Genomic DNA, 72,089 nt, shown 5'->3' with positions numbered 1-72,089 from the left:
TGAAAAAGAAACAAAGAAGAGAATGGCAAAGATCAATAAAACTAAAAGCTGGTTCTTTGAGAAGATAAACAAAATTGATAAAACATTAGCCAAACTCATCAAGAAAAAGGGGGAGAGGACTCAAATCAATAAAATTAGAAATGAAAAGGAGAAGGTACAACAGACACAGCAGAAATACAAAGGATCATAAGACACTACTACAAGCAACTATATGCCAATAAAGTGGACAACCTGGGAGAAATGGACAAATTCTTAGAAAGGTATAACCTTCCAAGAATGAACAGGAAGAAATAGAAAATATGAACAGACCAATCACAAGTAATAAAGTTGAAACTGTGATTAAAAATCTTCCAAAAAACAGAAGTCAAGACCTGATGGTTTCACAGGTGAATTCTATCAAACACTTAGAAAAGAGCTAACACCCATCCTTGTCAAACTCTTCCAAAAAATTGCAAAGGAAGGAACACTCCCAAAGTCATTCTACTATGCCACCATCACCCTGATACCAGAATCAGACAAAGACACTACAAAAAAAAGAAAATTACAGACCAATATCACTGATGAATATAGATGCAAAAATCCTCAACAAAATACTAGCAAACAGAATCCACCAACACGTCAAAAGGATCATACACCAGGATCAAGTGGGATTTATACCAGGAATGCAAGGATTCTTCAATATATGTACATCAATTAATGTGATACACCATATTAACATACTGAAGGATAAAAACTGTATGGTCATCTCAATAGAGGCAGAAAGAGCTTTCAACAAAATTTAACACCCATTTATGATAAAAATTCTCCAGAAAGTGGGCATAGAGGGAACCTACCTCAACATAATAAAGGCCATATATGACAAACCCACAGCAAACATCATTCTCAGTGGTGAAAAACAGAAAGCATTTCCTCTAAGATCAGGAAAAGACAAGGATGTCCACTCTCACCACTATTATTCAACATAGTTTTGGAAGTCCTAGCCATGGCAATCAGAGAAGAAAAATAAATAAAAGGAACCTAAATTGGAAAAGAAGAAGTAAAACTGTCACTGTTTGCAGATGACATGATACTCTACATAGATAATCGTAAAGATGCCACCAGAAATCTACCAGAGCTAATCAATGAATTTGGTAAAGTAGCAGGATACAAAATTAATGCACAGAAATCTCTTGCATTCCTATACACTAACAACGAAAGATCAGAAAGAGAAATTAAGGAAACACTCCCATTTACCACTGCAACAGAAGAATAAAATACCTAGGAATAACCTACCTAAGGAGGTAAAAGACCTGTACTCAGAAAACTATAAGACACCGATGAAAGAAATCAAAGATGACAAAAACAGATGGAGAGATATACCATGTTCTTGGATTGCAAGAATCAACATTGTGGAAATGACTATACTACCCAAAGCAATCTACAGATTCAATGCAATCCCTATCAAATTACCAATGGCATTTTTTACAGAACTAGAACAAAAAGTCTTAAAAGTTATATGGAGACACAAAAGATCCTGAATAGCCAGTGCAATGTTGAGGGAAAAAAACGGAGTTGGAGGAATCAGACTCCCTGACTTCAGACTATACTACAAATCTACAGTAGTCAAGACAATATGATAGTGGCACAAAAACAGAAATATAGATCGATGGAACAGGGTAGAAAGCCCAGAGATAAACCCATGCACCTATGGACAACTAATCTATGCCAAAGGAGGCAAGGATATACAATGGAGAAAAGACAGTCTCTTCAATACGTGGTGCTGGGAAAACTGGACAGCTACATGTAAAAGAATGAGATTAGAACACTCCCTAACACCATACACAAAAATAAACTCAAAATAGATTAAAGACCTAAATGTAAGAACGGACACCTTAAAACTCTTTAAAGGAAAACATCAGAAGAACACTCTTTGACATAAATCACAGCAAGATCTTTTTTATCCACCTCCTAGAGTAATGGAAATAAAAACAAAAATAAACAAATGGGACCTAATGAAACTTAAAAGCTTTTGCACAGCAAAGGAAACTATAAACAAGACAAAAAGACAACCCTCAGAATGGGAGAGAGTACTTGCAAGCAAATCAATGGACAAAGTATCAATCTCCAAAATATATAAACAACACATGCAGCTCAATGTTAAAAAAATGAACAACCCAATTAAAAAATGGGCAGAAGACCTAAATAGACATTTCTCCAAAGAAGACATACAGATGGCCAAGAGGCACATGAACAGCTGCTGAACATCACTAATTATTAGAGAAATGCAAATCAAAACTACAATGAGGTATCACCTCACACCCGTTAGAATGGGCATCATCAGAAAATCTACAAGCAACAAATGCTGGAGAGGGTGTGGAGTAAAGGGAACCCTCTTGCACTGTTGGTAGGAATGTAAATTGATATAGCCACTAGGGAGAGCAGTATGGAGGATCATTAAAAAACTAAAACTAGAATTACCATATGACCCAGCAAACCCACTACTGGGCATATAACCAGAGAAAACCATAATTCAAAAAGACACATGCACCCCAATGTTCATTGCAGCACTATTTACAATAGCTAGGTCATGGAAGCAACGTAAATGCCCACCGACAGATGAATGGATAAAGAAGATGTGGTACATATATACAATGGAATATTACTCAGCCATAAAAAAGGAACAAATTTGGGTCATTTGTAGAGACGTGCATGGACCTAAAGACTGTCATACAGAGTGAAGTAAGTCAGAAAGAGAAAAACAAATATCGTAGATTAACACATATATGTGGAATCTAGAAAAATAGTGCAGATGAACCGGTTTGCAAGGCAGAAATAGAGACACAGATGTAGAGAACAAATGTATGGACACTAAGGGGAGAAAGTGGAGGGGGGTTGGGGGTGGTGGTGGGATGAATTGGGAGATTGGGATTGACATGTATACACTAATATGTATAAAATAGATAAGTAATAAGAACCTGCTGAAAATAAATAAATAAAATTCAATAAAAAATTGCCAATCTCCTTTTGAATATGGATAATGAAATCTTGGAAGAGTTGATGTGCCTGGCCAAGGTCATGTAGCTTGTGGTACCACTAAGTGGTAAAGCCATAAAACCAGGGATCCAGTCTTAAGATATTTGATGCCATTACCTCATCTACTGAAAGATGACATTGTGACATTGTACTGCAAAAATTAAAATGGGGGCTTCCCTGGTGGTGCAGTGGTTGAGAATCTGCCTGCCAATGCAGGGGACATGGGTTCGAGGCCTGGTCTGGGAAGATCCCACATGATGCGGAGCAACTGGGCCCGTGAGCCACAACTACTCAGCCTACGTGTCTGGAGCCTGTGCTCCGCAACAAGAGAGGCCGCGATAGTGAGAGGCCCGTGCACCGCGATGAAGAGTGGCCCACGCTCGCCGCATAGAGAAAGCCCTCGCACAGAAACGAGGACACAACACAGCCAAAAATAAATAAATAGATAAATTAATTTAAAAAAAAGAATACGAGGAGTGTCTTTAAAAAAAAAAAATTAAAATGGCCGTGGCTGGTCTACTTCTTTGTCTGCAATTAGAGTATAAGAAAAATTGTTGGGCTTCCCTGGTGGCGCAGGGGTTAACAATCTGCCTGCCAATGCAGGGGACACGGGTTTGAGCCCTGGTCCAGGAAGATCCCACAGCAAGGGGCAACTAAACCTGTGCACCACAACTAGTGAGCCTGTGCTCTAGACCGTGTGAGCCACAATTACTGAGCCCGTGTGTCACAGCTACTGAAGCCCGCACACCTAGAGCCCGTGCTCCACAAAAAGAGAAGCCACTGCAATGAGAAACCTGCGCACCGCAACGAAGAGCAGCCGACGCTCGCCGCAACGAGAGAGAGCCCATGCGCAGCAACAAAGACCCAATGCAGCCAAAAATAAATAAAAATTAAAAAGAAAAAAAAGAAAAAGTGTTGAAGAAAGAAAACAGAAAAAAACAAAAGTAAACTAAAGCAAAATAAAAACAAAAAGGAAAACAAACGAAAAAACAAAGAAAAACAACCCAGAAAAGCTATGATCAAATGCTAAGTGTCATGAAGAAAAGTAAGGCTTGTCTGATAAGGTGACAGAGATGTGAGTTTAGTGAGGAAGGTGGTTATAGGGCTATCTGGGGCAGGCTGTTACAGGAAAACACATAATTGTAGGGGAACATGTTTGGTGAGTTAGGGTTAGAGGCACAAAAAAGAGGCTAGTGTGGCTGGAGAAAAATTCATTCAACAAATATTCAAGTATCCGGTGAACCAGGCATTGCTATAGGCACTTAGGATATGTTAATGAACAAACCAACAAAGATTCCTGCCCTCCTGGAATTTATATTTTTCCACCACGGGAGATGGCCAATTTACAAATTAGCATATGAATAAAGTGTATTGTATTCCAAAAGGTGGTAAACAATTGGGACCAGAAAAGGAAGCAGACAGGGAAGAAGTGGAATCAGGAGTCCAGGGAGAGGGTTGGAAACAAATACTATTAGCTATCCTTGCAATTGATAGGAGAGTTATCAGTGGGCAGCAGTTTTCTCCATTCCGTTGCTTTTGTCAAATAATGTAAATGCTATGCTGGCTTTACTGCACAGAGGCAAGAATACATTTTTCCTATCTTTTGGTGGGAACTCGACCGCTTGTTTAATATAGCGGAAACTAACACACCATTGCAAAGCAATTATCCTCCAATAAAGATGTTAAAATATATATATATATATATATATATATATATATATATAGCGGAGCCCCAGGGACACTAAAGTCTGACGGCTTTTTGTCATCAGTGGCCACTCGTTTTGAAGTTCACACCCTCTGTTGTGTAGCCTATCAATTTGGACGTCAGTTCTCTAGGTTTGAGACCAGGCCTGGCAGAAACCCTGGCCAGGCGTTGCCCAGGCCATGAGGAGAGACACTGTGCCGAGGAGATGTAGGAGGGTGGGGCTGGCGCCTGAGAAGAACCCTCTCACGCATAAGGCTCTCTCCCCTCGGTCCCTCTGGGTGGGGTCGGGAATCTGGCCCCGCCTCCCAGTAGATTGAGTGATAGGGGTCACCTGACCTGAGCTGCACCAATCCAAGTCCTTTTCCGGCGAGTTTAACTTTGAGAGAGAAGCGTTAAGACGCCCAGTGCCGGTAACACTGAGGCTTGTCGACTGCGAGCTTCCGAGCAGGAGGAACGTGCTCCTACTGCTGGGGTCTTGGACAGCTCAAGTTTTTTCCAACTCTTGTTCCAATCAGGTAAGTTACAACAGCATTCTTTCTATAAATTACGCCTCTGTTGACCTAAATTAAATTACCCAGGGTCAAGGTTTGGGGGTTAATAAGAAAGGCAATCGAACGGATTGCTCGGTCCACTGTCCTGTCCACGCTCTGTGCGTTCCTCTTTCCTCAGCTGTGATTCGCTTCAGTCGTGTGGCTAATCATTTCGCGCTCTCTCTTTAAAATCCCTCGATCAGCCTTCCGCTTCTTAAAAAAAAAAATTGTATTTCTCCTTTGCACCTCAGTTTTGTTTGCGGTTTGTTTCCATATCTCAGACTTTAAATTGTAATTATTGAAATGTATGTCTCTCTCCCCCCTCCCCCACCTCTCTCTGTCTCTCTCTGGTCTCTCTCTCTCTCTCTATATATATATGGTATTCCATTGCTTTTATACTTAAAATGGTTATCTTCTGAAGAGCAGATAAATACTCATCTACATCTTGGAGATGACTGCACTTTCATTTATTTTAATGGGCTCTCTAAAGCAGTTTGAAATAGTTTTGTAATGGATGATGCGGCACGAGCATGTATCCATCCTCCTAACGGTATTTCAATTAGTTAAACTATTATTAAACAGTGTCGTTTATACAATAACCGTTCCTTTAACCACTGAATTTTTTTTAATGCTTTATTTTGAAATAATTTTAGGCTCACAGAAACTTTGTGAATAGTATAGAAAGCCTTCACCTAGATTTCCCTAATGTTAACATCTTACACAGCCATAGAAAAATTATCAAAATTAGGAAATTAACATTGATGCAGTACTATTAACTAATCTACATACTTTATTTGAATTTCACCATTTGTCCCAGTAATCTCATTTTTCTATTCCAGCATCCCATTCTGGATACCACATTGCATTTGGCCATCATTTCTCCTTAGTCTCCTCCAGGCTGACAGTTCCTTAAGCTTTCTGGGTCTTTCCCAATCTTGACGCTTTTGAAGATACTGGTCAGGTATTTTATAGAATGTCTGTCGACTTGGGTTTGTCTGATGTGTTCTTGTGATTTGATTGAACTTATACATTTTTGGCAACAATACCTGTTTTATTCTCCTCCCCTTCATCCCATTGGTGATGGAGGAATTTCCACCCTAGTGCTCTGGGGGTGGCTGAACACACGACACCTGACACTGGACAGAATTTCCACCCTAGTGCTCTGGGGGTGGCTGAACACACGACACCTGACACTGGACAGATACTACCCACAGCAGCTTATTAGTAACGTTTACTCACAGCCTGGGGAGGAGGACACTACGGGCCAGGTAGAGCCTCACAGGAGTCATTCTCTGGAAGAGAGTGAACAAGCAGGGGCTGTGGGGGGCAGTCTGTAGTAGCAAGAGGACGAGGTGACCCTTGGTTCACATGGGAGGATGTGATTGGCTTGTTTGAATACTTCTGTGAGCTGGTAGGGAACTGAAACCCGATAGTCAGGGGCAAGCAGGCACTGTGGCTAGTTCCCATGATAAGGCTGGTTCTTTGGCTAGGGGACCTTCTTCCTGGGAGCACAAAAGGGGACTGGGAACTTGTGGTTAGTCCATTTGAGACCCTCTGGGTTTTCCCCCGAATGTCAAGGCATACATGTCACTGTGCCTTAATTTTAGGTCTTATACCACGGCGCTGCAAAAGCGATTCTGTTCCCTTCTGCAAGCATCATGTGAGGGGGTACATGATGTCCATATGTTGTATTAATGATGATATTCATTTGCAACACTTGATTAAGGTAGGGACAACTGTGTTGCTCCATTGTAATGGTACTGTTTTCCTATTTGTAAGTAATAAATATCGTGTAGGAAATACTTTCAGACTATGAAAATGTCCTATTTCTTCTCAGACTGTTATTCACGACTTTTGAAATCCATCTGTTGATCTTGCCTACAACAATTATGACTTAATGGTGACTTTCTATTTCCTTATTCCTACTACATTGGTTCATTGGAATTCTGAAGAGCTGTCTTTTCTCCCCCATTTATTTATTTATAAATTTTCAAGTTGTTTATAAAAATTGTTTTATAAAAGTTATTTCAAATTATTGAATCAAATAACTAATCAAATTATTTATGTCAGTATTGAATCATGAATAACTATGTTATATTGTGACTTATAATCAAATTATATCATTATTTAGTTTCTTGAATTGTTCCAGCTTTGGTGACTGCAAGCTCCTTTTGGTGGGGTCTGTGCTCTTTCAGCATGACCTGATCCTTTTTTGTGTACTTCCTTGCTGGCATTGTAAGGTATTCCTGTTCGTCTTGTGTTTTTGTCCCCACCACGGCCCTGAAATCAAAACACTTCTGCAAAGAGCCATGCTTCCTTTTCTTGGAAAATGACATTTAGAAACCAATATCTCAGTGTGTGTTCATTGCTATTGCGGTTTCATTGCTGCTACGTCCTCCCTCTCCATCCACAAATGAAGGAAATATATTGTATGTATATACTCGTGCTTACAGATACTTCTCAATTTCTCTACCTATGTGTATAGATATTGAAAGCCAGGAGCTCATACTGATACTTCTTATTTTAATCCGTTGTAGCCTTGTTTGTAACTTCTTTGTCCGACCTGGCTCTCCTTATCTTCACTATTTACTTACTTGTTCATTCCTGATATATTCATGAAGTAGCTGCAGAAATGCTACCCAATACACCTGTTAGAAACAGATTTGATAACTTGTGTTTGTGTACAGTTCTTTACGCCTTAGGCCTCAGAGGATGCAATCAAAGAAGTACTATTTTCCCAAGTTGCTTAGCTTAGCTATTTTCTTTCTCACCTCTTCAGTTGTGGTTAAGACATTCATTTGTAGTATAGTTAGGTTAATTTGTTGGTGTTTGTGTTTGAGTTTGCCTCCTCCCCACGTCTTAGTTGATTTTAATTTTTTATTTAATTCTGGGGTATGTGAAATATTACTGTGATTCAAAGAGTCAGGGCTGCACAGAAACATCTGTTAGACAACTGTCACTCTTTCCTCATGCCTTCTAACCCCCTCCCGTTCCCCACTTATTTCCCACACTCCCCCTGTAGATAACCAATCTCTTTAGTTTCTGGTTTAATCTTCCCTGTATTTACTCTGCACAAATGAACTGATACATATATGTGTTCTTATATTCCCTTGTTTATTAAATGAAGGAGGGCATTTTATAATGCTCCTTTGCACTTTTCCTTTTTCAGTTAACAGCATTCCATAAAAAATCTCTTTATGCCATAGAGGGCTTCATTGTTTTTTGTTTTTGTTTTTGTTTTTGTTTTTGTTTTTCTACAGCTGCATTGGACTCCGCTGACATATGTAGGGGCATTTAACTTGTTTTCAACATTCTGCAACTACAAACAGTGCTGCAGTGAATAACCTTAGGCATAAGTATTTTTGTGTTGGTGGAAATGGATCTTCAAGTTTTGTTCCCAGCAGTAGTATTGTTGGGCCAAAAGTTAAGTGCATGTGTAGTTCTGTTAGGTATTTCCAAATTTCTCTCCAGAAGGGTTGTACTGGTTTTCACTCCCACTAGCTACTGTGACTGTTTCCCCACAGACTCACTAACAGAACATGTTGCCCTACTTTTGTGACCTTTGTTGATGTGGTAGGTGAGAAATGATATCTTGGCATTGTCTTAGTATGCATTTGTCTAATTATGAGAAAGTTTGACTCTACATTTTGAGGACTGTTTTATATATTTTTTGTGAATTTTCTGTTCATATCTTTTCCCATTTTTCTGTAGAAATATTAGCCTTTTGTCCTTCAATACTTCAGAGTTCTGTATATACTTGGACTATTATTCATTTGTCCGTGAGGCATGCTGCAAATACTTTATCTCAGTTTGTCAATTGCCTTTTGACTTAGTTATGATGTGTTTGCTGTACGTTAAAAAAATCCTTTGTAGTCACATAGATCACTGTTTTCTTTCATTGCCTCTGGAATTTGAGTCACAGTTAGAAAGCCTTTCCCTACGCTGAGGTTAAAGCAGAGTCCTGCCATATTTTCTTAAAGATTTTGTTATGGTTTCATTTGTTTAGATTCCTAACCCGTTTACAGTTTATTTTTGTGTATGGTGTGTGATATGGATCTACATTGATTCTTTTCCCAAATGTCTCAGTTGTTCCAGCGTCATTTATTGAACGTCCATCTTTGCCTCAGTGATTTTAAATGCCCTTTCATCATATACTGAAATTTCCATATATTATTGTTGTTTTTCTGGGTTTTCTATTCTATTTCACTGGACTATTTGTCTATTCATGTACCAGTACCACAGTGTTATAATTACCGAGGCTTTATAGCGTGCTTTAATGTCTGGTATCATTACTCCCCACTTATAGGTTTTCTTTTTCACTTATATCCTGGCTATTCTTGCATGATTTTTAAAAAAATATTAATTTTATTATCCATGGATCTAACTCCATAAAAACGTTTGCTGGTATTTTTGAGATTATATTAAATTTATACATCAGTTTAGGGAGAACCGACATCTTTTTAATGTTGAGTTATTCTATCCAAGAACATTGACCAATGTCTTTGTGCTTATTCAAGTTTCCTTCTATGTCATTCAGGAGTGTCTAAAAATTTTCCTTGCATAGATGGTCTCATTAAGTTCATTTCTATGCACTTAAGCTTTGTTTTTGCTACTGTATATGGAATTTTCTCTACTAAAGTGTCCTCCAGCTGTGTGTGTGTGTGTACACAAAGACCACTGACTTTTGTATGTAACTTTATATCCTACTACCTTGCTGATTTCTCTGATTGTTTTACTTAATCTGTCATTGTTTCTGTAGGGCTTTTCAGGTGTACGGTAATATCATCTGCACACAGAGGTGGCTTTACTTCTTGTTATTCATTCTCATAAATCTAACTGATTTCTCTAGTCAACTGACTAATGCTTGTAGTTGAAGATTGAACAGGAATGATATAATGGGCATACTTTTCTTGTTCCTGACCTTATTGGAAAACCTCTGGTAGTCCCCCACTAAATAAAATACTTGCATGAGGAATTAATTATATATCTTTTATCATGTTAGGAATGCATCCCTCTTTCCCATTCCTTGAGGTTTTTCTTTTCTTAACATGAATGGGTGTTGAAGTTTCCCAAAGATTTGTTTGGCATCTGTGGTTTTAATCATATGATATTTGTCCTTAATTATATTACTATGGTGAATGATATCAATGGAATTCCTAATATAGAACCAGCCCTGTATTAATGGAATAAATTGCACTTGATGACAGTATATTAGTTTCTAAATGTATTGTTGGATGTTTGCTAATATTCTATTTAGTATTTTGGTATCTACGTTTTACCTGTTAGCATGCTACTGGCTTCATAAAAGAAGTTAGGGAAGTTTCCTTCCTTTCTAATGTTCTTACATAACTCATAGAGCTTTGGTACTATTTGTTCTTTGATGGTTTACTAGAATTCACCTGTAAAACCATCTGAGCCAGGTGCTTCTTGGGGGTATTGCTGTAATAACTTTATTTCTTCTATGAAAATTGCCTAATTTAAGCTTTCTAACACTAGAATCAGAGTTTTGGTAATCTGTATTTATCTAGGAAGTTACCTATTTCACATAGATTTTCAAGTTTATTTGCATAGAGGTTGGCAAAGTAATCTCTTCTATTTTCTGTTTCAATGATTATTTCTCCTTTGTCATTTATTATTTTGTCTATGTGTGATCTCTCCCTTTCTTCCTTCATCAAGCCAGCTAGGGGTTTGTCCGTTTTGAAAAGCAAGATTTCGTTTTTCTATTTTGTATCTCATTCATTTCTGTTTTATGTTTTGCTTTCTTTAGTTGTTCTTTTTTTCCTAGTTTTTTTTTTTTTCGTTTTTTGAGGCCATGCTTTAATTCATTTATCTTCATTCTTCCATTTTTACTCATAAAAGTGTGTACTGTGTGAATTTGCCTCAGATCACCGCTCTAAATGTATCCCATAGATGCCGATATGTAGTTTTTCATAGTCATTCTTTGAAAAAATTTCTTTACAACTTGAGTTTGCATCTCCTCTTATATTCAACATTTTTTAAGAGAAGCTTTAAAAAGTTTTTTCAGGTGGAAAGGCCTTTCTGTTTTCAATTTTTGTTACTAACTTTTATTGCATTGGGGTTAGAGAGGATTGTTTGTACTATTTCTACTTTATAGAAATTAATTATCTCAACTCTGTGAGATAATTATGATGCATTTTTGACAAGAATATATTCCCTATATAACATTATTGATTAGCTTTCTCTTTTTTTTTATATGACTTGATCAGCCTTAGACTGAGTTTGGTGTATTAAATCTCCTACTGTTACTGTTTCCTGTTATTATTATTATTTTATCTATGTCTTCTTGCATTTTTGCTTTATAAAGGTGTTTGTTTGTTATTGGTGCATAAATATTCCTAAGGCTTATATCTTCATTGTGAGTTTTGGCTTTTATCATTAAGACATGTTTTTGGTCACATTTAACGCTTTCTTAAAATCATCCTGAACCACCTGTTTTCTTAACACTTTACTCTCTGGTCTATGCATTTTTTCCTCCAGTATCATTTAACACTCACCTAGTGCATTATGATAAAAAGTTTGTTCTATTTTCTTCTACTTCTCTCCCTTCTCTCATTATTAGTTGCACAGTTTCCGTGTTTTTTTTCACAGCATAAAACTTTTGTGCATTAGTCTTCTCCCCTTTCCTCCACCTTGATTTTATTATTGTATGTAAAATACTCACCATTAGGTATTTTGGTGAAGTTTTCCTTCTCATCGCAGTGGGATCACAATCCCAGTTCCTCTTTTAGATTACTTGGCAAACGTTCTGTAAAGAGAAGTATAGGAAATATTGTAAGTTCCTGGGTCACAGTGTCGCTGTCACTCTACTCAACTTTGCTACTGTAGTGCAAAAGCATTCATAGACAATACATAAATGATTGATCATGGCTGTGTTCCAATAAAACTTTATTTACAAAATCAAGCAGTGGGCTGGATTTGGCTCAGTGGGCCAGTTTGCAGACCCCTGCTCTAGTAGCTTCCTTAGGAAGGGCTGAGGGGTGCAGAATTTCCTAAGTTTCTACAAGTTGAAAAGCTTTTTCTGTAGGCTGTGATATTTAAGGGACACCCCAGTTGGTTATAAAATCTTTGCTTCGGCCTTTCTTTTTAGTCAATCTCTGTCTTTTGATTTTTTAAAATATTCTATTTAAGGTGGGTTTCATATCCTCCAATGCTTGCTTGAGTATAATTAATTTTGTTTGGAGTGTTGACTTCCAGTCTTTTTCTCCTTCGTGGCTGTTTAATATGTGTGCACTTTTGTTTCCTTATCTTTTTTTTTTTTTTTACAATGTTTTGTATGGAATTCCCTTCATTCTGTTCATCTGTATGATATTGGTTTGTTCGACAAGATTCCTAGTTTAATAATGTGATATGTGTTTTATTGTTTGTAGAGTTTTTGATGATGGCCATTCTGACCGGTGTGAGATGATATCTCATTGTAGTTTAGATTTGCATTTCTCTAATGATTAAAGATGTTGAGCATTCTTTCAAGTGTTTGTTGGCAATCTGTATATCTCCTTTGGAGAAATGTCTATTTAGGTCTTCTGCCCATTTTTGGATTGGGTTGTTTGTTTTTTTGATATTGAGCTGCATGAGTTGCTTGTATGCTTTGGAGATTAATCCTTTGTCAGTTGCTTCATTTGCAAATATTTTCTCGCATTCTTAGCGTTGTCCTTTCGTCTTGTTTATGCTTTCCTTTGCTGTGCAAAAGCTTTTAAGTTTCATTAGGTCCCATTTGTTTATTTTTGTTTTGATTTCCATTTCTCTAGGAGCTGGGTCAAAAAGGATCGTGCTGTGATTTATGTCATAGAGTGTTCTGCCTATGTTTTCCTGTAAGAGTTTGATGGTGTCTGGCCTTACATTTAGGTCTTTAAGCCATTTTGAGTTTATTTTTGCGTATGGTGTTAGGGAGTGTTCTAATTTCATTCTTTTACATGTTGCTCTCCAGTGTTCCCAGCACCATTTATTAAAGACACTGTCTTTTCTCCACTGTATATTCTTGCCGCCTTTGTCCTAGATTAGGTGACCATAGGTGCGTGAGTTTATCTCTGGGCTTTCTATCCTGTTCCATTGATCTATATTTCTGGTTTTGTGCCAGTACCATACTGCCTTGATTACTGTAGCTTTGTAGTATAGTCTGAAGACCGGGAGCCTGATTCCTTCAGCTCTGTGTTTCCTTCTCAAGATTGCTTTGGCTATTCGGGGTCTTTTGTGTTTCCATACAAATTGTGACATTTTTTGTTCTAGTTCTGTGAAAAATGCCAGTGGTACTTTGATAGGGATTGCATTGAATCTGTAGATTGCTTTAGGTAGTAGACTCATTTTCACAATGTTGATTCTTCCATTCCAAGAACATGGTATATCTCTCCATCTATTTGTATCATCTTTAATTTCTTTCATCAGTGTCTTATAATTTTCTGCCTACAGGTCTTTTGTCTCCTTAGACAGGTTTATTCTAGATAGTTTATTCTTTTTGTGGCAATGGTAAATGGGAGTGTCTCCTTAATTTCCCTTTTAGACTTTTCGTCATTAGTGTATAGGAATGCAAGAGATTTCTGTGCATACATTTTGTATCCGGCTACTTTACCAAATTCATTGATTAGCTCTAGTAGTTTTCTGGTAGCATCTTTAGGATACTCTATGTATAGTATCATGTCATCTGCAAACAGTGACAGCTTTACTTCTTCTTTTCCAATATGGATTCCTTTTATTTCTTTTTCTTCTCTGATTGCTGTGGCTAAAACTTCCAAAACTATGTTGAATAATAGTGGTGAGAGTGGGCAACCTTGTCTTCTTCCCGATCTTAGTGGAAATGGTTTCAGTTTTTCATCATTGAGGACGACGTTGGCTGTGGGTTTGTCATATATGGCCTTTATTATGTTGAAGAAGTTTCCCTCTATGCCTACTTTCTGGAGGGTTTTTATCATAAATGGGTGTTGAAGTTTGTCGAAAGCTTTCTCTGCATCTATTGAGATGGTCATATGGGTTTTCTCCTTCAGTTTTTTAATATGGTGCATCACGTTGATTGATTTGCGTATACTGAAGAATCGTTGCACTCCTGAGATAAACGCCACTTGGTCATAATGTATGATCCTTTTAATGTGCTGTTGGATTCTGTTTGCTAGGATTTTGTTGAGGAGTTTTGCATCTATGTTTATCAGTGATATTGGCCTGTAGTTTTCTTTCTTTGTGACATCTTTGTCTGGTTTTGGTATCAGGGTGATGGTGGCCTCGTAGAATGAGCGTGGGAGTGTTCCTCCCGCTGCTATATTTTGGGAGAATTTGAGAAGGATAGGTTTTAGCTCTTCTCTAAATGTTTGATAGAATTCGCCTGTGAAGCCATCTGGTCCTGGGCTTTTGTTTGTTGGAAGATTTTTAATCACAGTCTCAATTTCAGTGCTTGTGATTGGTCTGTTCATATTTTCTATTTCTTCCTGGTTCAGTCTCGGAAGGTTGTGCTTTTCTAAGAATTTGTCCAATTCTTCCAGGTTGTCCATTTTATTGGCATAGAGTTGCTTGTAGTAATCTCTCATGATGCTTTGTATTTCTGCAGTGTCAGTTGTTACTTCTCCTTTTTCATTTCTAATTCTATTGACTTGAGTCTTCTCCCTTTTTTTCTTGATGAGTCTGCCTAATGGTTTATCAATTTTCTTTATCTTCTCAAAGAACCAGCTTTTAGTTTTATTGATCTTTGCTATTGTTTCCTTCATTTCTTTTTCATTTATTTCTGATCTGATCTTTATGATTTCTTTCCTTCTGCTAAGTGTGGGGTCTTTTTGTTCTTCATCCTCTATTTGCTTTATGTGTAAGGTTAGGTTGTTTATTTGAGACGTTTCTTGTTTCTTGAGGTAGGATTGTATTACTATAAGCTTCCCTCCTAGAACTGCTTTTGCTGCATCCCATAGGTTTTGGGTCGTCGTGTTTTCATTTTCATTTGTTTGTAGGTATTTTTTGATTTCCTCTTTGATTTCTTCAGTGATCTCTTGGTTATTTAGTAGTGTATTGTTTAGCCTCCATGTGTTTGTATTTCTTACAGAGTTTTTCCTGTAATTGATGTCTAGTCTCATAGCGTTGTGGTTGGAAAAGATACTTGATACGATTTTAATTTTCTTAAATTTACCAAGGCGTGATTTGTGACACAAGATATGATCTATCCTGGAGAATGTTCCATGAGCACTTGAGAAGAATGTGTATTCTGTTGTTTTTGGATGGAATGTCCTATAAATATCAATTAAGTCCATCTTATTTCATGTATCATTTAAAGCTTGTGTTTCCTTATTTACTTTCATTTTGGATGCTCTGTCCATCGGTGAAAGTGGGGTGTTAAAGTCCCCTACTATGATTGTGTTACTGTTGATTTCCCCTTTTATGGCTGTTAGTATTTGCCTTATGTAGTGAGGTGCTCCTATGTTGGGTGCGTAAATATTTACAATTGTTATATTTTCTTCTTGGATTGATCCCTTGATCATTATGTAGTGTCCTTCTTTGTCTCTTGTAATAGTCTTTGTTTTAAAGTCTATTTTGTCTGATATGAGAATTGCTACTCCAGCTTTCTTTAGATTTCCATTTGCATGGAATATCTTTTTCCATCCCCTCACTTTCAGTCTGTAGGTGTCCCTAGGTCTGAAGTGGGTCTCTTGTAGGCAGCATATATATAGGTCTTGTGTTTGTATCCATTCAGCCAATCTGTGTCTTTTGGTTGGAGCCTATAATCCATTTACATTTAAGGTAATTATCGATATATATGTTCCTGTTATCATTTTGTTAATTGTTTTGGGGTTTTTTATTGTAGGTCTTTTCCTTCTCTTGTGTTTCTTGCCTAGAGAAGTTCCTTTCGTGTTTGTTGTAAAGCTGGTTTGGTGGTGCTGAATTGTCTTAGCTTTTGCTTGTCTGTAAAGCTTTTAATTTCTCCGTCAAATCTGAATGTGATCCTTGCTGGGTAGAGTAATCTTGGTTGTAGGTTTTTCTCTTTCATCACTTTAAATATGTCCTTCCACTCCCTTCTGGCTTGCAGAGTTTCTGCTGGAAGATCAGCTGTTTACCTTATGGGGATTCCCTTATGTGTTACTTGTTGTTTTTCCCTTGCGGCTTTTAATATTTGTTCTTTGTGTTTAATCTTTGATAGTTTGATTAATATGTGTCTTGGCGTGTTTCTCCTTGGATTTATCCTGTATGGGACTCTCTGTGCTTCCTGGACTTGATTAACTATTTCCTCGCGCCCTTCTCTGGAGCTCCTTTAAGCAGCGCTCTTAATCCCCTCTCCTCGTGCACCAGGAAACAAAGAGGCAAGAAAAAGTCTCTTGTCTCTTCGGCAGCTCCAGACTTTTTCCCGGACTCCCTCCCAGCTAGCCGTGGTGCACTAGCCCCCTTCAGGCTGTGTTCACGCATCGAACCCCAGTCCTCTCCCTGGGATCCGACCTCCGAAGCCCGAGCCTCAGCTCCCAGCCCCCACCCATCCCGGCGGGTGAACAGACAAGCCTCTCGGGCTGGTGAGTGCTGGTTGGCACAGATCCTCCGTGTGGGAATCTCCCCGCTTTGCCCTCTGCACCCCTGTTGCTGCGCTCTCCTCCGTGGCTCCGAAGCTCCCCCCTTCGCCACCAGCAGTCTCCGCCCACAAAGGGGCTTCCTAGTGTGTGGAAACCTTTCCTCCTTCACAGCTCCCTCCCACTGGTGCAGGTCCCATCCCTATCCTTTGTCTCTGTTTTTTCTTTTTTCTTTTATCCTACCCAGGTCCTTGGGGAGTTTCTTGCCTTTTGGGAGGTGTGAGGTCTTCTGCCAGTGTTCAGTAGGTGTTCTGTAGGAGTTGTTCCACATGTAGATGTATTTCTGATGTATTTGTGGGGAGGAAGGTGATCTCCGCGTCTTATCTTCTGCCATCTTGAAGCTCCTCAGAAGGAAGTAATTTGAGGAAGGCAGCTAGGTGGTCAGCATTGTCTTCTGCTAACTGACCTCTGATTTCTAATGGCATTTTATCTCATGTAAGTGTGTGTGTGTGTGTGTGTGCGCGCGCGCGTGCGCACGCGTGTGTGTTTACACATATATAATTAAATATACACACAAGTCCATTTTCATTCTATTCCTATAGTAGAGGTCACTTGAGTTGGCCCTATGATTCACCACATACTTATTCAATAAGTATTTTGTCCATAGCTAACCCTGGAAGCAAACAAGTGACTATAGATATCTTCTCAGGATTTCTAAATATTCTCTACTCTGAAGCAGGTTTTTGAAGATGGACCAAAAGACCACAGTCACACTCCTAGAGCTTGCTGCAAAGAGTCTGCTGAATAATGAGCCTGCAGCTATCCATGCCCTGGACGAAATCCCAAGAGACCTCTTTGTTCCATTGTTCAATGCTGCCTTCTTGGGTGGGCATAAGACGATGCTAAAGGCAATGGTGCGGGTTTGGCCTTTTCGCTGTCTCCATATTGGGTCATTGAACACACGAGAGTCATACTGTGACATCTTGGAAGCCATGATTGATGGTCTGCAGATCCTCCCTGCCCAGAACTCTTCCTCTTGGTAAGACTATGACCAGTAGAGACACAGGGAGTCAGCAGGAGGGTATGCTGTAGCCTGGGGCTGGGGAATACCTAACCGTCTCCCAACAGTAGCCAACGGTGAATACTGCAGTCTTTGCAGAGCTGTCGGTCAGCACTTGGGGTCACCTTCGGGACTCTATTGCCTTATAGAGTTGATTATAGAACAGAGGTGTTTGAGGACACTATGAATGGATCTGAGTGCGATTACACGGAAGTGGAATATGGGCATTGAGACAGGGAAAGACCGGAGGTGAAGGAGGGGGTGGGGAAAGGATGAAAGACGCTGCATTTGTGTGGCAAGAACTTCTTGGTGAATGGCAATGAAGTGAAAACCAGGGTTAAAGTGTTCTGTCCCTGCTTCTCATCATTGATCTTGCTGGGTTATATTAAAATCAGCTATCTCTCATGTGTTCTGTCTCTTCCTTTCCTTACAGGGGGCCCAAACTGAGGATCCTAGATTTAAGGCATGACCTGGACTGTGAGACAATATGCTCTGAGATTGGGACCGCATTCCCTTTCTGTTTTCAGTCATGCATTTACTCTCAGCACTCTATCCTTAAGATAGAGGAAGCTCAGCATAGTGTCAGGTGCCTCGGGATTGGTAATTCCGGGTCTGAGCCTCAGTCAGCTCAGGAACCCATGGAATTACTAGTGGATATTTCCCTCAATAGTACCTTGAGAACAGAGCAATTCCTCTCTTTCCTTTGTAGTAAAGTTCAGCAGAACTTTGGGTCCTTGCACCTCTGCTGCAGAGGTTTGCGAATCGATAGAATGTCTGCCCACAAAAGTATCCTGCAGTTTCTGGATCTGGGGTGCATTGAGCACCTGGAAATAGATCAGGCTAATCTGAGTGAAGTCGTCACCCTTTTGGCTCGGGTGATCCACCTGAACAGCCTTACTCTGTGTAACATCCCCTTTAAGTCTTATAAGAGAAGGAACTTCAGATCTTTTCTCCTCTGCCTTGGGCAGCTGGACAATCTCCAGGAGCTCAGCTTGACTTTCTTCTGCCTCACAGATCAACTGCACAAACTGCTCAGGTGAGGGGGTGGGGAGGAACCTGGGTTCCCTGAACACCTCATTGTTAAGACAGAAGAGACCATGCTTGGATCTTCCTAAGCTCCTTGTAACCCATTTCTCCTTTTGCCTCAGCATAGGCACTGCTGGGAGTTTGAACCTAGCCGGGGGAGAGAGGGCTACCTTATGGTGAGCAGCAGATGAGGTTAGAAAAGGAAGCTGTGCTCATTCATTCATTCATTCATTCAGTGGCCGTGGGCAGACACTATAATAAGTCTGTAAATATATTGGTGAAAAAGACTCAGTCCTTCTCCTATTGGACTTTACAGCTCTCTAGAGAGGAAGGGGAGGCATTCAGATGGAGAAACATTAAGCTATGGGACTAATGCACATGCCCATGGATGGGCCCCAATAGTTAACACTGCCAGATAATTTTGCTCCTGTGTTTTCCCCAAGGCTTAGACCCTGAACTGAGAGCTTGTCATCTGGGAACTAGTCAAAGGAAACCCTCAGTTGGCTGCTTTCCCAGACCCATCCTCGCCAAATTAGTGAATCAGATCCCACACTGATTGTGTCGTATATACTAAGTGCATGCAATTTCTTCACTTAATCTTTCCCGCACTTCTGTATAATAATTACTGCTGTGCACATTTTTCAGGATTAAAACCCTGTACCTCAGAGTGGTAAAGTAACTTTCTCAGGGTCACAAATCTATAAAGTCTGATCCCAAAGTCCACATTGTTAACCACCTATTGCAAACCATGAACACAGTAGTTTATTCTAGAGCCTTAGGTACCTATGATTTGGGGCTCATTGCCCTCATTCTTCTGAAATAAACTTACTTTTTTCTCTCTATAGAGTTGTGCCACCTCAGTTGGATACACTGTATCTACCTTTCTGTAGCCTTTCTAACAGAGATGTCACTGTCCTGTCCCAGAGCTCTCAGGCCACCCACCTAAGGGTATTGAGTCTCAGTAACAACCAGATCTTCTCAGAAGTTTATGAGCCCTTCCAGACTCTGCTGGAGAAGGTCTCAAGCACCCTGCAACATCTGGAGATAAATAATTGTATGATAACTGATTCTACTCTCTCTGCCGTCCTCCCAGCCCTGAGCCACTGTACCCACCTCCGTGTCCTTAGCTTTGCCTTCAATCCCATTACGATGCCTGTGCTCAAGAGCCTTCTGCAGCACTTGACATCCTTGACGAAGCTGAAGTATGTGATTTATCCTGTCCCTGTCCATTGCTACGAGGAATGGAATTTTCATGACAGTTTGGACCGACAGAAACTTGCTGAAGTTCAGGCTCAGTTGGAGGCGATGCTGCACGGGGCACAGCGGGACGACATGAACTGGGCCACTTGTTCAAAGTGATGTCCACAGTACAAGGAGGTGTTTCAACACTGATGTGTGGCCATTAAAGCGTTCACTTTTTTTTTTTTTTTTTTGCCTGAAGCCCAAGTTTGTAGAGACACATATGTAAAGTTCTACTGTTCTAGGAAACTGGGGTTAGGAACACTGGATATGTAAACTGATCTCTATAAAAGAGGAACTTTTAAAAGGAAATACAGGAATTTGAAAGGTCCTCTGGATCTCTTGCCCACTGCCCTCTACGTCTTCTGGTTACTAACCAGAGTGTTGGGTATGTGACGTAAGCTGACCCAGTCATGGTACATCATTTCCTTATCCACACTGATTGGTTCACTTATCCATTTATGGGCACTGGACACAAGTCAGATCAATTGAAACTCTTCCTAGAGGTGGTAGTTGTTGAATAATTTTACCCTCTAGGGACCTGCAAACTTCTTGTGTTTCTGATTACCTCAGGTGGCTTATGAGAAACCATATGCAACTAAAAGGAAACAAACAAACTATGCCCACTACCTACTGGTATCTTCATCAGCATATTGCTGCCTGATTTCCCAGGTCTCAGACCCCTGGCTCAGTTATTCCTTATTCCACACACATTCACCAAGTATCTGTTATGATTTAGGTACTTTTCCAGGTGCTAAGAAAGATAAAGTCCCTGATCTCACTCAGAGTGTAGACATTCCTATGATTTATCAGTTTCTCTACTCTTTCTTAGAGGACTTGGGAAATTATTTATTCCCCCATAACACAGTATTTTTTTCACTTTTTCCCCTTACATAGTCTGCTCAAATGATGTTGGCCTTTTTATGCTGTTGGATAGCTGCTCGGGCCTCAGGTCATGGCTTAAATGTTACCTCCTCAGATAGGTTTTCTCTTACTTCCCCATTTAAGTAGATTTATTCTGCTGCTGCTTGTTCTTAATGTACCATGTATATTTCCTTCATGGTACACATTGTTGCATATGTATTTGCTCCCTCTGCTCTTCCACTAGAGTTGCACTGCTCGGTATGGTGCACACTAACCATATGTGGCTTCTGAACTCTAGAAATTTGGCTACTCTCAAATGTGATGTACCCTAGGTGTTGAATGCACACTGTGTATCCAAGAGTTAGTAGGAAACAAAGGATGTAGAATAACTAATTGATAATTTACGTGTATTGTTTACCTGTTGAAATGGTAACATACTGCATATCAAAGACAGTAAAGATAAAAGAATGTAAATTAAATTCTTTATATCCTTACGTGTTAAAATGATAGCATTGTATTTCAAAGACTTAGTAAGAAAAATGTTATAATAATTACCTGTTTATATCTTTACGTGTCAACGGGATAAAACATTGCATTTCAAAGACTAACTGAGAGAAAATAAAGTTAATTAATAGGTTGTTCCTACTGTTTATATGTTGAAATGGTAACACAGAAAATGTCAACGATCTGATAACAGAAAAGAATGGAAAAATAATTAGTATTTTGTGTATAGTGTTTCCTTGTTGAAATGAAAACAGATTGCATTTTCCTTGTTGAAATGAAAACAGATTGCAGTTTAAAGACTTAGTAAGAAAGAAGAATGTAAAAGTAATGAATGAAGTTTACATTGTTTCCTTGTTGAAATGATAACACACACATTTTAAAGACTCAGTAAAAAATTTTTTACAATTATTTTTTATTATTGCTTACATGTTGAAGTGATAAACTGCATTTCAAAAACAGAGGAAATAATGTAAAAATTAATAATTATTAAAAATAGTTAATAACTTGTTCCTACCTCCATTTTGTTACTGCATTTCTGACTTAGAAAGACAAACAGGTTAAATGAATTGTATATGTTGTTGCTTTGTTGAAATGATAACACATGGCGTTTCAAAGACATCATAAAATAAGAATGCAACAAGGCCACCAATACCCTGACACCAAAACCAGACAAAGACACTACAGAAAAAGGAAATGAGAGGGCAATATCTTTGATGAATACAAATGAAAAGGTCCTGGACAAAATATTAGCAAAACAAATCCAACAATATATCAAAAGGACCATACACCATAAATCACGTAGGATCTATTCCAGGGTCACAAGGATGATTCAACATTTGCAAATCAATCAGTGTGAGACACCACATTAACAAAATGAAAGATAAAAATCACATGATTATCTCAATAGACGCAGGAAAAGCTTTTGACACAATTGAACATCCATTCATGACAACAACTCTCAACAAAGTGTATAGAGGGAACATGTCTCAACATGATAAGGGCATTTACGACAAACCCACAGCCAACATCATAGTGAATGGCGAAAAGCTGAAAGACTTTCCACTAAGTTCAGGAACAAGGCAAGGATGCCCACTCTCACCACTTATATTTAACATAGTATTGGAAGTCCTAACCACAGCAATCAGGCGAAAAAAGAAATAAAAGGTACCCACACTGGAAGGGAAAAGGTAAAACCGTTACTCTTTGCGGATGACATGATACTTTGTATAGAAAGTTCTAAAGCCTCCACCCAAAAACTATTAGAACTAATGAATGAATTCAGCAAACTTTCAGGATCCAAGATTAAAATACAGAAATCTGTTGCATTTCTATACACTAATAATGAAATATCACAAAGTTTTTTTTTTTATAACTCCGTTTAAAATCACATTGAAAAGAATAAAACACCTAGGAGTAAACCTAAGCAGGGAGGTGAAAGCCCTATCTGAAAACTATGAAACACTGATGCAGGAAACTGAAGATGAACAAAGAAATGGAAAGATATCCCATGCTGTTGGATTGGAAGAATTAATATTGTTAAAATGTCCATACTTCCCAAAGCAATCTACAGATTTAATGCAATCCCTATCATATACCCATGCCTTTTTTCACAGAACTAGAACCAAGAATCCAAAACTTCATATGAAACCACAAAAGACCCCACATTGCCAAAGCAATCTTGAGAAAAAAAAGGAGTGAAGCTGGAGGTATAACCCGCCCAGACTTCAGACTATGCAACGAAGCTAATCAAAACAGCATGGTACTGGCACAAAAACAGACACATCGATCAATGGAATAGAATAGACAGTCCAGAAATAAACCCATGCACGTATGGTCAATTAATCTACAGAAAAGGAGGCAAGAATATACAATGGAGAAAAGGCAGTTTCTTCAATCAGTGGTGTTGGGAAAACTCGTCATCTACATGTAAAACAAAGATTAGAACATTCCCTCACGCCATATACAAAAATAAAATGGTTTAAAGACCTAAATGCAAGACCTCAAAACATAAAACTCCTAGAAGAGAACATAAGCAGAACACTCTTTGACAAAAATCATACCAATATTCCTTTGGATAAATCTCCTAAAGCAAAAGGAATGAAAACAAAAATAATCTAACGAGTCCTAATTAAACTTAAAAGCTTTTGCACAGGAAAGGAAACCATCAACAAAAATGAAAAGAAAACCTAAGGATTGGGATAAAATATTTGCAAATGATGTGACCGACAAGGGGTTAATATCCAAAATATATAAACAGCTCATAGAACTCAATACCCAAACAACAAACAACCCAAAGATAAATGGGCAGAAGACCTGAATAGACATTTTTCCAAAGAAGATGTACACATGGTTAACAGGCACATGCAAAGATGCTCAGCATCGCTAATATTTAGAGAAATGCAAATCACAACAATGGCATATCATCTCGCACCTGTCAGAATGGCTATCATCAAAAAGTCTACAAATAACAAATAACAAATATTGGAGAGGATGTGGAGAAAAGGGAATCCTTGTATGCTGTTGGTGGGAATGTACATTGGTGCAGCCACTATGGAAAACAATATGGAGCTCCCTCAAAAACTAAAAATAAAACTACCATATGATCCAGCAAATCCACTCCCGGATACATATACAGAAAAATAACAAAAGCATTGATTTGAAAAGATACACGCACCCCAAGGTTCATAGCAGCACTATTTACAATAACAAAGATATGGAAGCAACCCAAGTGCCCATCAACAGACGAATTGATAGAAAAATGTGGCATACACACACACACACACACACACACACAGACACACAGTGGAATATTACTCAGCCATAAAAAGAATGAAATTCTGCTATTTGCTGCAACATGGATGGACCTAGACAATATTATGCTTAGTGAAATGTCAGATATAGAAAGACAAATACTGTATGATACCACTTATATGTGGAATCTAAAAAATAATACAAATGAATGCACATGCACAATGGAAACAGACTCACAGATATAGAAAAGAAATTTTTGGTTACCAGAAGGGAGAGGGAAGGTTGGAGCGACAAATTAGGGGCATGGGATTAAGAGATACAACTACTATGTATAAAATGGGAAAGCAACAATGATGTACTGTATAGCACAAGGATTTATAGGCATTATCTGATAATAACTTGTAGTGGAGTATAATCTGAAAAAATGCTGGATCACTCTGCTGTACACCTAAAACCAATATAATATTGTAAATCAACTATATTTCAATTAAAAGAAGAGAAAGGATGCAAAATTATTTAATAATCTGTTCATATTGCTTACATATTGAGATAATGCACCGCATTTCAAAGACTTACCAATAAAAAGAAAGAAAACTAAAATTAATTAACCATGGTGGTTAACACCATGCTTACATAAAACATCTTTAGTTATGCCAGTCTGCTTTAAGATGATAACAGCTTAACTTTGATCATATGCAAAATCTCTACACTTTTACCTCTTCCCACCTCATTTTATGTTATTGATGTCCCAGTTTGTATCTTTTATATTGTGAGCACTAATGAATTATTGCAACTGTATTTATTTTTAATACTTTTGTCTTTCCGTTTTTATACTAAAGTTAATAGTGTTTTACCCACCACCATTACAATGTTGGAGTGTTCTGAATTTGACTATATGCTTACTTTTACGTATGAGTTATATGCTTCCGTAGGTTTTCATGTTGTTAATTTTTTGTTTCCACTCAAAGAACTCCCTTTAGCACTTTTTGTAAGGCAGGTCGAGTGGTGAATAACTCCCTCAGCTTTTGTTTGTCTGGGAATGTCATCATCTATCTTTCATTTCTGAAGGACGGCTTTTCTGAATAGAGTATTCTTGGTGGTCGGTTGTTTTCTTTCAGCACTTTGAATATATCATCTCACTCTATCCTGGACTGCAAGGTTTCTTTTCAGAAATCTGATAGCCTTATGCTGTTCCCTTGTATATGACAAGTGGCATTTCTCTCACAGACTTAACAATTCTCTCCTCGTAAAGGGAACTCTCTTACACTGTTGGTGGGAATGTAAATTGATACAGCCACTATGGAGAACAGTATGGAGGTTCCTTAAAAAACTAAAAATAGAACTACCGGGCTTCCCTGGTGGCGCAGTGGTTGAGAATCTGCCTGCTAATGCAGGGGACACGGGTTCGAGCCCTGGTCTGGGATGATCCCACATGTCCCAGAGCAGCTAGGCCCGTGAGCCACAATTACTGAGCCTGCGCGTCTGGAGCCTGTGCTCCGCAACAAGAGAGGCCGCGATAGTGAGAGACCCGCGCACCGCGATGAAGAGTGGCCCCCGCTTGCCACAACTAGTGAAAGCCCTCACACAGAAACGAAGACCCAACACAGCCATAAATAAATAAATAAAAAATTTAAAATAGCTTATTTGAAAAAAAAAAAAAAAAAACAACTACCATATGACCCAGCAACCCCACACCTGGGCATATACCCTGAGAGAACCATAATTCAAAAAAATACATGCACCCCAATGTTCATTGCAGCAGTATTTACAATAGCCAGGACATGGAAGCAACCTAAATGTCCATCAACAGAAGAATGGATAAAGAAGGTGTGGTACACATATACAATGGAATATTACTCAGACATAAAAAGGAACGAAATTGTGCCATTTGCCCAGACGTGGATCGACCTAGAGACTGTCATACAGAGTGAAGTAATTCAGAAAGAGAAAAACAAATATCATATCATACACCTTATATGTGGAATCTAGAAAAATGATACAGATGAACTTATTTGCAAAGCAGAAATAGAGACACGGATGTAGAGGACAGACATATGGATACCAGGGCGGGAAGTGGGGGTGGTTTGAATTGGGAGATTGGGATTGACGTATATACACTACTATATATAAAATAGATAACCAATGAGAACCTACTGTATAGCACAGGGAACTCTACTCAATGCTCTGTGGTGACCCAAACGGGAAGGACATCCACAAGAGAGGGGATATATGTGTATGTATATATAGCTGATTCACTTTGCTGTAGAGCAGAAACTAACACAACATTGTAAAGCAACTATACTCCAATAAAAATTAATTTTTAATAAAGTTGACAAAAATTCTAGATTGTTGTAAGTATTCAAAATAAATAAGTAAAATATCAAGACAGTTAAGAAAAGAAAAACAATTCTTTCCTTGTCTTTGACTTTTGATATTTTTATTATAATGTGTCTTCATATAACCTCCTATGAGATGATACTGTTCGAGGACTTTTGAGTTTCGTGAACTTGGGTGTCCATGTTGCTCCCACAAGTTGGGTGGTTTTCAGCCATTATTTCTATAAATAAAATCCCCCCCCTGCCTCTCTGTCTCTGTCTCTGTCTCTGTCTCTCTCTCTCTCTCTTTCTCTCTCTCTCTCTCCCCTCCTCCTCCTCCAGGGTCTCCCATCATCCATATATGAGTCCATTTAATGGTGTTTTAAAAATCCCATAGATTTTCCCCACTCTTTTTCATTCTTTTTTTTTTCTCCTCTGATTAGATAACTTCAAATTACTTCTTTTTGAGTTCATAAATTCTTTCTTCTGCTTGATGAAGTCTGCTGTTATAGCTCTCTATTATATTTCTAAATTCATCCATTGTATTCTTCAGCTCCATAATTTCTCTTTGGCTCCTTTTTATGATTTCTATCTCCTTGTTGACTTTTTCATTTTGTTCAGGTATTGCTTTTCTGATTTCATTGAGTTGTCTTGTAGCTGGCTGGGCATCTTTAAAACAATCATGCTGAATTCCTTGTCAGGCAATTCATGGACCTCCATTTCTATGGGGTCAGTTACTGGGAAATTTTCTTGTTTCATTGGTGGGGTGTTGGGCTTCCTAGATTTTTCCTGCCCCTGAAAATCTCGTGTTGGTGTCTTCACATTTAAGGAAGCAATCTCCTCCATCAGTCTTTACTGACTTTCTTCAGGAGAGAAACACCTGCACCAGTCAGCCAAGCTAGGGATACTGGGGGGTCTCTGAGGCCTCTTCTGTGGATTCACCTGCTCTGCCCCTCTTGTTCCATCTTGTGAAGGAAGTGTTTGGATGATACACGCCTTTTCTCAATTGCACAAAGCCAGGACACATGCTGACAGCCTCCTGTTTATTTTCCCCATTTCGGTACCCTGAAGTGTTTAAGGTATGTCTGTTCTCACCATCCAGCAGAGTGGTGCCAGTTCTCTTTATGCACATGTGCATGATCTGTAGAGGCATGAGTGCACCTTCTGCAGGGGTGTCCATGGAATGCCGGTTCTGAGGGGGACAGGCACATGGAGTGCTGGATGTGCTCGTGGGCAAATTGAGGCTTCTGTAGGTGATGGGTCCTATGAGGTTTGTAGGGTACAGTCTGTGAGGCAGTTAGTAGAAACTGCAGCCCTTTGTTGAGCTTGGTGCCCTGTTTGCTGTGAGCCCTTGCCCTTTCCCCTTCTCCTTGCTATCCCAAGACTATTCAGCCATGCTCATCACCTCTGGGTTCTGGGTTTGGGCAAGAAAGAGGTGGGATTCCTGGGCAGCGTCTAGCACCACTGGGTATTCAGGTGCTCACCACACTCTCACTTTCCCCCAAGGGAGGAATTGCAGGCCTAGTGCATCTATCTAGGCATTGATATGTGTAGCCTTGGGGGAAGTTTGATATTGGTAAAGTGAAGCTGTTCTTCCTACTCTCTTCAACGTGTCTGTTCTTGGATTTTTTTTTCTTTTAATGGATCAGGGTGTTGGGGCTTCATCACTGGATACCGGGGCTCCCACAAAAACACTCTCGCCCATGGCTGATTAGGCAAAATGTTTATTTGGAGACTCCTATTCTGCCAACTTCCTGACGTCACACTCTAGAACTATGTTTTGAATGGAAAAATGTTTGAGTGGATAAAAAGAAGCAGCCCAGGAAAAAGTTCATTCTCGACTAGTACTATGAAAATCTATGAACCACAATTTATTTTCAATGGTTTTCACGTGGAAGGGGTTTCCAAATTGTACTGGAGAGTCATATCATCACAAATGACACAGCTCATGAATAAACACCCTGTACAGAATCCCTATCTTCTCACTTCTCTCCATCCTTTGCCCGGAAGAAATTTTAATTGTGGATGTAATTTCCTATTTCCATGCTATGGTAATCCTCACAGGATGAGCCTCTCATTCGACCTATTATATTCAACCTAGGGCTGTTGAATTTTACATCGTGATGGTTGGTGGGTAGGGATACTCAACTCTACGCCACAGGACAGTAACTGCAACCGTTTCTCTTCTTTCTCACTGCTTAACACTGACACTAAACTTACTTCCATATACCTTAACGCATTTCACAAAGAAACAAAGAAAAACAGGTTCTGAATGCAATTTCCATAATGATACAGCCCCGTCTGACGCTATCTCCTGTGTACTATTGCTAGGTAAGTCAACTTTGCTTTCTGAAAGTAAAGCCACATAGGACATCTAGTTCAGTTGTACATATGTGTGTTAGAACCAGAAGAATTTGAGTATTTACCTTTAGGTAAACAGCATCACAACTGTTCTGTTGCTCCCCTTTCCCACTTCTCTGTGTTAGATAAAGCCACTCCTCCTAAAACCACTGGCACCAACTTCCAAAGTGGCCACCTCAAAACAAAAAAGATAAAAGAAGGAAAATTTGTTCCCGTGAAATCCTGCCAAATCACATGCAAGAGAAATGGTTTAAAAAAAAAAAAAACAACACAGTGCCTGATAAATGTAATGCCTAAACTGGACCCCAGATACACAGATCTTTAACCATAGAGTTCCTCCCCCGCCCCCGCGATATATAGTAGAGGGTGGTGACAGGGCCCCACTGATGTAACTAAATGTTTTTGAAAGGTCCTGAGGAACTCCTGATCGTCATCTCAGAGAAAGAATGATTGATTTGAGTTATCAGGTCTGACAGGAGCAAAATCTGACTTAAGAGGGATAATGAGGAGGCCAGAATTGGTCTTTTGGTCAAAAAAGTTGACCCCAATCACCATCAGGTGAGCATAGTTAGGCTCGATAAAATTGTTCTGCATCTTACACTGTTGACCTGCTCATCTGTATCTAATCATAACAACTATATCAGGTCTTGGTGTCAGATTCCATCCTATGACTACATGGAGATGTTTCCTAAATCCAGCGTAAAGTTTCATAATAGGCTCTATTTTAAATAAAGATATGCCTCCTTTTTTGTCTCCTGAATTTATGTGTCCCACAAATAATTCTCCACAGTTACATGAGACACAGTGACCTGCACGAATAACTGTCTTCTGTTACTATTCTTTACCCCAAACTAGGACATTTTTCAGTAGGCCTAGAACCACAGAGTCTCTTGTCTTTTCTAAATACCTCAACTTTAACCACAGTGGAAAATTTGATCTGTTGCATTTTCTTCAGCTCATTTATGCAGCCATGCCACATTGCAGGAACCTAGCAAAATAATCCGAACAATGTATAGCATTGTTTACCAAAGCCAGCAAACCAGAAAGATCAGATCACACTTATTTTGGACATACTGATGATCCTGCAGTTTCCCACACAAATCCACAAAATAGGTGTTTCTGGATTTGCAATAAAATAAACCCTACAATATATATTCTCCTACTCCTTCCTCTGTTCTTTCTGGGGAGACACAGACAGAATATACACTGTAAAATCTAATGAATTCAGATTCCACTCACTTGTAATTGTTGTAATTCAGGCACGGGGAGTATGGTGACTAAACTTTATGATACCTTCTTTTCAGTGTTTATTTAAAAGAAGGAAATGTTTTCAGCTATCATCAAGCAATTCATAAACCACTCATATGCACATATTTCACATATTAGAGATACGTTTACATCTATACACACACCTTAAATAGAGGCCATGAAATAGACTCAAATTTGACTGGGTCTAATTAGTGTGGCATCCCAAAGAGATCTCTCATGATCTCAACTTTTCAGTAACTGCAGCTGATTTGCCAGATTTTGTGAATTAGTAAGGCTGAACCCAATGTTTCCTTCCGGTGAGGAACCTGGTGGGTGAGCAGAACACAGAGTCTGGAGCCAGACGGCCTGTGGGCCACTCTTGGTGTGCCACCTGCAATATCCGTGACCTTTTAGTCAACTGATTGATTTAATACCTCTGGACTTCAGTGTTCGCATCTGTAAAGTTCTGTAACAGTACGTAATCTATAGAGTTACCTCTCTTAAATGAGTTATCCTTTTCAAGCGCGTGGCCCGCAGTAATCACTATACACTTTTCCTCCGAAATTAAAAACTACAACTCATTAGATTTGCTTTAATTTCCTTTAGACCTGCATGAAACTGAAGTCAACAGCGCTTACCTGTACCCACAGCTTAGGCTCTTAACAGTAGTCTCTACAGCATGCCCAGGATTGTGGTTTTGGGGAGGACTTATTTCATCCTTATGTGTTCATTTGGTATGTGTTAAATTTCATGTGCTATCAGGGGGGGGAAAAAGCACATAAAATTAACACATTAGAGAGGGGTGGGTGTAGGTAAAGCCCAAGCTTGTGCGCTTAGAAGGTCACTCGGAGGCACCAACATCACGGAGGAGATGAGGAATGTGGGCAATCTCAGATCTCCTGTCCTCCCGAAGGTAATGTTCCCCTGAAACATGCAGATCAAGGAGAACCCTACTGTCATTGGACCCTACTGTCAGAAAGCTGACTCAGCCCTCCCAGGCACATGAGCGTTGTGGGTTCCTAAGGCTGTGGGTCATGTGGATGCTGCCATCCTGTGGACAATATTTACCTGACAGGCCCAGCCCTTCTTGTCCGGTCAGAACCTTGGGCTCTTAAACCCAAAGGGCATGTGGTCACTTTGGCCCTGTTGCCGCCATGACCCTGTGGTAGATCCAGCCCTTCAAGTCACTAGAGCATGGTGGACTCCTAAACCCTGCGTGTCACGTGGCTCCTTCTGTCATGTGGCCCTGACTAGCTACCAGCATGTGGTAGCCTCAGCCCTTGATGTGATCTACTGCTTAGGGTTATGTGGATGCTATGGTCTGGTACCCTTCCCAGCATGGTACATGTCAAGCTCAGCAATCTCCATCACGTGAAGGTTGTGGGCTACCAAACGCTGTAGATCCATGTATGGGCAACAGTGTGGCTCCTACCACACGTGGCACCCAAAGTTCTTCCACTCATGTGAGCTCTGCAGCTTCTGGACCGCTGTTGGTCAAGTGGACCTTATGGTCATGTGCCAGGATGTGGTCACGTGAGACTCAGCGCTCTCAGTCACGTGAAGATTGAGGGCTCCTCAGTTCGGTGGTTCAGGTGGTCCCCGACGTCATGTGATCACCTACGGTCGTGCAGGAGGGTCTGCCTTTTAAGAGTGGGGAGGGTCTATTGAACTGCAGTTCGGCTTAACCTTCAGAAGAGTCAGACCCATAGGTGCAGAAGACCTTTAGACCTGTGGTGGGCGCTCTGGCTGAGGGGGGACTTTGAGGAGACTCAGGCTCAGATCCCAACCTTTCCACCAACTTTTATATCCTGCTGCGGTGGGCGGTACTCGGGTAGGAGGTGCTCCCGCCGGTACTAGAAGTTTACTCAGGGAACTGGGCTTTTAGAGGTGCCCAAGCAACGTCAGACCGAGGTCCGGCAAAGAGCCGAGGGCCCGAGAGAGAGTGTTGGACGGAGGTGGGGGCGGGGAGGGGGCTTCTGGATACGGCCTAACTGTTGTACAGCTGGCAGAGAAAGCCTCTGGGTGTGTGCGACCTGAACCTGGACTTACGGGAGCAGCTGCTGGTAGAGAGTGAAGTGGAGGAGGAGGATGGCCTGGCCTGGGTGGGTGGGGCGGCCGTGGACGGGGTGGCTGGAGTTCATGGACTTGGATGTCATCTCTCAGCAGCAGGATCCTGGTCCGTCATGAAAGTGGTATTGAATGAGTCAAGTTGAGCAGATAGCGAGATTGTGTTTACATTTATGGGGGATAAATACTTCTTGATACATGGCTCAAGAATATTGTCACTTGTGATAATTTATATTACATGATGCTTAAATAATCCACTTTATTTTTCTCTCACTTCAGCATTTCCAAGCTTGTTCTGCAAAACACTAGGGCCACAAAAAAACAGCAACAACGAAATTGGACTCTACTTCAGAGATGTGTGGAACATACAGGACTAAAGGTAAATGAATTTCCATACCGTAGGATGTTTTTTAGATAATATGCTAATATGCAATATGAATGTCAAAGGGAGGGATAGTTTCTCCAACTTATGCGGGGATGATACATTTTTCCACAGAGCATCTGAGGAACGAGTGTTCCCAGAAAATATTCTGGGAAGACCTGTCCACACTAAATCTCCTACCACTTTAAAACCTTGTGCCTTTGCTTACTAAGAGCAAGGGAATGTATGTTTATAATTATTATAATCTATTCTTCTTCTCTTTAAGAAATTACTTATTGCTCTGAAATGCATTTTATCTTATCTCATCAGCCAGTCTCTCTCCTGCTTAAATCTATTCACTTTTTAGTCTTCAGAGGTAACCTCAATTTCTAAACATATGTCTGCTAGCGTGGTGGCAAAGACAAGTGCATAAGTGCAAATCAGTAAGCAGTCTTATCTATAGCAACAAATATAGCGGCCCCCTCTGGAAAGCAAAGTACAACTTACCTGTCAGGATGAGCAGACGCAATACCTCTCATTTTATACAAATATCCCACACTTTTCCAAAACAGTTTTATTATTATGTAATAATTAAAGCTGCCATGTTTTGAGTCCCTATTATGTGCCAAGCACTGTGATAACCTCGTCATGTAAGTTAAGTCATTTCACCCTCAGAAAAATCCTGAGAGGGTGTTATTTCAGTTGGCAGACGAGACACGTGAGTCAGGAGAGGCTGAGCTATGCTGTGGTCATAGACAATCCCCAAATCTCAGTGGCTTATTCCTCACTCCCACTACATGTCCATGGCAGGTGCACATTGATCACAGGATGGTGGATGTCGGAGATCGGATCTCTTCTTACTGGAATGACTTGGAGACTGAAACCGACAGAGCAGCCACCATCTAGAAAGTTGTCGATCGCTGTGCCTGAGGGAAAGAGGGCCCTGGGCCTGGGGGGAGGTCTCACACCAACAACCATATGTTGTGGCCCAGAATTATTTCACATATCACTCAAACCCATTAGCCAGAACTAGTCACATTTATGGCCCCGCCCAAACAAAGGGGATAAAGCAAGAAGTGCAGTTCTGCCAGGGGCCTGGAACAGGGGAGAAATGGAAACACTTGGCAAACAGGACCACTGACTGCTGCATGATGCAACTGGAATGCAGAGAGATTGAGTACTTGCGTAAAGTCACATGGGCAGTAAGGGACAGAGCAGGATTTGAATCCACACAGGTATGTTTTCAAAGTCGATGTTCTTTACATACTCTTTTCTATATTGTATGCTATTCTCTTAAATGAAATACATATATACTCTTGACCCCTGAACAATGCGGGGGTTGGGGACGCCGACCCCCTGCACAGTCAAAACTCCGCAGATAACTTTTGAGTCCCCCCAAAACGTAACTACTAATAGCCTACTGTTGACTGGAAGCCCTCCTGATAACATAAACAGTGGATTAACAGATATTTTGTGTGTTATATGTGTTATATAGTGTATTCTTGCAATAAAGTAAGCCAGAGGAAAGAAAATGTTATTAAGAAAATCATAAGGAAGAGAAAATACATTTACAGTACTGTACTGTATTTATTGATACCGAAAGTTTGCATCATCTGCTTACAAAATGAATCGTCTGTTCGTCAGTTCCTACATCAATACTGTCTTATATGATACAAAACATGGTAGATGTTATATGTACTACTAACACTAGACACCAAAAGTAGAAAGATCGTGTGAAAAAGAAATTCATATTTTTTTACGGGTATAGGGATTCGTGCATTGATAACGAAGAAGCAGCAATATGATTGCTTTATGGTTGTCTAGTGTGATGGATACCATTGCTTCATGGTAGCCTAGACCATACACTAATGAATGAATCATTATAAAACTTTTATGGCATACAGTATCACAGTCATATTCACAATACAGCATTGGAAACATTGTTATACTAAAAAAAACACATACCTGTGGTGATGATAGGCTGATACGTAGTTTCTCCAGCTATGAGAGAGACAGAGACAGAGAGACAGAGAGACGTACTGTATGGGTATGTAATTCTTTGAAAGCAAAGTTATAAAACAGTAAGAAAACTAACACGTCATTAGTTTTTTATTAAATATCACTCACCTTATGCCTGTGTAAGGATAGGCTATCCACTTCGATACCTGTCTTGTACACGATGTTCTACACGTGTATTTTTTATACATCTGTTGAAAAAAAATGCACGTATAAGTAGACCCACGCAGTTCAAACCCTGTTGTTCCAGGGTCAGCTGTATTTATAGTAGAGATCCTATTACTTCAGTGCTCCAGTTCCCTCTTCCTTAATCATCTGATATGCCAACAGTGGAACTGAATAGACGTGGTGGCAGTGGCAGCATTGCAAAGCTGCGGGCCTCTTCCAAACAGATGAATGGATTGGATATTTGAGTGTTCATTATATTCAAACATAAAAATTAGAAAATAAAACCTGGTGGTAGATGAAAAGCCTGTTATGGATCATTTACTTTATAAAAATTAATCTCATGTCTTTCCACTCTTGTCAAGGAAAAATAATAAAAATAAGAACAGAAATTAGTGGAACTGATAACAGATATGACAGAGTTCAACAACAACAACAAAATGCTAGCTGCAAGCACTTTAGAGAGATAAGATAATAAGGAAACATCTGGCAACAAGGGTCAAGAAAATTAGAGATAAGGCACAGAGAAGCCACTCTGAAATGAGAAAAGTTGTCACACTTTCAGTTTCAGCAAAGATTCAAAAGATACAACAGTGTTATGGAAAAGATATGCTGATAAATTTACAATTTAGAGAAAACAGATAAATCCCAGAGAAAAACACGATTTTCCATGCTAAAGAAACAGAAAATCTTAATATTATTAAAAGTATTCTTGACAAAGAATACACGAGAAGGCAAAATTATTAGCCAATCTCAGTTAGTTACACAAATGCAAAAAGTATGCATAAATTAATAGCAAGCTAAATCCTGCCACGGCTAAGACAGGAAACACAGTATGACAAAGTCGTGTTTAATCCCAAGCATGCCACGTTGGTTTAACATTAGGAGATCTGTGAAGTTAATTTAGCCCATTAGTGAAATAAAGGAAGGAGGAAAGGAGGATTATCACAAAATATTCAGTAAAAAAAGGCCTACAAAAATTGAAACAACCAATCAGCAGTAAAACTGACAATAACAGGAATTCTCAGCAATTCATAAATAGAAAGATGTTTCTTTAGACTGACAACAAATATTAAAAAAGGAGTAAACTACATCAAACATCATACTTAATAGCGAAATGTTGGAAGCATTCCCTTTAAAATCAGAAGAGAGACAAAGATGACTTACATGACCACTTTGTTTTAGCATCATACTACATCTCCTAGGCAGTACAGTGAGCCAGAATGTATATATGCATCTATACACATGTGAATTAATAAATGTGTACAAGTGAAAATAAAGCTGTCAAGGTAACATAGTTACCTTCATGTAAATTCAAGAGAGGCTAAGGAAATTAAGATAGAGATTAATAAGTTTGTTGAGTATAAGACTAATATACACAAAATGATTGTAACAAATAGAAAGTACCATTTTCATTCTGAATATACCATTTACAGAAGCAAAAATTATAACGTTCTATAAAATCAACTATGAATAGGATTCCATTGGCAACTCTTCTGACATACATGAACACTCATATGCTTTCCTGTTCTTTAGTGACCAAAAAGCTAAAAACATGAAACCAGTGTGTGTGTGTGTGTGTGTGTGTGTGTGTGTGTGTGTGTGTGTACACATTAACCAGAACCCCTCACAGCTCGGGTTCTAAATGGGATCTCGGTTGTATCAAGCATATGCACCATCCTGAGACTTGGAGGCGTAACTGAATGACATGGGAGCCACGTATGGCTCAGTGACATGGTCAACTGTGTATGATGGGAGGGGTCTCTGGTTCTTATGGAGCAGTCACAGCAGAGTGCCTGGAATGCATACATGTCAGCACGCAGGCAGCAGTGGTGTTTCAGCTATAGCAGTCCCATAGCGTGAGTGGGTTTCCCCTGGCTGCATAGCATCCAAGCCGGCTTTTCTGGCCCTCACAGAGTTTTTGTCAGCTATGTAATATATTTTATTAACAAGGTCTTATTTTTATAAAATAGCTATTAGAACGAATAGCTGGCATAGGCAAGTGGGAACTTTGATTGATAGAGTACTTGACACCAAAATTGGTTGCAAGCCAAGGGCCCTGAAGGAAGTGGGAATCTGAGAAAAGTTATTTGGCTTAGGTGCATCTGAAGACAGTAAGGATCCAACTGACATTAGAGGATGAAATATTGGTGTTCCATGGCACACAATGGTGAAACAGTTGCAGGAGTTGTCGCCTGTGGTCACTTGAATGAAATGCCTTTGAAGTCAATGTGTCGGTGGACCAAACAGATGCTGTTAGGGACTCAGAGGACGCTCCCTTCCCCACAGCACTGAGAAACACATTAGTGCGGAGGGCACCTTCATCTTCGAAGTGTTCTGAAGTGGCTGGCTTGTGTAGGCCACAGATGAGATGGGAGATCCCCTCATTTCAGTGGGGATGTTGGGGTCCTGGAGTTGCAGGCCCAGTAGGAGCACTTAACCTCCTGCCTCAAGGTGAGTGCTGTTTACCTTAATAAGCAGCAAGGCTGGAAGGGTAGTCACATTGGTTTGACCTACAGCAATCTTTGAAGGTGGCTAATTGATCAACAGATCCCTTGGATCTTGAAATATCTGAACATACTCCAAAGTTGCATTTGATCAGTGTAAAAATCAATAAAATATAAATAAATATTTGTAATAAAATATAAGAACATAAAAATAAATAAATCAAGCATTAGATCTGGTGACTTGACCTATCTTGATGGCAAATGGTAGTCCCTTACTCAATTCCCACACTTGAGCCAGAACACCATGAATGAGTGGACTACTGAGGAAGGACCCTACGGTGAAGTCGCAAGTTACTACAGTAAATCTTCTTCCCAGGCTTAGCCAAAGGGACCGTCAGCCATTTACCACTGTTACTGTGCATTTGCTTTAAGGACACTTGCTCTAAGCCAGAGCTCAGAAACCTTTTCCTGGAAAGGGCCAGATGACAAATATTTGAGGCTTTGCAGGCCTTTCAGTTTCCGATGGAGCTATCCAGATCTGCATTGTAGAGCAAAAGCTGCCCCAGACACAGCATGGCTGTCTTCCAATAAAACTTTATATACGGACAGGGACATGTGAATTTCAAATAATTTTCACATGCCAGGAAATACGATTCTTCTTTGGATTTTTTTAACCATTCGACTATGTAAAAACATTCTTAGCTTGCAGGTCATACAGAAACAGGCTCATGGACCATAGTTTACCAATCCCCACTGTAAGCTAATGGAATCACTAGGTCCCCAAAAGAGCACTGAGTGGAAAGTCAGCAAAGTGAGGTGGCAGGCATTCCTAAGGTCTTCTGGCAAGCATAAGCATCACCCCAAAGCTGATGCCTTTTAACATAGTGGTTTTCAACCTTGGTTGCACACTGCAATCACATGAAGAGTTTTAAAAATGTGATTGCTTGGGTCTGCCCCCAAATCTGTTTTAATTGTTGTGGGTGTAGGCTGGCGCTAGTGATTTTTTCAATCTTCCCAAGTGACTCTAGTGTGTAAACAAGGTTGAGAACTGCCTGAACCATTTAAATGATGAGAGTGCAAGTATTTTACAATATTTAGTTTAAAAATCTTATAATTGTGGTTTTGGAATAATAATATTCCAATAATGAATACATAGAATAGTCCAATCGTAATGAATACATAACTGTGCTGGAAAGTATGAAATAAGAATTCCCATGTAATAAACGGAGAATGCTGTCCTTCAAGGAAGGAAAGAAGGAAGGGAAGGAGCGAGGGAGGGAGGGAGCGAGCGAGGGAGGGAGGGAATGGGAAAACACAGTGGTAAGGCAGGGGCCACCAGTGGTAGGGTCAGGGAGGAAGGCTAAACCACTGATGAGCCCAGAGCCAGGTATGGGTTAAAGCCAAGCACCCAGGAGCCCAGGGCTGACTCGACAGTGAAGTCTTCTCTGCAGGAGACGGTCACAACCCAGGGTAAGCGTGGAAGGGACAGAACAAACGCAACACATGGAGTGATTGGTACTGAGGGAATAGGAAAAATAGAAAAGCCTGGAAAAGACCTAAAGGTAGTATTTCCCTAGAGAGATAAAGGAGTGGTAAAGGTTGAAATTATATCCATTGTATAAGAACAGAACAGTGACCAGGAAGATGGCTGATTGAACACAAGGGTGGACTTTCACTTCCTCCTGAAACTTCATTAAAACAACATTAAAGGTAAACAAATCAATACAATGGTATATTACCCAGCAATAAAAAGGCAAGAACACGGGTGGATCTCAAAAAAAAAAAAAAAATTATGCTAAGTTAAAGAAGCCAGACACAAAGGAGTACAGGATGTGTGATTCCATTTATACGAAATTCTAGAGCAGGAAAAGCTAATGTATGGAAATGGAAAGCAGATCAAAGTTTGCATGGGGCCAGAGGAAGAAGAGGAGATTAACTGGGAACCTTTAGGGAGTGTGGTATGTGTTCTATATCTTGATTAAGCTGGCGGTTAGCCCTAACCCCTGATTTTTACATGTAAGGAACCGGGGATCAGGAAAAGTTGGGTGAGTCATGTAAAGTGTTGCAGCTTATTAATCAGCGAGGAGATACTCATATCTGCTTATCAATGATAAATTGTCCTTGTTATGCTGCGTACGGAGCCAACAGGTATAGTGCTTCACCCTAAGCACCTGGGAAGACGCTGACCCAGACACAAACATCCTTTTATACAAGCAAAGCATAGATCTGAACGAATAACTATTGTGCATTCCAATCACCCATTTATAAACATAGTTGACACTCTCACGCGTTCCTTTGCCTTGACTTCTTAATGTTTATAATTACACATAAAAACATAAGCATTCATTAATATCTTCTTCTGAGGAGCCATAAAAACATTAACATTCATTAATATCTTCTTCTGAGGAACCATACTGTAATATACAGTTTTATACCCTGACTTTTTTTTTTCACATTGTATCATGCGGTGTCAGGAATATTCTGTCTTGCTTTTTGTAACCTACCACTTAAACCCAAACTGTTTCTTGAACAATGATGCTTTTTCTTTTTTTGTGCAGCGTTTGGAAATGGGAACTTCAGCCCCCCCCCCGCCCCATTAATCCTTCCACATGCCTGTTTCAGGCTCTGAACTTTTAATTTTGGTCCCCTTAAACAGTATGTCAGGTTGCTTCCCACTGGGGCTGCCCGGTTTTACTATTGCCACTTTATAAGATACATTAGTAGCTGACACTGCAACCTGCCCCCATACAGCCATCCATTTTCCTTTTCATAACAACAAATGCTACTAATACACATTCATCCCTTACTGAACACCAGATACTGTATTAAGTACTTGACCTAGGAATAGCTAGCTTATTTGTAGTGCTCATTAGGTCACAGGCACTTCTCCAGGGGCTTTCCATGTATTTCCACATACCAACTCAATTCTCACAATTACCTCATGAGGTAAAAACTATTACTGTCTTCACTTTGGCCGGGTGGGGGGGGGGGCGGAGGAACTGAGTCACCGTAAGGTCAAAGTTACTTGCCTTGGACCATAGAATTTAGCACCAGTATTCAAACTCTGATCGATCTGACCTCAAATCTTTTGCCCATAATCATTAATGTGTGACTCTGTGTTCAGACTGAAACGAGCACTGGGATGGGACTCACAAAGTCGGGTAGGCAGTGATGAGTGTGGGGTCTGAGACCAAGATGCCCTGAACTCCAGCCTTCTGTCTGAGAGGCCTATCGTTGGACGCTGTTGCCCTGTACTGTCTCTCCTTTCTCAGACTGTGTGGGAACTGTTTCTCTGGTGTTCAAACTGAAGGTGAAGTAACAGAGACAGACAAGCTACACATGGAAAGAAAGGAAGGTTTCCAGAGGGTGTGTGCATATCGCCAGGATGAATTCAGTCCTTAGAGGCTTTTTTCATTTGTGTTTCGTTCTCTTCCCAGTGCTCACCCTCATTTTTCCGGCCCCTACATCCATCCCTTGGCCTTTACACTCTGTATGTCAGGTACTCACGTCCCTTCTTTTCCACCTGTGCTTGATTCCAATGACAATCATTTCTACCCCTCTTGTGACAATAGCAGCCACTCTGGTCCCATCGTCCTTCTGTGCCAAAGAGCCTGTAAAGCACAGCCGTGTAGCTGTAGGTATATATTTAGGCAGGAAACATTTTGTATGATAAATTCAAAAAGGGAAATGTTTGGGTCAAAGTATAAGAATGACTTCTGAATGGTTTAAGCATACTGTAGGCAATTAGGTTCTCATACACTGTTAGAGGAAATGCATATTGCTGTAACTGTCATCACACGTCCTTAGAAAACTATGTTTTACATTGAAAAATATTGGTGTGGTTCTTCTGGGAAGCTGAAGAACAGAGACTCAAGTCCTGGACTTACCCTGAAGCCCAAGCTGTGCTCCACTGGGTTCTTTGGCCTCCACCACTGGGGATGCTCTATAACCCTGGTCAACCCATGGGTATTGTTCCTTTTTTTTTTTTTGGTACAGAGAACTCTATCACAGTACTTTCGTAATTTAAAGAAATCAGTCAAACACCAATATGAAAAAAAAATCATTAAAAAGCATATTAAGACTAAGACCAAGGAGCAAAAACTGGTCATATGTAATACAGTGGGATCCAGAAAATGTAGAGTAGGATCCAGTTAGGGGGGCAGTGCATTTACCAACATGATTTGGAATACATGTATCTGTAACCTTTTTATAAATGCTTATAATGCAAAATATTAACACGCACCCATGCACACTCACACTTTTCTCTTCCTCTGAGAAGTAAGCCATGCTTACTGTCTGTCACAAAGCTGAGCACCCACAGTCATGCCTGTGGGTCCGGAACTTTCTTCCCCCACCCATCAGACATCCTGGAAGAAGCTGTGTCTGCTGGATTCAAAGAAAGTTTCTCCTTGTTTCTGTGTCCCCACTGTTTGCAAAAGCCTCCCTTCCTGTGATCAGAAAAGCTGTAGTTTTAGTGTTAGTCAACAGGGAGGGGCTTAGCTCTATTTCTAACTGTACATGAATGAAAAATATTAATTTTGCAAAAGCAAGAATCAACACATGCGAGTTTTACAAGCAGGTTATGAAACAGTTTTGCAGCCCAGTTTTTCTTTTTTCTTTTTTCTTTTTTTTGTCTGAAATAAATAGATGTGGGTGGAAATGGTTGAGATCTGCGGATTCTCAAATGTGGCTTTGTTGATGATCCCAAGTCGCCATTACACACATTCATTTAACAGATATTAATTAGTTGTTATTCTACACCAGGCATTGCCAGCCCAAAGGGATTTCTAATCTGCAAACCCTGTGATCCAGACTGATTTCTCCTCTACTTCAAGACAGATATCTCCACTTGGTCCGAGGTACCTGGACCCACCCAAGCAGGAGCGACTAGCACCTGGTCACAAAACATCATCCCAGGTCTGCTCACAGAAATCTGTCCCCGAGACCTGAAAGCTCACCATTAAAGGAGAACCAGTGCAGTAGCTGGAGGAACACTTAAGATGTGGAGGGAGACTGATAGGTGAGGACACAATCCCCCTTCTGCCACTTACTTGGCTGAGAATCCTGGAAAATTTATTGTATCTAACCCCTGTGAGCCTGAGAAGGAACCGTGGATACAAACGTCATGGGGTATTTGTGAAGAGGTCAAAGAAATCTAGTGAGTCTGCCCAACACTGAGCAAATGTTGGTTGCTGCTGGGCAAGTGTTGGCTTACTTCTCACCGTGTTCTCTCCCTACCATAGCGGGGATGCTGTTGCCATGTACTCAGTGGCATAGCAATGACGTAGGCAGAATTCCAAAACGACACAGGAAGTCACCATATGAATACACATGATGTCATAAAGGATACTAACGACTATTTCTTCGTGGGAGGATCAGCTCATAAGTGGTGGAGCCTGAGGGGCAACCCAGGCAGCCTGAGCGGGAGGCACTAGTTGCTTTATAATACTCCTGTGATCGCCTTTGATTCTGGCAGCACGACTGTGAGACAGGGATCAGACTGAGTTGCAAATGTTCAGTAAGTGAATGTATGCGTGTGCGTGTGAGCGTGTGTGTGGGCTCGCGTGTGTGTGTGATGACCCCTCTGTGGCTTTTGATCACATACCCACTCTCCTGGAAGAGTTCCAAAACAAGGCAATGCCTGAGATTCCTATGTCTTAATCACCTTGCTGAGGGAGGTCTCTAGCCCTGTTTAGGCACCCGATGTAGTTGGTCAGCGGGGGGACTGCGGTAGATGTTAGCTAGCTCCCTTTTACGCTTTCCCCTCGGCAACGTTATTTCGGAAGGAATGTGCGTTCTTGCAAATGACTCTGACTCTTCCTATACACCGTACGTAGACCACATGCCCTTACTGCTCCCTTTAAAATGTGAATTTTTCCCTTTCATTGCTGGATTTTCCTGAAAACGAGTTGGTTGCCTGGCATTCTCCAAAGGTCACCAATAAGTTTCCTCTTTGTTGTTGTTATTGTTGATGAGTATCATTATGAACTCCTGGCTTTTGAACATGTTGGTGGGCTTCAAACCATTGTTATGTAGTGTTGAGCAGAGGAGTGAAATGATTTGACTTGCGCTCTGCTGCTGGGTTGAAAGCAGACAGGTAAGGGAGCCAGGATGAAAGCAGAGGGGCCAGCTGGACAGCAGTACAGTCCAGGAGATAGATGTTGGTATCTTGGCCAGGGTGGTGGTAATGGAGGTGGTGAGAAGTGGCTGGCTTCTGGACATACTTTGAGAGAGGGGCCGAGGGAATTTCCTGACCAGTTGGATGTGGAGTGTGGGAGAAAGAGAGCACGCCAAGCCCCCTCCGAGGTTTGGGGACTGAGCAAGTGGCATTTGTGGGTCCAATGCCCTATCTGTGTTTACTTTCACTTCCAGTGCCACACAGGGAAAGTCCCAAGGTTGTGAGTAGCAGGATTGCCCTGACAGCGGGCCGCACAGGGAAAGCAACGGCTCCCCAGAGGAGTTCATCTGAGGCCTGGTCGTAGTCACTCCATCGTGGAGTGATCAGCCCTGGACGGATCTTTACTCATAAGCGTGACCTGAGACAACATGGAATAGTTAATGTACAAAAGGCACAGCCCACAAACCTAGAGAGCCTTAAGTATTACAACCCAAAGGAAGCTGGTTTCTAACAGTGTAATTACCATAATCCTCCCTCCCCACAAGCCACTGGTATGATTATCTGCTGGTTCACTGTTTCAGTGGAATGTGTTAAAAATAAAATACCCTTAGTGAATCCACCTATGGGGAAGAGAATTGACACGATCTTATTTCTGCAGGTGCCGAAAAACTTCCAAATCTTTTCCCATGGTGAATTAGATATGTTGGAGGGGAGAATTTGTGGGCGGGGGTGGGGGTGAACAGCAACACAACTCCTAGGAGTGAATACAAGGTGAGGTATACCCAGGACACTTTCTAAGCGTGCCTGTGGCTTCAGTATCCAGTACAGTAGATGTCAGAGTAAAAAAAATGAACAAGAGCCAAAGAGAGGCCTTACAGAATGATGAAAGGATCAGGACACCAGGGAGACATAAAGATCCTAAATGTGTATGCACCAAACAACAGAGCCTCAAAGTACATGAAGCAAAAACTGGTGGAGCTGAAAGGAGAAAGAGCCAGATCTATAATTATAGTGGGGGCCTTCCACACCCACCTCCCTCTTAGCAAGTGACAGAATTACCAGAGAGAAAATCAGCAAGGATATAGGAGACCTGAATAACACAGGAAACTAACGAGATCTGCATGACATAAATAGAACAGTCCGCCCACCAACAGCAGAGTACAGGTTTTTCCCCGAGGGTCTCTGTAACATTCACCAAGTTAGACCATCTCCTCGACCATCAGACAAGCCTCAGTAAACTCAAAAAGAATTGAGGGACTTCCCTGTTGGTGCAGTGGTTAAGAATCCGCCTGTCAGTGCAGGGGACACAGGTTCGAGCCCTGGTCAGGAAGATCCCACATGCCGCAGAGCAGCTAAGCCCGTGCGCCTCAACTACTGAGCCTGCGCTCTAGAGCCCTCGAGCCACAACTGCTGAGCCCGCGTGCCACAACTACTGAAGCCCGCGCGCCTAGAGCCCATGCTCCGCAACAAGATAAGCCGCCGCAACGAGAAGCCTGTGCACCGCAACGAAGAGTAGCCCCTGCTAGCCGCAAGTAGAGAAAGCCCGTGTGCAGCAACGAAGACCCAACGCAGCCATAAATAAAGAAATAAATTTATTAAAAAAAAATAAAAATAAAAAAAGAAGAATTGAAATCTCCCAGAGTGTATTCCCTGGCCACGATGGAATCAAATTAGAGACCAGTAATAGAAAACAAAAAGAAGAATCCCTAAACACTTGGAAACGGTGGTTGACACATCATTCCAGGTTACCATTCACACCTTTGTTATAGAAGAGCTGAAGTGAGGAAGAGTTGCCTGCTGAGCTGAAAGGCATTTCAGGCTGGCCCAAAAGAGAGCTCACCCTGGCTCTTTCAAACAGAGTATTGTTCAGGGCAAGGCTGGAGGGAGGGAGACAGTTCAGGAGGCTGTGACATCAGTGCCACCTGACATTAAAGCTCCTAGTGCACTGGCAAAGGAAGTCCAGCTAGCTTGCTGGTTGTTAGTGGAATTGGTTTGGTGGCTGATTGGATTTGGGAAGCACGAGAGAGGTATTGGTGTGGTTGTTGGAAAGTCCTGAGAGAAGGCAAGATTCGGGTGCCTTCCTGGTACATATACGACTGGTGTCCAGTCTAACCCATGGACGCATACACCTCGGTTCCTTATCAGTCCTGCTCCACTGTGTTAAAAGTTTCAACGCAGTTGTCCTCTCCTCCCTCCTCATTCTCCTCCCTCCTCCTTCTCCTCCCTCTTTCTCCTCCTTGTCCTCCTCTTCCTCATCCTGCTCCTCCTCGATTCTTCCCCCGATAGTGCCATCTGTCGGATAAGGCTGTCCTCTCTGCACAGGCAGAAGAGTGTCCTTTCTGAGGTTTGTGGGATTGGTCCCTTAGGCCAGGTTGGCACTGTGCCTGCCCTACCATCCTGTTAGCCTAAGACATGGTACGTGGTAAGTGCACCACAGATGTGTCTTCAAACCTGTATTTTTGTTCCTCTTTTCAGAATACAGTGATGGTGGTAGACCACCTCAAGGAAGAAAGAAAGGTTGTAGTTCTTTCCCAGGTAATTCTGGCAAGAGGAGCCCTCATTATGAACACGATGGATGTGAGCCTCAGCCCTCACACCTCCAAGAGGATGATGGAAACGTGGTGAAGAGGGATGTCCAGGAGGACCCCGAAGTAAGACAGTAAGTGACCAGGCAGCAGGGTTTGTACACAGCAGCCCCTGGGACTATGCACCTCTCTCACTCTCCGTGGACTTGTTTCTCTTCTGTCACTGCAAAACTGAAGCATGCTAGAAGTGAAATAATGGTTGAGCAATCCTAATTGTAGTGCTGGTGTCAAAGAGACGAGGGTGTACAGAAGACTTTCTTAGCACGTATGACCACTCACCCTCCTTCACTCCACATCCCCCCTGCAGCTCTCCCTGTACCATCCGAGGCAACGAGAGGAGAGTGAGATGGCACAGTGAAGGCCGCATGCATATGACTGTGTGGAGAAACAGAAAACCTCTGGAGAGAGAAATGCAGGAGAACACACAAGATGGAACCCCAGGGAGCTGGTTCAGGGTCACAGTGAGTATCCTGAAAAATGTATGGAATGTGCAGGAGAGAAAAGTCAGGGGGAGTTGTGTTGGTCTCATGTAGAGATGCTGGTTTATTTCACTGGGGACAGTTTGTAATCTGTCCTTCTTATGACCAGGAGTTAACAATCCTGTTCATCTAAGGGCAGATTCAGAGAAGCAGTGTAAAGGAAACAGGCTGACTGTGAGGAGAACGGAGGAGCCTGTCTCAGAGCAAAGATGGAAACTACTGCCAAGGATATAGAGCAACGCCACATTGGAGGTCTCAGTTTGGCAAGCTGAGTGTGGGAGATGGAGGGTCGAGCCTCTGGAGACCTTGTCTGAGGGGCAAGCAGTGTCTGCACTGGGTAGGATCTCCTGGAAATTTATAAAAGGAAGATCATCTCTGACACCTTGATTATTTGGAAGAGAGTTTGACTGGAGAGAAAGAGTATTTAGGAAATCCATATTACACACACCCATAAGAAATCATGCCAGTGGTCCCTTCTTTAGAAGCCCTTTCAAGCTCAGTAGAAGGCCGGAAAAGAACAGGAAAAGGTTCGTCCTCCAGCCTAAATTCCCTGTTGTCTGTCCTCTCTCCCATCCCTTCTTTTCATCCTTAGATTCCTTGTGGGATACAGTATGACAAGACATGGCTAATGAACTCAATCCAGAGCCATTGCGGTGTCCCCTTCACTCCAGTGGACGTAAGAGAGGATGCCGAAGCCAGACGCGTGGGCACAGGGAAGGGGGAGAGAGAGACCTGGTTCAGCAGGGTCTGTTGGCTTCTGATACTATTGCTGTTGCATTCAATCCCTGTAGTTCCACTTTATGCACAATGGGGCTCAGTTCTTTGTCCAGGAAGCAAGCACTGCGTCTGCATTGATGGATGTCAGCAACAAGATTTGTGACGAGGAGAGCCGAAAGGTGTGTGTCGCGGGCATTACCTGTACCTCATCCTGAGGAAGGAGTACAGGCCAGGGGCTGGTTGTCTTCTTTGGAACTAGAGTTCCTGGTGCTTACCCCACCTCTTCTTCCTGCAGATACTTGTCTTTGTCAGCCCCTCCGCTGTTCCCTACTCTGTGCGGGATAAGTTGAAGCCAGAAGAAATGGAGCAGCTAAAGGTAATGCAGACTCAAGGCATGCTGTGTGCCAACGCTCAGACCCACCTCTCCTTCCTCCAGCCCCCCGTCCCCCTCGCCCCCGAATTCCCTGCCACCACCACAGCCTCAGAGCGGTTCTCTCCATCTCTCTCTCTGCAGCTGACCTTGAGCAAACGATTTGATGTCTCCCAGCAAGCTCTTGACCTCCAGAGGCTCCGCGTTGACCCAGGTACGGCTGACAGCAGTAATTCTAGGGCGGGCGAGGGCAGAGGGGTCTTCCTGGAGGGAGACTTAGGGATGGTAACGTGGGGCGGGTCTGGTGCTGGCCCCAGACCCCACTCAGCCATCTGATTCCCTCCCATCTCCTTCCTGAAGGCTTGTTGGGCCATGGTATTGACATAATTCTGAATCGAAGAAACTGCGTGGCTGCCACCCTGCAGATCATCGAAAAGAATTTCCCTGAGGTGAGGCTGTAGGCCCAGTGCTGGTATTAGTGTAGGGGGTGGAAGAGATGGGGTGGAGGGCAGATTTGTCTCCAAGGTCCTAGATAGTAACCTTCACTCTACCTCTTCTTGCCCCAAAACTGTTGTCCTTGAACTTGAGCAGCAACAAACTGTACCAGCTGGATGGCCTGTCTGATATTTTACAGATGGCCCCCACGGTCAAGATCCTGAACCTCTCCAAAAATAAGGTGAGAAGGGGGAGCCAGATCAAAGTTGGGTTGAGATTTGGGGGGGGGGCCGTGTTAGTGGCCATCAGAGTGATGACAGGAGGCAGGTGAAGGTACCTGTGGGGAAGGGAGGGAGAGCGCTGGGGGTGCAGAGATCCGGATGTCCCTCTTTCCCTGGGATTCCTTTTCCCACTTCCGCCCCATATTTCTCAGCTGAAGTCTGTGTGGGAGTTGAGCAAGATACAAGGGCTGAAGCTTGAAGAGCTGTGGCTGCAAGGGAACCCATTGTGTGGCACCTTCCCAGACTGGTCCACCTATGTAAGGTCAGTGTGAACACCCTGTCACCCTTCTTGGTGACCTTCACCCATGGGAGCCTAGACTATCTGTGACAGTGCCCCTTTGCCAAAGGTGGCAGCCCTGGTCTTCTGGGAGGATCACAGGCCCCACCTTCTGCTCTCTCTGTGCCTATCACCGGTGAGGAGTTCCCTTCCCCTGACCTGCTCACCTCTGCAGGGGCTCTGGGGTCTGTTTCCAGCTCTCTGTGCCCAGCTATATTCCACCAAGGCCTCCCAAGAGTGTGCCCCAGGAAGCAGGGCTTCTCCTCCTCACCAGGACCAGGAGCGACCAGCCCTGATCCAGATGCTGGCGCCCTGGACTGAGAAGGGTCCTCCAGCCCAGGGCCTCATGCTGAGAGAAGCCTTCCTTCTTTGTGCTGAGATGGCGTTTGCCTCCCCCGTTCTGAGAGGGGCCCTCTTCCCCTTCCTCCAAAGGGGTCCCCCCTCCTCTCTCAGGTTGACATGGGGGCTTTCCTGCGCCATGCTGAGGGCTGAGGCCGTGGGTGGCTGCTGTCATGACATCCATTCTGCTGGCCCAATGCCAGGAGCTGGACCCTCCTTGGGAAAAAGCAGGGCTCCTTGAGTCAAGGGGCCAGACGTGGGCCCCCGCCAGTGATCAGAGGGCTTCCTGAGGCAGGAGTGGAAGGCAGAGGGCAGAGGTGGTAGAGGAGACAGAAGGACAGGGCTCTCAGGGGCACTTCCCATCCCTCCCTGCACACGTCACATCATCCCATCTGGTCCTTCACAGGAGCCCTGGGCAGCCTGAGACAGGTATGATTCCTCAGATAAAGAACCAACTCAGACAGGTGCAGGGGTCATCGGGAGAGAAGACGGTGATCATAAGAGTGGGCCACGGATCCTCAGCCCCATACTGAGCTGGGACCTGACCCTTTCCTCCTTCTGGGGAAGATCTTCCCCCATGGCTGCTCTGTTTCCCATGCCCAAGTCTGGCTGAGCTCACACAGGTGACAAAGTTTCAGCCAGCATCCAGTGGGCCCCCCAGCCCAACATGGGCATATTTTCCATTCCTACCTGGTGTGTCTGGGCGATTCTGGGGCAGGTGAAGAGCCGCAAAAGGTGTGCCGTTTCCCCTTTCTTCTCTCTTCTTCCCTGACCCCGACCATGGGAGAGCTTCTTTCCCTTCCCTTTGTTTTCTCTCTCTCCCTTGTCTCTGTGCCCCTATGTCTCTCTCATCTCTCCCCTCCTACCTTCACTCTCTTTCTGTCTTCATCCCCCTCCATCTCCCTTCCTGCCTCCTGAGCCCCGCCTCACTCACCTCCCTGCCCCCGCATCGTGGGCCATCCCTCGGGGGTGTCCGGGCCTTGGCAGAGTCCTGGACCCTCAGTGAGGTAGCAGAGCCCCGGGCTCCCACCCCATTCCCTCTTCTCTCCACAGCCTTCAGTGGGGCCCTGGAGGAAGGAAGGGAGGGGAAGGAAGCCCTGCAGCATGGGTTTGAAATGCTGGTCCGTGTGGCACTGGAGAAGGGAGTCCGAGTAGTCTGGGTGGGAGCTACCCAGGGGAAGGAGAGGAAGGGAGGGAGGGAAGGACTATTAAAGTGAAGGTATTGAGAGAGATGAGGAGACAGTGCCTTTCACACAGTAAGATGACAGATGCTCAGTGCTCAACAGGGAAGTGGACCGAAAACCCTTAAAATCAGAAGCAGAGGTGGGCAAAGGGGGCTGCTGGGTGGGCCAGACCACACTGATCTCTGTTTATGGTATTACTGTTTTAACTCAAAGGAAGCATTGCAGCCTTGAACTATCAACCACCTCTTCTCTATTTTTGGTTTTGGACAGGGCCATCAGAGAATGTTTCCCGAAGTTATTATGCCTGTTAAGTGACTATGAAAATCATTGCCTCGTACTAATGTCGGTGACCGCTGCACCTGCCCTCAAGCCCCTTGGTTCTTGCCTAGATTACATGTTGGCATCAGAGCCTTAACCATTTTGGGGCACATGGTCTCCTGAAAATGACATGGGTATAATTCCTGGAAAAATACTGTTAAATACACACACACACACACACACACACACACACACACACACACACACACACGTTGCATATAACACTAGAGACTTCCAAGACCTCATGATGAAGACATCCACTGTAAGCTTTCCCATGGAATTTCCAGGGGCCCTTTCACACCTGACCTCTGACCCTCACCCTCCTGGGCCCATCCTTTTCCCGGATCATCCAGGGCCACTCCCCTGGTCTCCACTCCTGACTTCCTCTTCCCTTCTCCAGGATGGCCAGGAGTTACCCTCACCAATTATCATTGACGTTGACACTCCTTACGTAATAAAGCCCTGCAAGGTGAGGAAGAGGATCAAACAACATTTGGCGAGTTGCAGGAGAGGCTTTATCAGCCACACAGTCTCAAATGCCTTTTGATTACAGGAAAGCTATAAAGGATCTGAGACACTGAAGAGTCTAGTCCTGCAATTCCTGCAGCAGTAAGTACCCTTGGGAATCTGAGCAAGGGGAGGAGGGCTAGGACAGTTGAGGCCACCTAAGCACAGGCCTGCTCATCAGAGTTCTCAAGTCTCATTTGAGGTCCAGACCACAGAGATCAACTGTCCTCATTACTCCCGCTCAGGTATTACTTGATCCATGACTGTGGAGACCGACAGCATCTCCTTGGTGCTTATCATGAGGAGGCCTGCTTCTCCCTGACCATTCCCTTCCACTCCGAGGATGCAGCCATGTGAGTATCACAGCCCAGACTCTGCTCCCGGGCCGTGTGACTCCCCAGCAGACACAGGCCAGCTCCTGCAAACACCCACCACCCACTGTTGCTCTTTGTCTCCTAGAAGCAGCTTGTGCGAGTACTTCAAGGACAGCAGGAATATGAAGAAGCTCAAGGACCCCCGTGAGTGTGTGTTGGGAAGACTGGGTGGGAAAGGGCGGTGAAGGGGTCAATCATAGGGCCCAGGGTGTGGCAGCCCCTGACCTTCGCTCGCTTACCCTCCCCTCACAGACCTGCGGGTCCAGCTGCTGAAGCACACAAAACGTGACATTGTGCACACCCTCTGTGTGTTGCCCAAGACTCAGCATGACTTCAGCTCCTTCGTGGTGGACATGTGGTTCCAGACGGTGAGCGCCTGCTTCCTCCGTCGGGCGGGCCCAGGAAGCCGCAGGTGGGTCGGAGGTGGAGGTGGTGACTGGGCGCCTGGGCTCTTCCCTTTCAGGAGATGATGCTCTGCTTCTCTGTCAACGGGGTGTTCAAGGAAGGTGAGTGTGTGTAGACCCCCTCCCCAGATGCCCCACTGCTGCCTCCCCCTGACCAGGCTCACTCCCAGAACCTCCCAGGTTCCCTGACCCATTCCCTTCCCTTCCCTTCCCTTCCCTTCCCTTCCCTTCCCTTCCTTTCCCCTCATTTCCCTCCCCTCCCCTCCCCTCCCTTCCCCTTCTGCACTGTGTTCTCCAGCCCTCAGTCTTCCCACAGACACCCCAGGTCTGAGCTGTGTCCACGCCTGTCTGCCCTGCACACCCTGGGCGTTGGGGACACAGGCTGTGGAGTTTGGTGGCTCTCATCCCAGATCCTTACTCTGAGAACTTGGGCCGTTACTTAACCTCTCAGTTTCCTCATTTGCAAAATGGGGTAGTAGTATCCACCTCTTGGGCGGCTGTGAAAAACGCATCCCGTGAACTTGTGTAGTGGTCAGGGCCCTGTCACTGGGCGCAGACTGCTCCTATAGTTGCCCTCCCCATTGCCGACACCCTGGCCCCCGTGAACAACTGCCCTCTCAGCATGAGTGTCCAGTCACAGCCTGACTGGGGACCGCCGTGTGAGCGTGTACAGCACGTGCGGCTCTAAGGGGTACTGTTGTTTGTTTGCTGTTGAAGTGGAAGGAAGTTCTCAGGGCTGTGTGCGTGCCTTCACCCGGACCTTCATCGCTACCCCTGCCAGCTACTCCAGGTGAGAGCCCTGTTGTGGGCGGGAATGCCTATCTCAGCCTGGGCTCAGGGGCGTGGGAATGAGGTGGCGCAGACCTTAGGTTTACTCAGTATTGTGGAAAGCCAGCAGGGAGATCCCAGGAGCAGTCTAGCCTAGTGGTTAATAAGAGCATGGGCTCTGGAATCGGCCTATGGGTTCTCTCCTTGACCCAACACTCACTCTCTGTGTGACCTTGGTCCAGTCACATGACCTCTCTGTGACTCAGTGTCTTCTTCCGAGAATGGGGATCAGAGCATCCACCCCTTGGGCTGTGGTAAAGGGTAAATGCAAAATTGTCCGTGGGTTGGGGATAAACCTATAAATTGAGTGAAGGTGGTAGACAGTCTCTGCTCTGTGGGGAGGGGCAGAGGGACCAGTCAAGGAACCTGGGAGACAGACACAGCAGGGGTATGGAAGGAATCTAGTTGCTGAGTGGCAGTGGGAGCAGGATCGTTGTTTGGGGTGTGGGGTGGTCCATCTGTCCAGTTGTCTGAGTGCCCATTTTTCCTCCAGTCTATGCATTGTGAATGACGAACTGTTTGTGAGGGACGCCAGCCCCAGTGAGACTCAGAGTGCGTTCTCCATCCCAATGCCTACACCCTCCTCCCTCTCCCAGGAGCAGCAGGAAATGGTGCAGGCTTTCTCCACCCTGTCTGGGATGAAACTCGAGTGGTCTCAGAAGTGAGTGCTGGGTGTGCATGGGAATGTGCTTGGGTTGGAATGGCGGGGGAGTGAATCATGGAAACTCGCAAGCAATTTGGAAAAATAGCCTTTTGAATATTTTGCTTCCAAAAAATAAAAGTGAGCCCATGAAAAAGGTATCATACTATTATATGTGTAAAGGGTTTTCAAGATAGTATAATGCTCAGTGACATTATCTTGTATACGGAAAATCCAGGACAATCCACACACACACCAACCAACCAACAAACAAACAAAACACCCCACTAGAACTGATAACCAAGTTCACCAGAGTTGCAGGATACAAGACCGATATACAAAACTTATTTGTATTTCCGTGTACTTGCAATGAACAACCCAAAAATGAAATTAAGAAAGCAAGCCCAAGAGGGAAGAGATATGGGAACATATGTATATGTATAACTGATTCACTTTGTTATAAAGCAGAAACTAACACACCATTGTAAAGCAATTATACTCCAATAAAGATGTTAAAAAAAAAAAAAAGAAAGAAAGCAAGCCCAGTTACCATAGCATCAAAATAGTACAACGCTTTGAAACAAATGTAACAAAAGAAGTGCAAATCTCATACTCCGGAGTCTGTAAAACGCTGTTGAAAAAAATAAAGAAGACCTAAATAAATGGAAAGACACTCCATTTTCATGGGTTGGAAGGCAATATTATTAAGATGGCAGTACTATCCAGAGCAAACTAGGTTCAATGCAGTCCCTATCAGAATCCTTCTTTGCAACAATTGACAAGGTTATCCTAAACTTCATATGGAGGTGCACAAAAACAATCTCGAAAGAGAAGACCAAAGTTAGAAGACTCACACTTCGCAATTTCAAAACTTGCTACAAAGCCACAGTAATAAAGACTACGTGGTACTGGCCTGTGGACAGTGTATGAATCAATGGACTAGAACTGAGAGTCCACAGATAAACCCTCACATTTATGGTCAACTGATTATCAACCTGACAGAGTGCTGAAAAAATCTGATGGGAAACTAATAGTGCTTTCAACAAATGGTGCTGGGACAAGTGGGTATCCGCGTGCAAACCAAAGATTTTGACCCCTGACTCACACACCATGTACAAACATAGCCTGAAAATGGATCAAAGATCTAAAAGTAAGAGCTAAGACTATAAAAATCTGGGAAGGAAACATAGGTGTCAGTCTTCACGAATTAGGCAATCATTTCTTACATATGACACCAAAAGCACAAGCAACCAAAGAAAAAAAGTAGATAAATTGTTGACTTCATCAAAATTAAAACCTTTTGAGCATCAAAGCACCGTATCAAAAAGGTGAAAAGCCCACCAACAGAACGGGAGAAAATATTTGCATATCACATATCTGGCAAGAATATGTGAAGAACCCTTGCAACTCAACAATAAAAAGGCGAACACCCCAATTTTTTTAAAATGGGGAAAGGCTCTGAATGGACATTTCTCCAAAGAAGACATATAAATGGCCAACAAGGAAATGAGAAACTTCTCAACATCGTTAGTCATCAAGGAAATGCAAATTGAAACCACAGTGAGTTACCAGGTCACACCCACTAAGATGGCTTTAATCAATGAAACGAATGATAACAAGTGTTGGTGAGGATGTGGAGACATTGGAATTCTCATGTGTTACTGATGGGAATATAAAAGGGAGCAGTGGTTTGGGAAAACAGTTTGGCACTTCCCCAAAATGTTAAACACGGAGCTACCATATGACCCAGTAATCCCACTCCTAAGTATCCTACCAGGAGAAATGAAAACATATGTTCACTCTAAAACTTGTTCAGGAACGTTCATAGCAGCATTATTGATAATAGCCGAAAAGTGGAAACAACCCAAATGTCCTGTAGCTGATGAATGGATGAATAAATCTTGGTACATCCATATAGTAGAATATTATTCAGTCATAAAAAAGAATACTGTTCTGATACACGTCATGACATGGATGGACCTTGAAAACATGATGCTAAGTGAAAGAAGCCAGTCACAAAAAGTCAAATATTGTATGAAATGTCCAGAAACGGCAAATCCACAGGGACCAAAAGCAGATTAGTGGTTGCCAGGGTCTGGGGGAAGGGGAGGAATAGGGAGTGATCACTAATGGTTAAGGAGCTTCTTTTTGAGGTGGTAAAATTAGTTTGGAATTCGATAGTTGTGGTGGTTGCACAATCGTGTGAATGTACTAAAAAGCACTGATTTGTATACTTTAAAATGGTGTGTGCATTATACCTCAATAAAAGATGGTTGGAGACTTGTACTTTAGAATTTTTCATTTGTTATTTTCTTGAACATCTTTCTTGATCAGTATATATTGAATTTCCTTGTTCTTTTGCACAGCTCTACTTTTCTGTTTTGAATTCTAGTGGGCATGAATGCTAGTGATAGATGGTTTGGTTTTCACTGGGTCTTTCTTCGTCGTTACACATAGTGTTCATACTGGTACATGTGTCCCAGCAAGAAAGTGGCATAGATTTAGCGGTGGCATTGCATGGTCAGCGTGACTGTACTGTGGTACTAATGGAGATCACCTGTTGTTCTCCCACTGCAGGTGCCTTCAGGACAACGAATGGAACTACACCAGAGCTGGTCATGTCTTCAGTATGCTCAAGGTGAGGTCTGGGAATCAAGTGGGTTAAAGATGAACGTTTCTGGGCCTTCAGGGAGGCCAAGAAGGTGGAGGCCGGTGGCCTGGGAATGGAACTCGGGGAGCAGGCTCTTCTGACATTCCGACTCCTTCTCTCCAGACCGAGGGCAAGATCCCAGAGGAGGCCTTCAAAGAAATCCCCTAAAAGGAGCCCTTGGATGTCATCTTTGTCTTCATCCACATCATCTTTTCTCTCCAGCCTCAGGCCACGCCCATGACTGGGGTTGGAGGCCTGGCTGACCAAGAAGCCAAAGTTACGTTGTAGACCAGGTAACATAGCCACCTGAAGGGTCAGCAGTTCTGTGTCTTTTCCCCACTCACGATTGCTGTTTGGTTTCATAATAAAGAGTGCTGTTGCAAGCTGTATGTTGTGTGTCCTCCATTGCTCTTCCCTGCCCCAATCATGAGCCAGTAGGTCCAGGCCTGAAAGTCCCTGCCTTCCTCCCCGAGGAGGAGGCACCTCCTAACCCAAACAAGTGGGTTTTTTACACACTTTTTTTCCATTTATAAAACATGAAGATTCTGCACAAAAATGGGATAACAATGCGATTTAAAGTACATGCATCAAAATTCCTTTATGTCCCAGCTAGATGGGTTTACATATATCATGCATCAAGTTGGGAAATTTAAAAATACGTTTAGACAATTGAAAATGGAAACACAGCATATCAAAACTTGTGTGACAGAGCAAAAGTAATGATCAGAGGAAAATCTATTAGTCGTTAGGTAAACGCAAATCGAAGCCACCATAGGATGCCACTTCACACCTACCACATTGGCTATAGCTTTTTTTTTTAAAGGAACATAACAAGATGAACTTTGGTGAGGATGTGGAGAAATTGGAACTTCTGTACATTGTTGGTGGGGATACAAATGGTTTCACTGCTGTGGAGAACAGTTTGTTGGTTCCTCACAAAATTAAACCCAGAAGTACCATATGACCCAGCTACTCCACTCCTAGGTGTATACCTGAAAGAATTGAAAGAGGTGCCGAAACAAATTACTGTACGTGAATGCTCACAGCAGCATTATTCATTATATTCAAAAGGTTGAAACAACCCATCTGTCCATCAAGGGATGAGTGGATAAACAAATTGTAGTATATACACACATTGGAATATGTATTTTTGCAAAGATTGAAATCCTTGTCATATGTGGTCACGGAAGTTGTCCTTCTATTTTATCAGTGGTCAGATAGTGACTTGACGGAGATTTCCTGAAGGGCCTGGAGCCAAAAAGGAAAGGAAAACAATATTGTCTAGTCTTTGCAGATTGGCTTCTGATCTGGGGCACTCCACCAATGCTTAGCCAGGCTGCCTCCAACTCTGCCTTAGCCTTCACCTCCTGCCTTTGAGGAGCCCAAAGGTCAGCCACATGTGCAAGCCTGGCTTCCTGTCAGACCTTTGCTGAGCCTGTGTCCTACCTTGTGCATATGCATTGCACACTGGAATCTCTGCTACGCCCTTCAAAACTCTTATTCCCCCAATAATTTTCCTCAACACCCTCACCCTTCCCAGGCTTTGGGGGCTCTCTGCTGCTTGCCTTATCTTCTTTCCCTTGCCCCAGGCAGCTATGGGTATGATACACTTTTAGATATTTTTGAGAGACGCAACCGAGAAAGCCACTCCATGCCTGGGAGGGGCAGTGGGAAACAAAAGTCATCCTCTGTGCCATTCCCTCAGGGGTCCTCCATAGAGGTCAGAAGGCACAATCACAGTTTTGGGGGAGAACAAGATCCATATTATGACCCCTGGGACCAGCAAGAAGCACCGTGAATGTGGCTGCCAGTCTCATGGCCACCACGGCTCTGGAGGATGGGGAACGTTAGGCAGAAGAGCAAAAACTCCGCGAAGTATTCTTACCAAAATTTAGCAGCCTCTTTCTTCACTGTGCACTCCTCTGGCTGCTGTAAGTTTGTTTGTTTGTTTGTTTGTTTGCTTGTTTAATTAGATTCCAGAGTTCTGAAAAGTGGCAGAGGAGGATGTCACTCCTTCATGATGGCTTTCTTTTATTCTTTTTTATTTTTCTTTTATTCTTGATATTGGTAATTTGTGCCCTGCCCCCGCCCCACGTCTCTCTCTTTTTCTTCATCAGCCAAACTAGTGGTTTATCAATTTTGTTGATAGTTTCAAAGATCCAACTTTCTTTTTCCCTTGATCTTTCTGTACTGTTTGTCCAGTTGCTATTTCACTGATTTCTGTTCTCATGTTTACAATTTAGTATTTCCTTTCTTCTACTTACCTTGTACATAATTTTCTCTTTTTCCTCTAGTCTTTTAAGGTGGAAGCTTGTGTTACTGATTTTTATCTTTTCTTCTTTTCAAATGTAAGCATTTAAAACTATAAATTTCCCTCTAAGCACAGTTTTTCCTATGTCTCACAAATTTGGACACGTATTTTTATTCTCATTTTAACTTTTTCTGATTTATTTTTTAGCCCATGGGATAATTAGAATTTTGTTGTTTAGCTTTCAAATATTTTTGGATTTTACAGATATCTGCCGGTTACAAAAGAATGCATTTTGAGTCTCTGTTTCCTCATTTGTAATATTACCCTAAATATGTACCAAGGTTGTAACCACATTATAACTACAAAGGATACAATGGCAGGGAAATACTGGCAGGTTGAAAAGTAACAGCTGAGCATCATAACCAAAAGGAAAATAGACTACAACAGTATGCCATGAAATGATTTTCCTCACCTCAAAAAGCCCAGGTGATATTACTGTATAATATTTGGTTGACTTATTCATTCATTCATGCAGTGAGCAACAATTGGTGAGAATCTCTTATGTGTTTAAAACCACGACCCTGAGGAATCAAGAAGAGGTTAAGTGTTGTCACAGAGACAATGTCATGTGTTCACCCAATCCCTTCTTTTTGTCTTTGTCACACAGACACTTTACAAATTTATGGGGAGTTGGGTGAAACCTCTTATGACTGAGTTTTTCTGACCAATGGAATGAGGATTTAAATAATATATGCATCTTTCAGATCTGGACCATAAAAGCTGCAAGATCCTGCAGACATGTTTTCTTCCCTCTCTTTGTCCGATGCCTGGATAACAAGGATACAGTAACGAACTCCAAAACCTCAGGGAATTAAGTCCCTATACCCAAGCAGTCTGGGTCTCAGAACCACTGCATGGTTCATGCATTGGACCATGGACAAGAGTGAAAATTAAACTAGTGACCCTAGTGGAAAGTAAACCTTTTCTGGCAGGTGAAATTATAAGATGACCCTAATATCCCCGCCTCCTGGTGTACACACCCTGTCTAATCCCCAGAACTGTAAATATGATGGATTTTACTCCCATGACTAGGCTATGTTAGATGGCACAGTTGACTTTAAAAAAGGAGTATTATCTGGGTGGTCCTAATCTAATCACATAAGCCCTTTAAATCTGGGTCTAGACATCAGCAACAGAGGATTCAGAGGTTGGAAGCATGAGAAGGATTTGACACATTGGTGCTGAGTTGAATATGGACTGGCCAAAGTGGCAAAGAATGTGAGTCACCTCTAAGAGCTGAGAGTGTCCCCTGGCTGACAGTCAGAAATGAAATGTGGACCTCAATCCTACAGCCACAAGGAACTGAAATCTACCAACACAACAAAAAGAATGAATTTGGAAGCATATTTCCCCCCCAGATGCTCCAGTGAGAAAGCAGTTCAATAGACACCTTGATATCAGACTTGTGGTACCTTGAGCAGAGAACCCAGTCACATGCCAGAATTCTGGTCTACAGAACTTTGTGGTAATTAGTTATATAGCAATACAAAACTAATGCAGAGATATAATATGGTTAATATTAAAAGGAAGGAAGGAAGGGAGGGAGGGAGGGAAGAAAGGAGGAAAGAAAGAGAGAAAGAGAGAAAAAGAAAGAAAGGAAGAAAGGAAGGAAGAAAGAAAGAAAGAAAGAAAGAAAGAAAGAAAGAAAGAAAGAAAGAAAGAAAGAAAGAAAGGGAGAAAATCTTTAGTCAGTTACCCAGAAGATGGATTTCCTAGGAGTTTATAATAATGAGGATTATTCCTAAAGCCTGAAATGACCTTTGATGGGGTGTATGGCTCAAGAAGGGGGTGACCACAGACAGAATGGGCAGAGCCTAAGGGAACATGGAAAACAAGGCACTGAATTCACTAATACCCTGTTATGAGAAACAAGGCAAGTGAGTCAGAGTTGGAAGTGCTAGCATGATGTGATGACAGGGAACTAATGCTCTATATTTATGCTTACACATCATGGAAAAGGCAGTTTACAGTACCACTATATCACTGACTACAAACATATGCAGCACCTTTATCTATTATGGACAAAAAGTAATTCTTCTTAGAATTAATTAATTTAGTTACATGTATTATACTACATTTAAACTCATTTATTTTTTATTAAAAAAATTTTTTAACATCTTTATTGGAGTATAATTGCTTTACAATGGTGTGTTAGTTTCTGCTGTATAACAAAGTGAAGCAGCTATACATATACATATATCCCCATACCTCCTCCCTCCTGCATCTCCCTCCCATCCTCCCTATCCCACCCCTCTAGGTGGTCAAAAAGCACCGAGCTGATCTCCCTGTGCACTGTGGCTGCTTCCCACTAGCTATCTATTTTGCATCTGGTAGTGTATATATGTCCATGCCACTCCCTCACTTCGTCCCAGCTTACCCTTCCCCCTCCTCGTGTCCTCAAGTCCATTCTCTTCGTCTGTGTCTTTATTTCCGTCCTTCCCCTAGGTTCTTCAGAACCTTTTTTTTTTTTTTTTTACATTCCATATATGTGTGTTACCATACGGTATTTGTTTTTCTCCTTCTGAAGTACTTCAATCTGTATGACAGATTCTAGGTCCATCCACCTCACTACAAATAACTCAATTTCGTTTCTTTTTATGGCTGAGTAATATCCCATTGTATATATGTACCACATCTTCTTTATCCATTCATCTGTCGATGGGCATTTAGGTTGCTTCCATGACCTGGCGATTGTAAATAGTGCTGCAATGAACATCAGGGTGCATGTGTCTTCTTGAATTACGGTTTTCTCAGGCTATATCCCCAGGAGTAGGATTGCTGGGTCGTATGATAGTTCTATTGTCAGCTTTTTAAGGAACTGCCATACTGTTCTCCATAGTGGCTGTATCAATTTACATTCCCACCAACAGTGCAAGAGGGTTCGCTTTGCTCCACACCCTCTCCAGCATTTGTTGTTTGTAGATTATTTGATGATGGCCATTCTGACTGGTGTGAGGTGATACCTCATTGAAGTTTTGATTTGCATTTCTCTAATGATTAGGGATATTGAGCATCCTCTCATGTGTTTGTTGGCAATCTGTATATCGTCTTTGGAGAAACGTCTATTTAGGTCTTCTGCCCATTTTTAGATAGGGTTGTTTGATTTTTTCATATTGAACTGCATGAGCTGCTTGTAAACGTTGGAGATTAATCCTTTGTCAGTTGCTTCATTTGAAAATATTTTCTCCATTTCTGAGGGTTGGCTTTTCGTCTTGTTTGTGGTTTCCTTTGCTGTGCAAAAGCTTTTACTTTTCATTAGGTTCCATTTGTTTATTTTTGTTTTTAATTCCATTTCTCTAAGAGGTGAATCATAAAGGATCTTGCCGTGATTTATATCATACAGTGTTCTGCCTAGGTTTTCCTCTAAGAGTTTTATAGTGTCTGGCCATACATTTAAGTCTTTAATCCATTTTGAGTTTGTTTTTGTGTATGGTGTTAGGGAGTGTTCTAATTTCATTCTTTTACATGTTGCTGTCCCGTGTTCCCAGCACCACTTATTAAAGACACTGTCTTTTCTCCATTGTATATTCTTGCCACCTTTGTCATAGATCAGGTGACCATAGGTGCGTGAGTTTATCTCTGGGCTTTCTATCCTGTTCCATTGATCTATATTTCTGGTTTTGTGCCAGTACCATACTGCCTTGATTACTGTAGCTTTGTAGTATAGTCTGAAGTCCGGGAGCCTGATTCCTCCAGCTCTGTGTTTCTTTCTCAAGATTGCTTTGGCTATTCGGGGTCTTTTGTCTTTCCATACAAATTGTGAAATATTTTGTTCCAGTTCAGTGAAAACTGCCCTTGGTAGTTTGATAAGGATTGCATTGAATCTGTAGATTGCTTTGGGTAGTATAGTCATTTTCACAAGGCCGAGTCTTCCAATCCAAGAACATGGTATATCTCTCCATCTGTTTGTATCATCTTTAATTTCTTTCATCAGTATCTTATAGTTTTCTGCATACAAGTCTGTTGTCACCCTAAGTAGGTTTATTCCTAGGTATTGTTCTCTTTTTGTTGCCATGGTAAATGGGAGTGTCTCCTTAATTTCTCTTTCAGATTTTTCGTCATTAGTGTATAGGAATGCAAGAGATTTCTGTGCATTCATTTTGTATCCTGCTACTTTACCAAATTCGTTGATTAGCTCTAGTAGTTTTCTGGTAGCATATTTAGGATTCTCTATGTATAGTATCATGTCATCTGCAAACAGTGACAGCTTTACTTCTTTTCCAATATGGATTCCTTTTATTTCTTTTTCTTCTCTGATTGCTGTGGCTAAAGCTTTCAAAACTATGTTGAATAAAAGTGGTGAGAGTGGGCAACCTTGTCTTGTTCCTGATCTTAGAGGAAATGGTTTCATTTTTTCACCATTGGCAAGGATGTTGGCTGTGGGTTTTTCATATATGGCCTTTATTATGTTGAGGTAAGTTCCCTCGATGCCTACTTTCTGGAGGGTTTTTATCATAAATGGGTGTTGAATATTGTCAAAAGCTTCTTCTGCATCTATTGAGATGATTATATGGTTTTTCTCCTTCAATTTGTTAATATGGTGTATCACATTGATTGATTTGCATATATTGAAGAATCCTTGCATTCCTGGGATAAACCCCACTTGATCATGGTGTACGATCCTTTTAATGTGCTGTTGGATTCTGTTTGCTAGGAGTTTGTTGAGGATTTTTGCATCTATGTTCATCAGTGATATTGGCCTGTACTTTTCTTTCTTTGTGACATCTTTGTCTGGCTTTGGTGTCAGGGTGATGGTGACCTCGTAGAATGAGTTTACTAGTGTTCCTCCCTCTGCTATATTTTGCAAGAGTTTGAGAAGGATGGGTGTTAGCTCGTTTCTAAATGTTTGATAGAATTCGCCTGTGAAGCCATCTGGTCCTGGGCTTTTGTTTGTTGGAAGATTTTTAATCACAGTTTCAATTTCAGTGCTTGTGATTGGTCTGTTCATATTTTCTATTTCTTCCTGGTACAGTCTCTGCAGGTTGTGCATTTCTAAGAATCTGTCCATTTCTTCCAGGTTGTCCATTTTATTGGCATAGAGTTGCTTGTAGTAATCTCTCATGATCGTTTGTATTTCTGCAGTGTCAGTGGTTACTTCTCCTTTTTCATTTCTAATTCTATTGATTTGAGTCTTCTCCCTTTTTCTCTTGATGAGTCTGGTTAATGGTTTATCAATTTTGTTTATCTTCTCAAAGAACCAGCTTTTAGTTTCATTGATTTTTGCTATTGTTTCCTTCATTTCTTTTTCATTTATTTCTGACCTGATCTTTATGATTTCTTTCCTTCTGCTAGATTTGGGGTTTTTTTGTTCTTCTTTCTCTAATTGCTTCAGGTGCAAGGTTAGGTTGTTTATTCGAGATGTTTCCTGTCTCTTGAGGTAGGCTTGTATTGCTATAAACTTACCTCTTAGCACTGCTTTTGCTGCGTCCCATAGGTTTTGGGTCGTCGTGTCTCCACTGTCATTTGTTTCTAGGTATTTTTTGATTTCCCCTTTGATTTCTTCAGTGATCACTTCGTTATTAAGTAGTGTATTGTGTAGCCTCCATGTGTTTGTATTTTTTACAGATCTTTTCCTGTAATTGATATCTAGTCTCATAGCGTTGTGGTCAGAAAAGGTACTTGATATGATTTCAATTTTCCTAAATTTACCAAGGCTTGATTTGTGACCCAAGATATGATCTATCCTGGAGAATGTTCCATGAGCACTTGAGAAGAATGTGTATTCTATTGTTTTTGGGTGGAATGTCCTATAAATATCAATTAAGTCCATCTTGTTTAATGTATCATTTAAAGCTTGTGTTTCCTTATTTATTTTCATTTTGGATGATCTGTCCATTGGTGAAAGTGGGGTGTTAAAGTCCCCTACTATGATTGTGTTACTGTTGATTTCCCCTTTTATGGCTGTTAGTATTTGCCTTGTGTATTGAGGTGCTCCTATGTTGGGTGCATAAATGTTTACAATTGTTTTACCTTCCTCTTGGATCGATCCCTTGATCATTATATACTGTCCTTCTTTGTCTCTTGTAATAGTCTTTATTTGAAAGTCTATTTTGTCTGATATGAGAATTGCTACTCCAGCTTTCTTTTGATTTCCATTTGCATGGAATATCTTTTTCCATCCCCTCACTTTCAGTCTGTATGTGTCTCTAGGTCTGAAGCGGGTCTCTTGTAGACAGCATATATATGGGTCTTGTTTTTGTATCCATTCAGCCAGTCTGTGTCTTTTGGTGGGAGCATTTAATCCATTTACATTTAAGGTAATTATCGATATGTATGTTCCTATTCCCATTTTCTTAAATGTTTTGGGTTTGTTATTGTAGGTGTTTTCCTTCTCTTGTGTTTCTTGCCTAGAGAAGTTCCTTTAGCATTTGTTGTAAAGCTGGTTTGGTGGTGCTGAACTCTCTCAGCTTTTGCTTGTCTGTAAAGGTTTTAATTTCTCCATCAAATCTGAATGAGATCCTTGCTGGGTAGATTAATCTTGGTTGTAGGTTTTTCTCCTTCATCACTTTAAGTATATCCTGCCACTCCCTTCTGGCTTGCAGAGTTTCTGCTGAAAGATCAGCTGTTAACCTGATGGGGATTCCCTTGTGTGTTATTTGTTGTTTTTCCCTTGCTGCTTTTAATATGTTTTCTTTATATTTAATTTTTGATAGTTTGATTAATATGTGTCTTGGTGTGTTTCTCCTTGGATTTATCCTGTATGGGACTCTCTGTGCTTCCAGGACTTGATTAACTATTTCCTTTCCCATATTAGGGAAGTTTTCAACTATAATCTCTTCAAATATTTTCTCAGTCCCTTTCTTTTTCTCTTCTTCTTCTGGGACCCCTATAATTCGAATGTTGGTGCGTTTAATGTTGTCCCAGAGGTCTCTGAGACTGTCCTCAGTTCTTTTCATTCTTTTTTCTTTATCCTGCTCTGCAGTAGTTATTTCCACCATTTTATCTTCCAGGTCAGTTATCCGTTCTTCTGCCTCAGTTATTCTGCTATTGATCCCATCTAGAGTATTTTTAATTTCATTTATTGTGTTTTTCATGGTTTCTTGGTTCCTCTTTAGTTCTTCTACGTCCTTGTTAAGTGTTTCTTGCATTTTGTCTATTCTATTTCCAAGATTTTGGATCATCCTTACTATCATTATTCTGAATTCTTTTTCAGGTAGACTATCTATTTCCTCTTCATTTGTTAGGTCTGGTGTGTTTTGACCCTGCTCCTTCATCTGCTGTGTGTTTTTCTGTCATCTCATTTTGCTTATCTTACTGTGTTTGGGGTCTCCTTTTCACAGGCTGCAGGTTCGTAGTTCCCGTTGTTTTTGGTATCTGTCTCCAGTGGCTAAGGTTGGTTCAGTGGGTTGTGTAGGCTTCCTGGTGGAGGGAACTAGTGCCTGTGTTCTGGTGGATGAGGCTGGATCTTGTCTTTCTGGTGGGCCCATCCACGTCTGGTGGTGTGTTTTGGGGTGTCTGTGGCCTTATTATGATTTTAGGCAGCCTCTCTGCTAATGGATGGGGCTGTGTTCCTGTCTTGCTAGTTGTTTGGCATAGGGTGTCCAGCACTGTAGCTTGCTGGTCGTTGAGTGGAGCTGGGTCTTGATGTTGAGATGGAGATCTCTAAGAGATTTTCGCCATTTGGTATTATGTGGAGCTGGGGGGTCTCTTGTGGACCAGTGTCCTGAAGTTGGCTCTCCCACCTCAGAGGCACAGCCCTGATGCCTGGCTGGAGCACCAAGAGCCTTTCATCCACACGGCTCAGAGTAAAAGGGAGAAAATATAGAAAGAAAGAAAGAGGATAAAATATAGTGAAGTAAAATAAAGCTATTATAAAACAAAGGTATACAGACAAAATCTCACCCAGAAGCATATACATATACACTCAAAAAAAAAAAAAGGAAAAGGGGAAAAATTAATATATCCTGCTCCCAAAGTCCACCTCCTGAATTTGGGATGATTTGTTGTCTATTCAGGTATTCAACAGATGCAGGCACATCAAGTTGTTTGTGAAGTTTTAATCCGCTGCTTCTGAGGCTGCTGGGAGAGATTTCCCTTTCTCTTCTTTGTTCGCACAGCTCCCGGGGTTCAGCTTTGGATTTGGAGCCGCCTCTGCTTGTAGGTCACCTGAGGGCGTCTGTTCCCTGCCCAGACAGAACGGGGTTAAAGGAGCAGCTGCTTCAGGGGCTCTGGCTCACTCAGGCGGGGGGAGGGAGGGATACGGATGCGGGGCGAGCCTGCGGCGGCAGAAGCCGGCGTGAGGTTGCACCAGCCCGAGGCGCGCCGTGCGTTCTCCTGGGGAAGTTGTCCCCTGATCACGGGAGCCTGGCCGTGGCGGGCTGCACCGGCTCCCGGGAGGGGCGGTGTGGAGAGTGACCTGTGCTCACACACAGGCTTTTTGGTGGCGGCAGCAGCAGCCTTAGCGTCTCATGCCCGTCTCTGGGGTCCGCGCTGATAGCCGTGGCTCGCGCCCGTCTCTGGAGCTCGTTTAGGCGGCGCTCTGAATCCCCTCTCCTTGCGCGCCGTGAAACAAAGAGGCAAGAAAAAGTCTCTTGCCTCTTCGGCAGCTGCAGACTTTTTCCCGGACTCCCTCCCGGCGAGCTGTTGTGAGCTAACCCCTTCAGGCTGTGTTCACGCGTCAACCCCAGTCCTCTCCCTGCGATCCGACCAAAGCCCGAGCCTCAGCTTCCAGCCCCCGCCCGCCCAGGTGGGTGAGCAGACAAGCCTCTCGGGCTGGTGAGTGCAGGTCGGCACCGCTCCTCTGTGCGGGAATCTCTCCACTTTTCCCTCTGTGCCCCTGTTGCTGTGGGATCCGCGCTGATAGCCGCGGCTCGCGCCTGTCTCTGGAGCTCGTTTAGGCGGCGCTCTGAATCCCCTCTCCTCGCGCACCGGGAAACAAAGAGGCAAGAAAAAGTCTCTTGCCTCTTCGGCAGCTGCAGACTTTTTCCCGGACTCCCTCCCGGCTAGCTGTGGTGCACTAACCCCTTCAGGCTGTGTTCACGCTGCCAACCCCAGTCCTCTCCCTGCGATCCGACCGAAGCCCGAGCCTCAGCTCCCAGCCCCCGCCCGCCCCGGCGGGTGAGCAGACCTGAACCCCATCTTCTTTATCCATATATCTGTTGATGGACATTTAGGTTGCTTCCTTGCCTTGGCTATTTAAATACCGCTGCAATGAGCATTGGGATGCATGTACCCTTTCAAACCATGTTTTATTCCAGATATATGCCTAGGAGTGGGATTGCTGGATCATATTGTACCTCTATTTTTAGATTCTTAGGGAACCTCCATACTGTTCTCCATAGTGGCTGTACCAATTTACATTCCCACCAACAGTGTAGGAGTGTTCCCTTTTTTCCACACTCTCTCCAACATTTATCATTTACAGATTTTTTGATGATGGCCATTCTCACTGGTGTGAGGTGACATCTCATTGTAGTTTTGATTTGCCTTGCTCTAATAATCAGTGATGTTGAGCATCTTTTCATGTGCCTCGTGTCCATCTGTATGTCTTCTTTGGAGAAATGTCTATTTAGGTCTTCTGCCCATTTTTGGATTGGGTTGTTTATTTTTTCTCTATTTGAGCCACATGAGCTTTTTGTAAATTTTGAAGATTAAACCCTTGTCGGTTGCATAGTTTGCAAATATTTTGTCCCATTCTGTGGGTTGTCTTGTTGTTTTGTTTATGGTTTCCTTTGCTGTGCCAAAGCTTTTGTGTTTAATTAGGTCAAATATGTTTACTTTTGTTTTTATTTCCATTACTATGGGAGACGGATTGAAAAAGATATTGTTGCAATTTATGTCAAAGAGTGTTCTGCCTATGTTTTCCTCTTAGAGTTTTATAATATCCAGTCTTACATTTAGGTCATTAATCCATTTTGAGTTTATTTTTGTGTATGGTGTTAAAGGATGTTCTAATTTCGTTTTTTTTACATGTAGCGGTCCAGTTTTCCCAGCTCCATTTATTGAAGTGACTGTCTTTTTCTCCATTGTATAGTCTTGCATCCTTTATTGTAGATTAATTGACCATAGGTGCATGGGTTTATTTCTTGGCTTTCTATCCTGTTCCATTGATCTATATTTCTGTTTCTTGCCAGTACCATACTGTTTTGTTGCCTGTAGCTTCTTAGTATAGTCTGATGTCAGGGAGCCTGATTCCTCCAGCTCCGTTTTTCTTTCTCAAGATTGCTTTGGCTATTTGGGGTCTTTTGTGTCTCCATACAAATTTTAAGATTTTTTTTTCTAGTTCTGTGTAAAATGCCAGTGGTAGTTTGAGAGAGATTGCATTGAATCTGTAGATTTCCTTGGGTAGTATAGAAATTTTGATAGTATTGATTCTTCCAATCCAAGAACATGGTATATCTTTGCATCTGTTTGTGTCATCCTTGATTTCTTTCATCAGTGTCTTACAGTTTTCGGAATACAGGTTTTTTGCCTACTTAAGTAGGTTTATTCCAAAGTATTTTATTCTTTTTGATGCGATGTTATTCAATGAATAGGATTGTTTCTTTAATTTCTCTTTCTGACCTTTCATTGTTAGTGTATAAAATGCAACAGATTTCTGTGTATTTATTTTGTATCCTGCAAGTTTATCGAATTCATTGATGAGTTCTGGTAGTTTTCTGGTAGCCTCTTTATTATTTTCTATGTATAGTATCATGTCATATGCAAACAGTGACAGTTTTATTTCTTCCATTCCAATTTGGATTCCCTTTCTTTCTTTTTCTTTTCTGATTGCCATGGATAGGACTTCCAAAACTATGTTGAATAAAAGTGGCAAGAGTGGACCTCCTTGTCTTGTTCATGATCTTAAAGGAAATGCTTTATATTAGCTGTAGGTTTGTCATATATGGCCTTTATTATGTTGAGGTAGTTTCCATCTATGACCACCTTTTGCAGAGTGTTTATCATGAATGGATGTTGAATTTTGTCAAAAGCTTTTTCTGCATCTATTGAGATGATCATATGGTTTTCATTCTTCAGTTGTTGATGTGGTGTTTCACACTGATTGATTTGTGGATTTTGAAAAATCCTTGCATCCCTGTTATAAATCCCGCTTGATCATGGTGTTTTATCCTTTTAATGTATTGTTGGATTCCGTTTGCTAGTATTTTGTTGAGGATTTTTTTCATCTATCTTCATCAGTGATATTGGCGTCTAATTTTCTTTTTTTGTGGTATGTTTGTCTGGTTTTGGTATCAAGGTGATGGTGGCCTCATAGAATGAGTTTGCAATTGTTCCTTTTTATGCAATATTTTGGAATAACTTCAGAAGGATAGGTGTTAACTCTTCTCTAAGTGTTTGATAGAATTTGCCCTGTGAAGCCATCTGGTCCTGGACTTTTGTTTGTTGGGAATTTTTAAATCACAGTTTCAATTTCATTACTTGTGATTGGTCGGTTCATATTTCCTATTTCTTCCTGGTTCAGTCTTGGGAGATTGTACCTTCCTAAGAATTTGGCCTTTGCTTCTAGGTTTTCCATGTTATTGGCATAGAGTTGCTTGTAGTAGTCTCTTATGATCCTTCATATTTCTGTGGTGTCTGTTGTAACTTCTTTTTCATTTCTAATTTTATTGATTTGAGTCCTCTCCCTCTTTTTCTTGAATGAGTCTGGCTAAAAGTTTATCAATTTTGTTTATTTTTTCAAAGAACAAGCTTTTAGTTTCATTGATCTTTTTTTATTGTTTTCTGTGTCTCTATTTCATTTATTTCTGCTCTGATCTTTATGATTTCTTTCCTTCTACTAACTTGGGGTTTGTTTGTTCTTTTTTCTCTAGTTGCTTTAGGTGCAAGGTTACGTTGTTTATTTGAGATTTTTCTTGTTTCCTGAGGTAATATTTTATTGGTATAAACTTCCCTCTTAGAACTGCTTTTGCTGCATCCCATAGGTTTTGGATCGTCATGTTATCATTTTCATTTGTCCTAGGTATTTTTTGATTTCCTTTTGATTTCTTCAGGTATCCGTTTGTTGCTTAGTAGCATATTGTTTAGCCTCCACGTGTTTGTGTTTTTTACAGTTTTTTCTTTTTTTAAATTTTTATTTATTTTTATATTTTTATTATTTTTGGCTGTGTTGGGTCTTCGTTTCTGTGCGAGGGCTTTCTCTAGTTGCAGCAAGCAGGGGCCACTCTTCATCGCGGTGTGCAGGCCTCTCACTATCGTGACCTCTTTGTTGTGGAGCACAGGCTCCAGACACGCAGGCTCAGTAATTGTGGCTCATGGGCCTAGTTGCTCTGTGGCATGTGGGATCTTCCCAGACCAGGACTCGAACCCGTGTCCCCAGCATTGGCAGACAGATTCTCAACCACTGCGCCACCAGGGAAGCCCTACAGTTTTTTCTTGTAGTTGATTTCTAGTCTCATAGCATTGTGGTCGGAAAAGACGCTTGATATGATTTTAATTTTCTTAAATTTACCGAAGCTCATTGGGAGGCCCAGCATGTGATCAATCCTGGTGAATGTTCCATGAGCACTTGAGAAGAATGTGTATTCTGCTGCTTTTTGATGGAATGCTCTATAAATATCAATTAAGTCCATCTGGTCTACTGTGTCATTTAAGTCCTGTGTTTTTTTATTGATTTTCTGTCTGGATGATCTGTCCATTGATGAGAGTGGGGTGTTAATGTTCCACACTATTATTGTATTACTGTCAATTTCTCCTTTTATGGCTGTTAGTAGTTGCATTATATATTGAGGTGCTCCTATGTTGGGTGCATATATATTTGCAATTTTTATATCTTCTTCTTGGATTGATCCCTTGATCATTATGCAGTGTCCTTCTTTGTCTCTTGTAATAGTCTTTATTTTAAAGTCTATTTTGTCTGAAATGAGTATTGCTACTCCAGCTTTCTTTTCATTTACATTTGCATGGAATACTTTTTCTATCCCCTCACTTTCAGTCTGTATGTGTCACTAAATCTGAAGTGGGTCTCTTGTAGACAGCATACATAGGGTTCTTGTTTTTGCATCCAATCAGCCAGTCTGTATCTTTTGGTTGGAGCATTTAATCTGTTTACATTTAAGGTAATCATTGATATCTATGTTCTCATTTCCATTTTGTTAATGGTTTTGGATTTGTTTTTATAGGCCTTTTATCTTCTCTTCCTCTTTTGTTCTCTTGTGATTTGATGAATAACTTTAGTGTTGTGTTTGGATTCTTTTTCCTGTTTTTTGTGTGTATCAACTGTAGGTTTTCACTTTGCAGTTACCATGAGTTTGTGTTTTTTTCCTTAGTTGAAATATGGTTGATTTACAATGCAGTGCCAATCTCTGCTGTACAGCAAAGTAACTCAGTTATACACATATAAACATTCTTTTTTTCCATATTTTTATCACAGAATATTGAATATATTTCCCTGTGCTATACAGTAAGACAGAGAAAGACAAGTATCATATGATATGGCATCTATGTGGATTTTTTAAAAAATGATACAAATGAACTTATTTACAAAACAGAAACAGACTCACAGACTTAGAGAGTGAACTTATGGTTACCAGGGGGGAAGGGTGGGAGGGAGAGACAGATTGGGAGTTTGGGATTGACATGTACATACCGCTATATTTGAAATAGATAGCCAACAAGGACCAACTGTAAAGCATAGGGAATTCTGCTCAATACTCTGTAGTAACCTAAATGGGAAAATAATTTCAAAAAGTATTGATGAATGTATATGTATAACTAAATCACTTTGCTGTACACTTGATACTAACACAGCATTGTTAATCAACTATTCTCCAAAATAGAATAAAAATCAAAAAAAAAAAAGGAGAGTCATTCAAGATGGCAGAGGAGTAAGACGTGGAGATCACCTTGCCCCCCAAAACACATAAGAAATACATCTACATGTGCAACAACTCCTACAGAACAGCTGCCGAACACTGGAGGAAGACCTCAGACTTCCCAAAATATATATATATATTGTTTCCTTTTTCTCTTTTTGTGAGTGTGTATGTGTATGCTTCTTTGTGTGATTTAGTCTGTAGAGCTTTGCTTTTACCATTTCTGCAAGGGTTCTGTCTCTCCGTTTTTTTCTTTTTTCTTTTGTATAGTTTTTAGCTCTTGTTATCATTGGTTGATTTCTTTTTTGGTTTGGTTGCTCTCTTCTTTCTATCCTTTCTTTCCCTTTTTTATTACTTTTTAATTTTT

At 41.8% G+C, this 72,089-nt stretch overlaps 2 protein-coding genes across 2 annotated transcripts; both read left to right on the top strand.

Annotated features, from left to right (window-relative positions):
• Positions 1-17,476: 17,476 nt before the first annotated feature.
• LOC133081855 (leucine-rich repeat-containing protein 14-like) lies at positions 17,477-20,172 on the top strand. The gene is made up of 3 exons (XM_061178184.1): positions 17,477-17,766; positions 18,497-18,823; positions 19,659-20,172. The coding sequence occupies exons 1-3, from the start codon at positions 17,477-17,479 to the stop codon at positions 20,170-20,172; spliced, it is 1,131 nt and encodes a 376-aa protein (XP_061034167.1).
• Positions 20,173-45,776: 25,604 nt separating this feature from the next.
• LOC133081854 (nuclear RNA export factor 2-like) lies at positions 45,777-55,825 on the top strand. The gene is made up of 20 exons (XM_061178182.1): positions 45,777-45,928; positions 46,162-46,315; positions 46,926-47,009; positions 47,125-47,229; positions 47,346-47,426; positions 47,565-47,634; positions 47,781-47,867; positions 47,987-48,096; positions 48,289-48,398; positions 50,207-50,282; positions 50,655-50,723; positions 50,808-50,863; positions 51,007-51,114; positions 51,221-51,279; positions 51,388-51,503; positions 51,599-51,641; positions 52,257-52,329; positions 52,861-53,028; positions 55,585-55,645; positions 55,781-55,825. The coding sequence occupies exons 2-20, from the start codon at positions 46,220-46,222 to the stop codon at positions 55,823-55,825; spliced, it is 1,617 nt and encodes a 538-aa protein (XP_061034165.1). The 5' UTR covers positions 45,777-45,928; positions 46,162-46,219.
• The last annotated feature ends 16,264 nt before the right edge of the window (positions 55,826-72,089 follow it).

This window comes from Eubalaena glacialis, chromosome X (assembly GCF_028564815.1).
Source record: "Eubalaena glacialis isolate mEubGla1 chromosome X, mEubGla1.1.hap2.+ XY, whole genome shotgun sequence".
Lineage (NCBI taxonomy): Eukaryota > Metazoa > Chordata > Mammalia > Artiodactyla > Balaenidae > Eubalaena > Eubalaena glacialis.
This window is presented reverse-complemented; position numbering and strand designations above follow the sequence as displayed.

Excerpts from the sequence above, each read along its gene's own strand:
- LOC133081855 (XM_061178184.1), top strand. The coding sequence starts at position 17,477 with ATGGACCAAAAGACCACAGTCACACTCCTAGAGCTTGCTGCAAAGAGT. Across the intron at positions 17,767-18,496 it reads GCCCAGAACTCTTCCTCTTG|TAAAGTTCAGCAGAACTTTG; the intron begins GTAAGACTATGA and ends TTTCCTTTGTAG. Across the intron at positions 18,824-19,658 it reads CAACTGCACAAACTGCTCAG|AGTTGTGCCACCTCAGTTGG; the intron begins GTGAGGGGGTGG and ends TTCTCTCTATAG.
- LOC133081854 (XM_061178182.1), top strand. The coding sequence starts at position 46,220 with ATGCATATGACTGTGTGGAGAAACAGAAAACCTCTGGAGAGAGAAATG. Across the intron at positions 50,724-50,807 it reads ACGTAATAAAGCCCTGCAAG|GAAAGCTATAAAGGATCTGA; the intron begins GTGAGGAAGAGG and ends TTTTGATTACAG. Across the intron at positions 51,504-51,598 it reads TGGACATGTGGTTCCAGACG|GAGATGATGCTCTGCTTCTC; the intron begins GTGAGCGCCTGC and ends CTTCCCTTTCAG.